At 42.4% G+C, this 64,073-nt stretch overlaps 1 protein-coding gene across 1 annotated transcript; it reads left to right on the plus strand.

Annotated features, from left to right (window-relative positions):
- Nucleotides 1–5,822: 5,822 nt before the first annotated feature.
- Nucleotides 5,823–58,817, plus strand: retreg1 (reticulophagy regulator 1). The gene is made up of 7 exons (XM_068001887.1): nucleotides 5,823–6,053; nucleotides 35,857–35,983; nucleotides 37,715–37,799; nucleotides 47,443–47,580; nucleotides 49,591–49,664; nucleotides 51,998–52,124; nucleotides 53,895–58,817. The coding sequence occupies exons 1-7, from the start codon at nucleotides 6,019–6,021 to the stop codon at nucleotides 54,401–54,403; spliced, it is 1,095 nt and encodes a 364-aa protein (XP_067857988.1). The 5' UTR covers nucleotides 5,823–6,018; the 3' UTR covers nucleotides 54,404–58,817.
- Nucleotides 58,818–64,073: the final 5,256 nt, after the last annotated feature.

Here is a 64,073-nt window from a genome sequence, read left to right on the forward strand (position 1 = left end):
TAGCTTAAAGTCACCCAAGATTACTGTAGTACCCTTGTTACATGCATCTCTGATTTCCTGTTTGATGCTGTCCCCGACATTACCACTACTGTTTGGAGGCCTATAGACAACTCCCACCAGTGTTTTCTGCCCCTTGGTGCTTCTTAACTCCACCCAGACTGATTCTACATCTTGATTTTCTGAGCCAATTTCCTTTCTCACTATTGCTCTGATTTCATCTTATTTTAGTTTTAATTTACTGACTTATCCAAGGGACGCCAGCATTTGCTGCTCTGCCTTTGCTTCTTATAGGAATATGTCTAGTTTATACCCATACCCTAATTATCTCCTGTTTCACCACTGACTGACTTATCTGTCAATTCTTCTTTCCAATTTACCTGGGCTAGTTCCCAATTTATCTCATTGCAATTTTTTTTTCAGCAAGATACACAGATCTTTAATTATTCCCTCTCTTATTCAGTTTTTATATTGAAATTCGACTTGGGCAGGGACACAAAACGGGTGATATCACATCTGCCAACAGTAATATGCCCCGTCCGATATTTAGTCCCATTGAAGTCAATGGAATTGAATGTCGACGAGTCGTTTAACGGGTGGCCAACGTGATACCGCATATCTTGCATCCCATCTATGTCAAATTTCACCCCCTCTGTTTCCTGGATGTTCCCCTACATTCATCAACTTACTGCACTTCACTTTCATAGCTAGATCCAGCACTACCTCCTTGCTAGACTAAAAGCATGCTGATTTCGAAAGCACTCTTGGATACATTACAGAAATCCCTTCCCTTCTTTGCTACTTGTATTACTCTTACGCCAAATTATCTTTGGATAATTGAAGTCACCCATTATTATGGCCCAGCTGTTTCTGCAATTTTGTCTAATCTGTCCACATATCCCTCTATCTCATTTCCAATGATCAGTGGTCTATAATAAACTCTCAGTAGGGTAACCATTCCCTTAGTCCTTAAAGCAGAACCTATTTTGTTAAAGTTATCACCATCCTCTGTCATTCTTACGTTCTAGTGCTGTAATGGAATGGAATCTTTGATTAATACTGCCACTCCTCCTTCTCTTAACCTACTCTATTCTTTCTACAAATTTTATAACCAGTAATGTTCAGCTCTCAATCCTGCCCTAGCCTAAGCCGCATCTCTTTTAATGCTATGATATCATCCTGCCCATAGAAACTTGTGCCTCTAGCTCAGCAGTTTTATTTAGAATATACTTTCTGCATTTGTGCAGATACAACTAAAACTAGCCTTTCTCTGTTTGGCAATTTTACTTTTTAATTCTTCCTCCTTCTGACCTGATTGCTTTTTTATGTTTTTCCTACGCCACTTGCTACTTTTACTTTCCTTTCTGCTTCACTCCTTGTTTTGTTTTTATGCTTTCCCCTGACATATTACTTGAAACCCTTCTCCATACCAGGAGATATCGTCCCAGAAAGGACATTGGTCCCAGCCCTGTCCACGTGAAGCTCTCCTGTTCTTTACAGGCCACTCCTGTACCAAGAATTTGGATCTATCCCTCCTATGTAATTTCTTCAACTATGCATTTACCTCCCTTGTATTATTCCTACACTGATCTTCAAGTGGCATTAGGAGTCATCCTGAAATTACTACTATTGAGGCCCTGCTCTTTAATCTATCTCCTCATTTATGAAATTCTAATTTCAGTTCTATTGCTACCTATATATTTGGCCCCAACATGATCACAGCTATTGCTGTTGTCCTACTCTGTCTAAAATCTTTGTCACCCATTCTGTTATAACCTTTACTCTGGCACCAGGGAGTTAACACCCCATTCAGGACTCTAAGCTGCAGTTGCAGATAATGCAGCCCTGGCACTTCCAGCACTTCATAAGAGATGCTCCCACAGTGTAATTAACTAATGCAAATAGATGACCCCACGGCTTCTTTGCTCCACTACCAAACATCTCCTTAAACCCCTCTCTCTTATCCTCTCCACCCTCACCTCCAACAAATGCAAGGAGCTCATAGATTTCTTTGTCACTAAGATTGAGACCATTCATTTAGCTGCTTCTGCCCCCCTTGCCACTAAGTTTAACCTCCTCCTAGGCCCTCCCTCACCCTATCCCTGAACTCCTGTCTCTAGTTTCATTCCCTTCTCCCCTCTTGACTTCATCTCATCCATGAGTCCCATTTCCTGCTCCCTTGACCCCATATCTTCTAAACTGCTGACCATCCAACTCCCCTTTATGGCCTCCATGCTAGCTGACAATGAAAATGGTTCCCTCCTTTGGTACTGCTTTCCTCCTTTTCAAAACTGCCATCATTTCCCTCTCAAAAAAAACCACCGCCCCATCTTCAACCTCGCTTTCCTCTCAAGTCCTTGAACATGTCTTCTCCCAAATCGCTCCTTGTCCTCTTCAACCTCCCTGCAGCCTTTGACACGGTCGACCACACCATCCTCCTCCAATGCCTCACCTCCGTTATCCAGCTGTGTGGGACTGCCTTCGCTTGGTTCCAGTCTTACCTATCTAATTGTAGCCAGACATCTCCAGCAATAGCTTTTCTTCTCACCCCTGCAGCTTTACCTGCAGAGTCCCCCAAGGACCTACCCTTGGCTTCCTTCTCTTCCTCAAATACGTGTGATCCACTGGCGATATCATCTGCAGACATGGAGCCAGCTACCACATGTACACAGATGACATCCAGCTCTACCTCTCCACCACCTCTCGACCCTTCCACTGCCTCTGTGTTGTCAGCCTGCTTGTCTGACATACACTCCTGGATAAGCTGCAATTTCTTCCAGCTAAACATTGGGAAGACCAAATCCATCATCTCTGGCCCCTGCCACAAACTCTGTATCCTTACCACTGATTTCACCCCCTCTTTGGCCACTGTCAGGCTACATCAGAGTGTTCGCAATCTCGGCATCCAATTTGATTCGGAACAGAGCGACTGACACCATATCCTCTCCCATCAAAAAATCTGCTTACGTCAACCTCCATAACATTGCCTGTCTCCACCCCTGCCTCAACCTCATCCATGCATTTGTCACCTTCAGTCTCGACAGTTCTGATGCTCCTATGGCCTACTTCCTATCCTCCATCCTCCATAAACTTGAGCTCATCTAAAACTCTGCTGCCCGTATCTTAACCTGCACGAAGTTTTGCTCACCCTGTGCTCGCTGACCTACATTGGCTCCCGGGGTCCTCCACTGCCTCCAATTTAAAATTCTTATCCTCGTATTTAATTCCGTTCCTGGCCTCGGCTCTCCCTATCTTTATAACCTCTTCCAGCCCAACAGCCCTCCAAGAGCTCTGTGTTTTCCTAACTCTGGCCTCTTACACATCCCCCCAATCCCTTTGCCCCATCCTTGGTGGCCATACCCTCATCCGTCTACATCCTAGGCTCTGCAATTCGCTCCCCACACCTCTGGTTCTCTCTCTTAAGACAGTCTCTTAAATCCTACCTCTGACCAAGCTTTTAGTCACCCCTCATAATATCTCCTTCGTTGACTTGGTGTCAATTTTTGTCTGTTTATGCCTCTATGATGTGCCTTGGGACCTTCTCCTACATTAAAGGCGCTATATAAATGGAAGTAGTTGTTGTTTTCTATTTCTTTTTGAGGGAGTATCTCACCTCTGCCTGGCACTTCCTTCTGATGGTTTAGAGTTTGCTGGATGCAGATTGGTCGTGATGTTGATGTTAATACTTCTAAGAGCCTGTTTCAGTTTGGACAAAGTATGTTCTATTTGTTTTCCTGGTAACAATCTTTGGTTCTACAGCAATATTGCTAGGTGATTCTGTTGGAAGAAATGTCAGTAGTTGCGGTAGCAGCTGTTAAAGTTGGTGCCAGTGAATTGTTATTCTTACCCAGTGATCATGTTCTGACTATAAATAAAATTCAATGATTACAGGCATGCAATGCAATTCAATGCTCGCTTTTGAAATAGTGGCTGAGTAGTGGCCGTTGATTTGTAAACAAAACTTAACACTCCAAAGACACTTGTTCCATCTTTGTTCGCCTACTTTACCGACATTTTGTCAATCATACTATAAAATTCTGACTGTGGGATAATTTAATTCAATGCTGGAGTTGAAAATTTTTGAACTTTGAGCTGTTTTCTCACCCCCATGTATGGTCATGTAAATATTTCCATATATGATGTGATTCATCACATGAGTGTCTCCATCATTTATTTGAAATGGTTTGGTTTATAGAGGAGAAACATATTTTTGATCTTTTCTCTATTTCTGTGTTTTTAAATTTATTTTTTCAAAAATTATTTTGTTCAAATAGTGATGACTTCAAATGGTTGTGGTACTGGTGTGGTGATATTAAATGGATAGAGTTACTGAGCCCGACTCAGTGATTTAAGTAAATTAATGGACACAGTTAAAATTACAATGGCAGAATCTTCTGGGATTTACCACCCATTTTATCTGCTCATGTTCAGCTTCCTTGCCGTTGTTGGATTCAGTAGGGTTGATTTTATGATTGTGTGCTGTGGGGGTGGAATCATGCTCACCTGAAGTGTGCAACAGAAAAATGCAGGCACGTTCCCCACAATTTATACATCCATTAATTTTAACCTTTTTTTAAATAAATGGGCTGACATCCCAGTTAATAAGCGGAGAAAGGAATTTGATATGAATATTTTAAGTGATAGAGCACATTTGGAATTACTAGGGAAGCAATTACTGTCGGTGACGTTGTCTGGTGTTCTCAGCTCTTGTTAAAACAGAAATAAATATTAAGGTGAAGTGGTGCCACAGAATGGAAAGACGTTGAGTTATATCTTTGGTTGCCAAACTGCCAGACCTTTTTTTTAAATTGAGGAGGGAGGGGAAAATCTCCTGGTGAGTTGTCACCAAGCCATTCACTCAAACCTCTTAGTCGGTTATTAACTAGCAGCATTGGAGTGCTGAAAACAGGTTAGCTGCACTGGTATGTGTTCTGAAAATCAGGATAAGGGAAGGGAAACAAATAATTGGAAATAATTCAAAATTCGCACATTTTCAAATCGGGGATAAAATAACTAATTGTTGCTGGTGTGGAACAATGAATGTTAGGTTTCTATCGCTAACAGTTTATCAAATATGTATTTTTGGACCAAAAAATTAAATTTGGAGCAGCGTTTTTTGTTACCTCCTTTTTAGCATCAGTCGTCTGATGATGGTGCATGCTAGCCCCCTTTCCCCCCCTCTGAATTCTTTATTTCAGCCATTCTGCTGTGGTGTGGTGAAAAGCCGATGCTAAGCATCGTCTTCGTGGAGAAGAGAGAATCCAAAAAGTGAATCCCTTGCTCCTCCTGGAGCCAATCATTTACAGAAGTCTGGAATCGGGAAGATTTGGAGAAAAAGGAATGAGAGTAAACAGGATTTTTTTCCCCCTCTCTTTTTCTCTGCCACCACGCCCCCCCCCCCCACCCCCCAACCCCCACAAAAAAAGATTGAGGCATACGGCACAAGTGTACAATCACCGCATGGCACACAAAATGAACAGATGCCAGTTTCGTGATCCCATCTATCCACATGCTGATCTCATTTCCTATGGAGCACCTAATACAACAGATCCAGTGGGGCCACCCCCCATCTCATTTCTCTTGATCCAGAGACTGGGGATTTAATTTGGGCGTTATTAGAGAAGTGGGACTGGAAAAAAAAAAAAGTTTTTTTAAAAATAAAGTTGGCTCTTCTGTCAGAAATTTAATGGAGTTGCTCTATTACATATTCTCAAAAGAATGTTTCTGTGCTTTAATGTGTTAGGCCTTCCAGTTCTTGGAATGTGATATGACCTTTTCAGTATTTTTAGAAGCAGCCAACATAAGATAACCAGGCATTGACTCATTCATATCCATATCACATTCGTTAGAGTCGGAGAAACTTAGAGAATACTTGGCCATTTTTCTACGAAGACCTTATCAGACGGCCTCTTGAATAATAACTTGTGCCTTAGAAGAAACTACTGCACTATACTTAAATATAATACACCAGCACTGTTTGCTGTGATAGAAGATCCGAAGAACTTAAATTTACTGCCTAAAATGGCTGAAAGGAACGTCTTTGGATCAGCATTAAGGTATTTAATGTCCTTTTTATATCAGTTTAGTGTTTTACTAAAGTAGTGACTCTTATTGATAGTCAACTATGTTTTGTTGCAAAATGGAATCCAATTCTTCACTGAGTATACACAGAAGTGATTTTAATAGAGGGGCAGGTGACAGAAGTGTTAGTGAGGGATCACTTTGGGACCTTTGATCATAATTCCATTAGTTTTAAGATAGCTATGGAGAAGGATAGGTCTGGCCCAAAAGTTAAAATTCTAAATTGGGGAAAGGCCAATTTTGATGGTATTAGACAGGAACTTTCAGAAGTTGATTGGGAGAGTCTGTTGGCAGGCAAAGGGACGTCTGGTAAGTGGGAGGCTTTCAAAAGTGTGTTAACCAGGGTTCAGTGTAAGCACATTCCTTATAAAGTGAAGGGCAAGGCTGGTAGAAGTTGGGAACCTTGGATGACTCGGGAGATTGAGGCACTAGTCAAAAAGAAGAAGGAGGCATATGACATGCATAGGCAGCTGGGATCAAGTGGATCCCTTGAAGAGTATAGAGATTGCCGGAGTAGAGTTAAGAGAGAAATCAGGAGGGCAAAAAGGGGATATGAGATTGCTTTGGCAGATCAGGCAAAGGTGAATCCAAAGAGCTTCTACAAATACATAAAGGGCAAAAGGGTAACTAGGGAGAGAGTAGGGCCTCTTAAGGATCAACAAGGTCATCTATGTGCGGAACCACAAGAGATGGGTGAGATCCTGAATGAATATTTCACATCGGTATTTACGGTTGAGAAAGGCATGGATGTTAGGGAACTTGGGGAAATAAATAGTGATGTCTTGAGGAGTGTACATATTACAGAGAGGGAGGTGCTGGAAGTCTTAACGCGCATCAAGGTAGATAAATCTCCGGGACCTGATGAAATGTATCCCAGGACGTTATGGGAGGTTAGGGAGGAAATTGCGGGTCCCCTAGCAGAGATATTTGAATCATCCACCGCTACAGGTGAGGTGCCTGAAGATTGGAGGGTAGCAAATGTTGTGCCTTTGTTTAAGAAGGGCGGCAGGGAAAAGCCTGGGAACTACAGACCAGTGAGCCTGACATCTGTAGTGGGTAAGTTGTTAGAGGGTATTCTGAGGGACAGAATCTACAGGCATTTGGAGAGGCAGGGACTAATTAGGAACAGTCAGCATGGTTTTGTGAGAGGAAAATCATGTCTCACGAATTTGATTGAGTTTTTTGAAGGGGTAACCAAGAAGATAGATGAGGGCTGTGCAGTAGACGTGGTCTACATGGACTTCAGCAAAGCATTTGACAAGGTACCGCATGGTAGGTTGTTACATAAGGTTAAATCTCATGGGATCCAAGGTGAGGTAGCCAATTGGATACAAAATTGGCTTGACGACAGAAGACAGAGGGTGGTTGTCGAGGGTTGTTTTTCAAACTGGATGCCTGTGTCCAGCGGTGTGCCTCAGGGATCGGTGCTGGGTCCGCTGTTATTTGTTATTTATATTAATGATTTGGATGAGAATTTAGGAGGCATGGTTAGTAAGTTTGCAGATGACACCAAGATTGGTGGCATTGTGGACAGTGAAGAAGGTTATCTGGGATTGCAACGGGATCTTGATAAATTGGGCCAGTGGGCCGATGAATGGCAGATGGAGTTTAATTTAGATAAATGTGAGGTGATGCATTTTGGTAGATCGAATCGGGCCAGGACCTACTCCGTTAATGGTAGGGCGTTGGGGAGAGTTATAGAACAAAGAGATCTAGGAGTACAGATTCATAGCTCCTTGAAAGTGGAGTCACAGGTGGATAGGGTGGTGAAGAAGGCATTCAGCATGCTTGGTTTCATTGGTCAGAACATTGAATGCAGGAGTTGGGATGTCTTGTTGAAGTTGTACAGGGCATTGGTGAGGCCACACTTGGAGTACTGTGTACAGTTCTGGTCACCCTATTATAGAAAGGATATTATTAAACTAGAAAGAGTGCAGAAAAGATTTACTAGGATGCTACCGGGACTTGATGGTTTGACTTACAGGGAGAGGTTAGACAGACTGGGACTTTATTCCCTGGAGAGTAGGAGGTTAAGGGGTGATCTTATAGAAGTCTATAAAATAATGAGGGGCATAGATAAGGTCGATAGTCAAAATCTTTTCCCAAAGGTAGGGGAGTCTATAACGAGGGGGCACAGATTTAAGGTGAGAGGGGAGAGATACAAAAGGATCCAGAGGGGCAATTTTTTCACTCAAAGGGTGGTGAGTGTCTGGAACGAGCTGCCAGAGGCAGTAGTAGAGGCGGGTACAATTTTGTCTTTTAAAAAGCATTTGGACAGTTACATGGGGAAGATGGGTATCGAGGGATATGGGCCAAGTGCAGGCAATTGGGACTAGCTTAGTGGTATAAACTGGGCGACATGGACATGTTGGGCCGAAGGGCCTGTTTCCATGTTGTAACTTCTATGATTCTATGATTCTATGATTTATTTTATTCATTGTGTGGTACTATTGGAGTTGAATTAACACAACAGCGACGTCTTCTCACATTAACAGACTTGTCTAAAATCATAAAAATGGTGGGAATGTGCAGCAAGTAGCTCAGCATTTGAAAGCGAAAGTTAATATTTCAAGTGTAATCCTTGATCGGCATTTTGTTGTGTTTACAAGTGAACCTGTACATTTTTCATTGCACTTTCTTTCTTAATGTAAATGAAGTTAAAGTTACACATATATACTGCACCTTTTCTTCTTCATTCCATTTCCACATAACACTGAGTCTGCAAAAATTTGCTATTTGGAAAGAGTCTTTACAATATACAGATTCTTAAAAAATGCCTGTGCAATGCTTCTACACAATGAAGGAAAACAGTTTTAATCAGCAAAACTTCGTTAAGCAAACCTTTTACTCATAAAGAGCTAATTGTGCCTTACTACTTATCTCAGAAATATCCCAGAGCACTTTGTATAAAATTAAACACTTTGAAAGCAGTCACTCTAGTTATGTACATAAAGTTGGAGGAGGTGCTGGATAAATTTTATAAATTTGAGCTCCTGGCAAGGATTTTTGCCACGAAGGAATGCATATTGGGAATTTGAGTGCAGTGGTCAGCGGTCCCTCATTTTTGGCCATTAACACGATTGACTAAAAAATCTTGAGCGTAGACTGACTTCCATGCCTGAATTTCCAATATGCATTCCTGCTGGGTGTAGTCCCACACCCCAAGCACAAATTTATAACCGTATCCCTGCTGCATTTTCCATATTTGTAGGCTAAACTTTGTAAACAGTCTTTGAATGTTAATTTTCCAAACAATTCTGTTTTTAATTGAAGTGTATTGATTGTAGGGTGCTCCATCCTACAGATTTTGAATAAGATAATAAGATGAGTGAGTGCATGCCTCCTTTTACTTCTGAGGGATATTCTGTATTGCGATCATTTTGACTTAAAGTTAAACAGACCTTATTCTGTTATGAATGTTGGATGACTGCAAAACAGTTTGTTGTTGAATGGACTGTACAATTTCACATGATTGCTTGTTCCTGCAAATTACATGTAGGGTATGTCAGGCAAATTAATTTGTAAAGGAGAGTAATGCTGGATAAGGTTGGGAAGGAATTTTACCCTTTAAGGGTTTATTTTCCTACCTGCTTTAATCACAACATTTTCGTAGCCATCAGTAGCTGACTGAAGATCCTCTATATCTGGTGTCACAGCTGGAAGACGGCTGCTGTGCTGATGTACGAGTTGGGTGCTGACTTTTTAAAATCACATTGATATATTGGAACTGTGTGGTGGGCATGCAGGACTAGGGTGGGCACACAGTCCACGAATGGGTGCCTCTCTGCACACCCGCAATGAGAGCCGTTGACTGGCAAACCTGTTGGATACATCAGTGGAGTGGTTCCACTAGGAACATAAACACATTTTACTTCTCAAACTATACATGGAGGAAGAGTACTTTTATATTGAAGATTCCTCATACTGTTCCCTTCACCCCTGCCTCCACACACCCTTTCCATAATTTCTTAATAGGTCCAAATTCTCAAATTCAGTCAGTAGTGAAGATGGTGTGGTGAACACTATCTTATCACCAAGGCTGATTTCTGGGACATTTAAATTCTTCAATTTTCATCCACAAATATCAATTAACAGCTCATAAATTTTCAAGTTAGTATAAAGTGTGAACTGAATTGTTAACAAAAAGTGTCAAATCTTTGGGGAAAAAGATCAATTATACATCTTCTTGTAACTCGTTTTAAAATTATATTATTGGTGTGTATTTGAAACACTGGGAATTGTGTACAAACTACAGTTCCATTATACCCCTGAACATCTCTTTAGTGCTTGCAGGCTTTAGTCCAAACTGCTTATGAAAAGGAACAGTGAGAATATTCAGCAGGTGTGCCAGAAAGAAAACAATCCTTTGTTCCATAGCTGATCAATGAAACCTTGACGTTTATTGGCCTATTTTGTTTTCCATTGCTTCAAAACATGTCGACCTCTACAGCCAAAGTTGATGTCACATGTATGAGAAGGTTGGAATGTTCCATTTGCTTCACATGCTAATTGTATGCATAAGATAGCTCACTAGTGACTGTAGTTCCTCCATGTGTTATGGGATCTTCAGCACAAGTTAAACAAATACCATGCAGTCCCTATTATTGGTGAGATATTTTGCTTAGTCATTGGCTCCTGCTATCGCATCAGTACTTTAACGCTGAAACACTGCCCACTGCCATTGACCAATCAGCCTTTAGTGCTACTTCACATGTTTTGATTTTTTTTTTGTCACGTGCAACACCTACACCAATTCTGTGGACATTGAAATTCCATTCCTATTTGTGAAAATATAATTTTCACAATTCATCATGGGAACTTTACTGACTACAACGACAACAACTACATTTCAGAAGTAATTCATTGGCTGTGAAGTGCGTTGGAGGCATCCTGAAAATGTGAAAGGTGCCATATAAATGCAAATCCTTTCTTTCTTTGGTTCTGAAAAGACTATATTTAATGGAGAATTTACCCCATTCTGTATTGGCAGTTTACTCCATGCAATTCATTGTTCTGTATTAGTACATCATTGACAGTTACAATCTTTTTGTCACTATTATTCTTTACACTTTCTTCCCTTTCTCGTCCTAAGTTCCAAACCTGCCATCTGGCACAATCTACTTACCCCACCTCTCCCTCTGCATTCTCATTGTGCTCAAATCAACAGTCATTTAATCATCTTCTACTCTTAACTCATTCTTTTCCAGGACTTCAAAACTATTGAGCTTCATGCCTCCTTCATTCTTCCTTTCCACTTGTCTTTTAAAACTCAAGCTTGTCATCATCTAATTACAACTTGACTTCGCTCTTCCTCTATCCTATTTTCAGCCTTCTAGATGTCCTACATCCCTGCTGGGGACGGTCCCTGGCAATCAAGAAGATCGGCGGGGGTGGGGGGCTAGGCGTGCGGCAGCGAGGATGGTGGGATAGATTATTGGGGGGGGGGGGGGGAGACTTCGCTAGGGAGAGACATTGTGGGGGGGTGGGGGTCGGCCTGTTGTGGGGTGGAATCAGCCGATCGCGGGGGTGGGGGATGGGCGGGGGGAAGAGATCGCGGCAGGTTTGCTTAAGGGACCGGGGGGGGATGCACTCCTGCCCCTCCTGGCCCACAAACCGTGCTGGAAAAGCACTTACCTGCTAGATCCGGCAGTTCTCACTTTCCTTCTGCTGCCAGGCTTCCCAAGCCCCAGGAAACCCGGCCGGCCAGTATTAAATTTAAATGGCTGTCAAAATCTGAGGAACGCAGCCTCATTAACATATTACAATCATTGATCTGCCTCTCCAGAGCGGGTGACTCGCCACCCCCCAACACACCACGGTAAAATCAGAAGCAGGCGCGTTCGTGGTGGATTGGGGTCGGGTTTCATATCTTTAGCAATTTAACCCCTCTCCCGCCCGTCATGGGGGGGTGGGCTGGTAAAGTTCCCCCCAAGTAGTGTCAGTAGAAGGAATGCAGCATCCATTGTGTTTGGTCTGTGGTTTATTTTTGGTTATTTCCAGGAAGCTAGCAAGATCTCTACCTTCTGGCCCAATACATTTTTTTTAGGAGGGCGTAACCTGGGCTAAACCAATATCTGCTGCTTACATTTTATTGCAGGATGTATGTTTTGTCATGTGCTGCATTCAACTCTCATTTGCTCATGCTGTTTTACATTCCTGAGCTCCGCGTGCAGCCTGTTTTGGTGTTTGTAACGTGGAACGGAATGGTATTTCTAAGAAAAAATACAAGTAGGCTGGCCACGTGGCCCTGGGGAGTGAGGCCAGTGACTGAGTTTATCTTTTTGTAGGTTTACTAATTTCATACAGAGCACGAGGTATTTAGTCATGTCCAACTGAAAATAGCTCTGTCACTGGGCCTGTACACAGAGACATATTTGTGTCTATAATATGATGAACACCTGTTACTAGCAACTGTTGTGTAGATGATTTGTTGACTAGTGTGGCCAGGATTGCCTATTAATTTGTGTACTGAGAGAGTGGCCAAAAAGATGTTGGAAAAGGCTGGATGAATCACATGCCTTAATACAGGACCTCACATGGGCTTTCACATGACCATCATTCATAACAAGAAATAGGAGACCTGATGACTTTTGAAACATTTTAAGAAATTTTCCATCATTTTCTGCACAAGTAGCCTTGCTCCTGACTCGACTGTCAGATAGTGTTTAAAGGATCTTATTTTCTGGCCCATAGTCTAAAACAGACGATGTGTATGGGTGTGTGTTTTGGGAGGTGGAAGAGATGTGATGGCTGCAATGTGTGAAAATACTAGGGGGTAGATTTTGGTCTGCGCCTGTTTTCGGACCCAGACTCAGCGCTGTGTGGCCAGCATGCACCTGAACCAAGAGGCCCAGGATTGATGGAAATTGGTCCTTGGGCCTCTTCCACAGACAGCTCACCCGAGTGAAGTCATCAATGTCTGGTCACCTGCCTCGCTCGCAGCAGCCCTCAGGTAAGTCCCAGGAGTGAGGGCTTGTAGCAGGCTATGTGGATGGGGGGCAGCATCGCGATTCCTCTGGAGTTGGATTTGCACTCCTTCTCATATTGGTTCCACAGGATTTTTTTTAAACTTACCTGGAGTTGGCGGCTGTTGAAGGGAAATGTCAGTGTAATTCCATCTTAAGGAAACAGGACGTTGGGCCAGGCCCGGTTGGGTGCGCCCATTTTTCTGGCATAAAACAGGCACAAAGCATACAACAACATAAAAGCAAAACACTGTGGATGCTAGAAATCTGAAATAAAACAGAAAATGCTAGAAACATTCAGCAGAACAGGCAGAATCTGTGGAGAGGGAAACAGAGTTAATGGGCTCAATTCTGAAATGGTGGCGGGGCGGGGGGGTGGTGGTGAAGGTGCGCGTGGCAAACCCGCATAAACAAAACATTCTGTTTCCGACATGATCACATCGTGATTGATGATTAACGTGCTCTCTGGGTTTTGCGCCCAGCAGCCAGCCTGATTGACAGGCTGGCTGCCCTCAGGAGCTGCAACGCAAGGGGGGGCGGGGGAGAAAAAGAGGGAGAGCGAAACGTCATTCGGCGCTGGAACGTAAGATCGGGGGGGGGTGAAGACCGGGGTGGAGATCGAAAGGGGGGAGGGGGGAGAGATCAGGTGTGAATCAGAGGCGGTGGGAAAGTCGCTCACGTAAGTTTAAAAATCATTTTAAGCAAGTAATCTGTCACAAGTGAAGTGCCTTAAGTACCTCAATGAGGTACATTTGGTTCTTTAACTATCATCCCACCGGCTTTAACTGCCGGTGGGACTTCCAGTTTCGGGACGCCCCGAAACAGGTGCATCAGTGGGGAACTCGGAAGTCAGCGGGTTGGAGCCGGTTTCTGAACTCGAACAGGATTTTCCCGTAAAATTGAGCCCAATGTTTCAGGTCGATGGATCATCATGAAAGGTCAATCATCAACCTGAAACGTTAACTCTGTTTCTCTCTCCACAGAGGCTTACCTGCTGAGTGTCTCCAGCATCTTCTGTTTTTAATCACAGTTTTAGATTGTTACATGGAGAATTGCTCAACAGCTCACATAAGCAAGGATGTTATCAGACCTGATATTAAATAACAATCAGGAGATGGCAGAGCAGGTCAGAGTCAGAGAATACCTTGGCAATAGTGACCCCAATATGGTGGAGTTTATAGTTAGGGATTTGATGGAAAAGAGAATGAGTGAAATAAAATATTTATATTAGAAAGGCAGATTTTGATGCATGAAGGCTGAAGTCAGAGGAATGGAGTTTGGGACAGGGATTGTAGCGCTGGAGAAAGTTAGAGATGTGAAAGGGCAAAGAAACAGAGGGATTTAAACATAAGGATGAGAATTTTATATTGGAGATGTTGGGGGACCAGTGTAGGTCACCAAGGATGGAAGTGATGGACAAGCAGGACCACTTGGGGCATAGTATATGGTCAGCAAAGTTTTGGATGAACTGAAGTTTATGGAAGGTGGAGGTTGGGAGGCCGGCCAGGAGACCATTGGAGTACTCGAGTTTGGAGGTGACAAAGGCATGAACGAGAGTTTCAGTGGCAGATGGGCTGAGATAGGGGCAGAGGTGGGCATTATTAGAGGTAGAAGTAGGAGGTCATTGTGAAGGAGAAGATATGGGGTCATTAACTCAACTCGGGTCAAATAGGACGGCGAGATTGCAATCTGGTTTAGCCTGAGAGAGGGACAGGGTGGGAGATTGCAGCCGGTGGCGAAGGTATGGAGTTTGTGGCTGGAGCCAAAGACAATGGCTACAATTTTCTCATTGTTTAACTGGAGGAAATTGTGACCCATTCAATATTGTTTGTTGAACAAGTAATCGGACAGGACAGAGGCAGTGGAGAGATAGAGTTGGGTATCATTGTGTACATGAAGAAGCTAACCCCTTGTCTGTGGCGAATGTTGTCAAGGGACAGCATGTAGATGAGGAGGAGGAGTGGGCCAAGGGTAGATACTTGGGGAAGTGATAGTGTGGGGATGAGAAGCCATTGCTGGAGGTACTCAGCTGGCTAAGATTGGCTAGGTAAGAGGGCAGCCATGCAAGGGGACTCCCACCAGCTGGACAATGGAGGACAGTGTTGGAAGAGGATAGTGTGGTCAACCATGTTAAAGGCTGCAGAGAGATCAAGGAGGAGGAGAAGGGATAATGCACAATGTTCACAGTTGCAGAGAATGTTGTTTGTAATTTTAGTTAGGGCTGTTTCTGGGGTTTTGGGATGGCTGGAATCCTGATAGGAGAGATTCAAATGGGGAGTTGCAGAAGAGATGGGCATAGATCTGAGAGGGGACAACACATTAAGGGAATTTGGAGAGGAAAGGGAGATTGAAGATAGGGCGGCAGTTTGAAAGGATAGCGAGATCGAGAATTGTTTTTTTTTGAGGGGTGATGAAGGTGGTTTTGATAGAGAAGGGCACAGTATCTGAGGAGAAGGAACCATTTATAATTTCAGCCAGTATGGGGGCCAGGGAGAGAAGTTACATTGTTGGCAGTTTAATGGGAATGGGATCAAGAGAGCAAGAGATTGGTCTCGAGGACAAAATTAGCTTGGAGAGGGCATGTGGGGAGATTGGAAAGGAACTAAAGAGAGAGACGACAGGTCAGGGCTAAGGTGGGATAAGGTTTTTCTTACTAGGGAAGGGGGTATGTAGCAGAGGCAGCTTAACAGATGGACTCTGTCTTGGTGGCAAAGAAGTCTGAGTTCCTCGCGCTTGTTGTTAAAGGTGAGAGGGCTTTCAGGAAGAGGGTGGTCGTGGAGAAAAGAAGCCGGGAATTATCTTTGTTTTTTACGATGATCCTAGAGTGTGGGTGGTTTTGGCAGAAGAGTGTGAGGTCCGGTCGAGCTTGACCAACCTTTAATTGTCAGCCGCGGAGCCTCTGAAGAATCTGCAGCAGGGCATGCCTAATCACTTGCCCCGCTCGTTGCTGACTAATTCTTCAATGGTGTCCTTCAGCAGGCGTTAGGCTCCTTAAAAATGTACATTAGGGACCTAACGCCTGTTTTACGTGTCTACCTGGGGTGTTTTTTTTTAAAAAGAGCCCCATGAATTTAGCAGTGGGACCAACGCCTATGCAGGTTGGGTACAGGCCGTCCAACTGCTAAATTGGTATGTTTTTCGCCAGTTTCACCCCCGAAAAAATAGGCGCAATGCATACCAATTTCAATCCTATGTTTCCTAACATTTGAAGTGTAAAATTCATCTGGAATTGATGTGCTCCCAAAGCTTGTAAACATCAGACTCTTGAAATTTTCTTGCAGTCTGAAAGGGGAACAAAAAAAATTATTCTTCTTTCAACCTTGATCTGCCAATTATATGTGCAATTCCTGATTGCCATTGCATTATTTACTGTAGAAGCTGCGAATGTAAGGTCACCTTAGCACCGAATCTATATTGTAACTACTTTAGAACAGTTGGTGAATTGGGGCTTGTTCAAAGTAAAATGTTTATCCAGACTGCACAGGAAGGCACGTCAATAAAGTGTTGCAGTTGACATAATGGGGTTGACAATGTGGCCTGTAAGCTGAGCCTCTTTTGTTTATTCATTCATGGGATGTGGGAGTCGATGGCGAGGCCAGCATTTATTGCCCATCCTTAATTGCCCTTGAGAAGGTGGTGGTGAGCCGCCTTCTTGAACCGCTGCTGTCCGTGTGGTGAAGGTTCTCCCACAGTGCTGTTAGTTAGGGAGTTCCAGGATTTTGACCCAGTGACGATGAAGGAACGGCGATATATTTCCAAGTCATGATGGTGTGTGACTTGGAGGGGAACGTGCAGGTGGTGTTGTTCCCATGCGCCTGCTGCCCTTATCCTAGGTGGTAGAGGTCACGGGTTTGGGAGATGCTGTCGCAGAAGCCTTGGTGAGTTGCTGCAGTGCATCTTGTAGATGGTACACACTGCAGCCACGGTGCACTGGTGGTGGAGGGAGTGAATGTTTAAGCTGGTGGATGAGGTGCCATTCAAGTGGGCTGCTTCATCCTGGATGGTGTCGAGCTTCTTGAGTGTTGTTGGAGCTGCACTCATCCAGGCAAGTAGGGAGTATTCCATCACATTCCTGACTTGTGCCTTGTAGATAGTGGATAGCCTTTGGGGAGTCAGGAGGTGAGTCACTCACCACAGAATACCCAGCCTCTGACCTGCTCTTGTAGCCACGGTATTTATGTGGCCGGTCCAGTTTAGTTTCTGGTCAATGGTGACCCCAAGGATGTTGATGGTGGGGAATTCGGCGATGGTAATGTTGTTGAATGTCAAGGGGAGATGGTCATTGCCTGGCATGAATGTTACTTGCCCAGCCCAAGCCTGGATGTTGTCCATGTATTGCTGCATGCAGGCATAGACTGCTTCATTATCTGAGGGGTTGCAAATGGAAATGAACACTGTGCAATCATCAGCGAACATCCCCATTTCTGACCTTATGATGGAGGGAAGGTCATTAATGAAGCAGCTGAAGATGGTTGGGCTTAGGACACTGCCCTAAGGAACTCCTGCAGCAATGTCCTGGGGCTGAGATGATTGGCCTCCAACAACCACTACCATCTTCCTTTTGTGCTAGGTATGACTCCATCCACTGGAGAGTTTTCTCCCTGATTCCCATTGACTTCAATTTTACTAGAGTTCCTTGATGCCACACTCGGTCAAATGCTGCCTTGATGTCAAGGGCATGTTTAGACCACGGCCGTAATGAGGTCTAGAGCTGAGTGGTCTGAGTGGAACCCAAACTGAGCATCTGGTGCCGGTAGTGCTGCATGCAGTTGAGCTGTATAAGGTGAGGTGAGTTCGTTTGCATATTTTTCTGACATTCCATGTGTGTTTTTCATGACGTGCTGGAATCACCAATGCTGCTTTGTCAGGCACTAGCAACCGATGGCATACAGAGCACTCTCCTGGCATGGGGGAGGAAAGGGGGGGATTGAGGGGCACGCGGGGACACTGGTTGTTGGTAGCAGGCAGACAGTGGTGGGTGGGAGTAAACAATGTGTCCTCCCCTTCAGCACCTGTTCTAATTGGATGATGTATGGTTCCCACATTGTGGAGTGGTCTCCTTGTCTGCATTAAAGTCGGAGGACTAATGAGCCTAGTTGAATAAACTGAGATGGGAGGCCTTTCTGATTGCATGGGAACAGTTGGGGAATTGTAATATCCCGAATATTATCCTAAACAAATGCAAATTATTTCACTTCCTGTATTCTCAACTTGTTTGCTGTCTGCCAGCAGCATTTATTATTTGTGTTCCCACAGATTAATTAAACGCATTGAGAGAGTGAGGCAAGTAAGTCAACAAAGGCATTTTCAATTAAATTTAAAAATGATTAATGTGTTTCCAGAGAGCTCACTAATCAGCTCTCAAAGATCGTTAACCATCCTGGCATTAGTAATGGATTAACAAGTCAATCAAGAAGCTGAACTGTTGAGCGTTCCATTGATTTGTATTGTATACTCTTTTATTGTAGACTGTATTTGGCAAGCGTAAGCATATAATATTTGAAACTGGAGTCATTTTGGGGGAAAAAACAAGCGCACGTCTATCCAGAGTCACCAGTGTATGCTGAGAGTAGTCTGTCCAGTGTCGTAGTACAAAAGCAGGGAATCCAGTAAACCACCAGTGTTTTGTCTAAATGCTGTATTTCTTTGAGGTTTCGTGTCCCAGTCCCTATAGTAGTAAACGCTCTGACCTGCTTAGCGTTTAAATCGCGAGAACTGTCATTTGCCCAGGCTTGAGCCTATGCCATCTTGCCATACATGATCTCCATTCAGTTACTCATCTCCAACTATCAACAGAGCAAACTTTGGATTCATATTCAGGGAAATGTTATATTTTTCTATATATCAAAATAAAATAAAAAGATCTTGTTAAAATAAAAATTTCTTGTTTATCACATCATTTTTCCTGTGTCAAGGTTTCAGCTCCCACTTGGAAATCACATTTTTTGATTTGCACAAATTTCATAGTCAACAAATTGCAACCAAATAGCAAAGAATTACAACTAAAATTATTGATAAAGCAAGGCAGAACATGGAACAATCAAATCACTCAAAATACTTTCCTGAAATATTTTTTGCATACCTTTTTCTCAAGAGCAGGTAAGGAGACTGATTTTTCGCCAGCCTTGTCTCCCTATCCAGTGCTGACAGACACGAGACATGCTTTCCCAGTTCTGATATACCTGAGTGTCCTTCCTTCAAGTGATCTAAAACTTACTTCCTTCCCGGTGTTTCCAAATACTGGGCCCCACTCCCCAATACTACCAGACGCCTTGTAAATGCACAGCCAAGGATTCCCCAGGGCTCAAAGGCACATGATCCCTTTTCCCCCATCCATCCCATCCCAGCACAGTGCTGCTATATGCTAGAATCCCCTTACTGTTGCCAGACCCTGGGACAGAACAGCGGTGCCACCTAATGTTTGGAGGCCTGAAAGGTGAATATAATAGTAAGTAGAGAAACCTATACAAATCTCTCAGTTTAATTTTTTTTTAAATTTACGCACTACACCCAGTTGTGTCTGCCAAGCATGGCAAAATCATAGTGCAGGAAGTAAGCGTGACAAACTTGATGGGAGACAACATATTGGTTTCCTATAGTACAGTATACTGATGTCTTTTTTCTGTTTTGTGCAAAGCAATATCCTGGATAAATTAAGAACTGTTAGATTTTTAGTACAAAATAAACAGATGAAAAATAGTTTAATATAAAAATAAAACAAATCCGTGTGTCATTGCTTATGGTGGGTGGGAAAATGCATTATATTATAACATGGGATTGCAAAGCCCCCAATAACAACTATCCCTCCTGCTCCCAACAGAACCAGATATCTCACCCCACCCATTTTGGCATTTCTGACTCGTCATGTTTAGAGACTTGCTGGCTATGTTGTACTGTTTGTTTGGTGGGGCGGGGGAGCCAAGTTTAACAGAAAGTTTAAGATTATCTTTCTTTTTTACTTTAGGTCATAAAATTTTTTTAGTGGTATAGTTAGGTGCCTGAGGAACTGTCATGACAGCTGTTTCTTAGAAATGCTTTGCTGGGAATATGATTATATAGTATTTTTTCATGGAATGTGTATGAGGAGAAAGGTTTTGCACAATATGATTCGAGTGAATAACGAAAGTAGAAAGTACCAGTTAGAAATAAGATACCAAGACTTAACCAGCGGGGGAAAAAAGAAAAGAGACGATCATTGAGAAAGAAAACTGATGCATGGAAAAGACTGCTGTTCTGTGGACAACATACCATTCCTGACTGTGATGATGTATGTCTTAGTCCCAAGATTTCATGACCTCCATACTACAACTAATGACTAGGAAGTATTAAGAATGGCTTGGGATGTCTCCCTCTGATTTTTTTTTTCTTCTTTCCTTATGAGGTAGTATAGGTTCTGTCGACAACTCGCTGTCTGAGAAGTTGTTGCCACAGACACTCTATGCGCAATCCAGCTCCCGGTACCATAATCATATAATTCTAAAGTGTTGTGATGCTTGAAAAGGGTTCACATCCTAAATCTATACAGTTCTGCCAAAATTCTGCCATACATTTCCTGTCCTGCACTAAGTCCTGCTCTCCCAAAAACCCCATCCTCCCTGACCAACCCTGCCTCCTCTTCCCTCCAACGCATGACATTTAAAATCCTTGCCCTCATCTACAATTTCCCCCGTGGCCTTGCTCTGCCCTATCTCTGCAGTCTCCACCAGCCTTATAATCCCCTCCTGAATGCTCCAGTCCTCTGACTCTGGCATTCTGTGCATCCTCTACTCTCTTCGCCTCACTATTGGTGGCAGCCTGTTCAGCTACCTTCATATTATTCTTTGAAACTCACTATTTACATCTCTCTGCCTCGCCGCCTCTCTCTCTCCCATCTTTAAAACCCACCTCAAGCACCATCTCTTTGACCAAGATTTCAGTCATCCATCCTACTCTCTCCTTTCTGGCTTGGCATATATTTTCCTTATCCCTATTTGTGAGGCACCTTGGGATGTTTCTTGCGTTAAAACTGCTGTATAAATGCCATTTTATTTGTCTTAATAGCCTGCAAAGATCCTCTCTTGTTGCTGCAGCCTAATAGGAGACAATGTCGCTAATCCTGACAAGTTCTGCCTTTAATTTCTTGTCCATATATGTTATACATTATAAGGGGTTTACATAGCATTGTACTTAATGTCCTTTAGTGAGGATCCACAGTAACTTATTGATTTCCTCTTTATAAACAACATACGTGGATGTGTTTTCTTCATCATTTAAATTTAAAAATACAGAATATGGGAGGCAGGATGCAATTTGATTAACCATTGTAGCAGGGAACTCAGAAGTGAGATGTGTGCATATGGTATGACCTTGATTATCTGCAAAGATTTTGCCATGAATCAGGATTGAGTCGGAAGCACAGGTGTCGGGATTAGATCGGAAAACTAGCGGGAGTTGATTTAGTGATATTGCTTCCTTTTGGTTGCTGTTTTGATAAACCTTAGTTTTCATCCATAATTAACAGCAAATATGTTCAATACCAAATCTTATTGTGAAAACAGTTCTAGTAAGAAAGAGAATATACCTACTTGTAATGTCTTTATAGACATGGTAATTCACTAGGAGGTTCCACTCCATTATGGTGGATAATCCTACAAGCAGACGCCCTGCCGCAGCTGTCCAGTTCTGGGAGGGTGAGAAACCAGCCGGCTCTCATGCTGAGCTGGCCAACAGTCAGAGCCTGGGGGAAGGGGGGGTGGGTGGGGTGATTATGGGGGTAGTGGGAGGGGGCTTTACTTTGAAATTGGAATCGGGGACCTATGTAGGTCATTATAAGTGGCCTCCCACCTGAAACAGATGTGCACTCCGTCCAGTCATCTCAGGACCAGGTCCAAAATGACACCAGCTGGTTCGCCAGGGTAAACGGGGTGTTAAGTGACCTCCCCCGTTTACATCGGGTGGAGGGAGTTAAAATCAGCTCTGGTATCAGCAAATCTCCCCTAGCTTTGTTTAAAGTAAATCGGGAAAGTGTAATGCTTACAGAAAGTGAGCTATACACTTTTTAAATACATTGAAATGTACGAATATCTGTTACTTATTAAAAACAGGTGGTGGGTTTGAAAATTTGATGCAATGCCAGTTACACAGTAGGTGAAGGTGTGAAAAGATCTGGCCATCAGTTGGTTTGGCGTCATGGCCTTGCACGAGAACTAAATTTCGAATGAGGCAAGTCTTTATTAGAATCTCTTGTGTTTTCTTTTCCAGGTAGATTATATGAAATATTCTGCCCTAATCTATTGTTTTACTGACACCCTGGCTCATGGCCCTCAAGCACCAATTTCATCTTTCACCCCATTCAAAGTGCGTTGCATATTGTGGACTAGCCCAGCTGCACATGATTTTCACTGCATTGATCTGGTCAGGGTTAAGGGACATCACTGGCATCTGACCTCCACCCTCCTTTCCCCAACCCCACCGACTGAGAGATGAAAATCCAACCCTGGCAGAGTGAAAGATAGCTTACCCTCCCATCCCCCGAGAGAGTTTGCCATTCTGCCTCCCACTGATGCAGTTCCCTAGCTCCTTCTCCCTTTCCTCCACCCCCTGTTCTTCCCCATCTTTACCTCTTTATGTTCCTCTCCCCTCTCTCTCCCTCTGTCCTCCCTTCCTCTCCGCTCTCTCCACCCTTCCATCCTCTCCTCGCGCTCTCTCCACTCTTCTCTTCTCTCCTCTACACCTCCCACTTCTCATCTGCTCCCTCCCCCACCTTGGTCCATTATTCCCGTGCCCTGTAACTCTGCTTGACCTGTATACTGCACTTGGTCTTGACTCACTCGATGCAATGGCAAGGAAGACTGATGTATCTGTGTTATAAAATATATTACATTATTTTGTCTGCACTCACTTGGTGTTGCAACTTTTTCTATTATAAATTTCTACATCCACATTTATAATGGAAACTTCCTATGTGAATTTATCACACTGTAATTTCACCCTCCCACAATTGGTGGTGATGCAGTACCTCCATTTTGTGTCTCCCAACTTATCAACCTGTACTGTAGAGACATCTTGGGGTAAAGTTTCACCGCACGAACGGGTGGGTTGCGGGTTGGTAGGAAGGTAAAAATCGTAAAAAAAGTAAAACCCGACCCTAACCCACCTGCTTCCAGTTTTAACGGAGGCGGGTCGAGGGCGGGCAACCAACACGTTCTTAGGAGGCGGGTCTGTCAGTGAAAGCTTTTAAGGAGGCAGCAGGCCTCCACTTTGACAGGTTTTTTATTTTTAACTCCTAGGGGCTGGGATTCACGCCACATAAAGGGTCTAGACAGAGTGGATAGAGAGAAACTGTTCCCATTGGCGGAAGGGTCAAGAACCAGAGGGCATAGATTTAAGGTGATATGAGGAAAAACTTTTTTACACAGCGAATGGTTAGGATCTGGAATGCACTGCCCGAGGGGGTGGTGGAGGCAGATTTAATCATGGCCTTCAAAAGGGAACTGGATAAGTACTTGAAACGAAAAAATGTGCAGGGCTACGGGGATAGAGCGGTGCAGTGGGACTAACTGGATTGCTCATGCATAGAGCCGGCGCAGACTCAATGGGCCGAATGGCCTCCTTCCGTGCTGTAACCTTCTATAATTCTATGATAAAAGGAGGTGAGGAGGCCTGGCTCAGCAGGTAAGCGCCTTTATTACGCTGCTTGTGGGCCAGGAAGAGCAGGAGTGTTTCCTCCAGTCCCAACAAACCTACCTGCCGTGATCCCACACACACGATCGTCCAACCTCCACCCCCCCCCCCCGCCCGATGTCTGACCCCTGAACCCCCCCCCAAAATCTAAGACTTACTTGCTGGCATCCGCTTCCTGGCTGCTCTCCCGTCCGACTGACAGCCAGCCTGTTGATCAGGCTGGCTGTCGGGTGGGAAACCTACAGGGGAAAAAAAAGGAAAGATGTCCTTACGTACTTCCTGGTTTCCTGTCGGGAATTCTCTCCCCCCCCCCCCCCCCCCCCCCCCCGCCTCGTCTCTGCTCCCTGTTGATATTTACTCCCTTTACTTTTCTGTTTCCCAAATTGCCATAACTGTTTAACAAAAATAATAGTATAAACTGAAAGTGTTAAATGGACTTTAAAATGGGACTGAATTACATCTGTACACCCTGGTCCAATTACCTCTCGCCCTCTAACCCCGCTTCACCTGAAGACTACACTTGATCTTGACTTCCATCATATGCAACACCCAGGGAAATCGACTGGTATTAATGAAAAGCCAGGAACCAACTTTCTTACAGGGAAAGTCCTTTGGTAGCTGAGAGCCCTGTAATTAGGTTAGGATATATTAAATTTATATTAACTTCATACACTTTGACTGTGTAGCTCAAATATATCTTGATCTTTTAAACCAAGGAATGAGGGCAGCACTCTTATCCAATCCCCTTACTGTGTTCAAAACAGGCAATTTATTTTGAGTACTGTTAGGTATGATCAGATTATCTCTGGGATCTATTAATGGTCATGCATCTCTGAAAATGAAATTGTCAACTTCCCAGTTCTTAAGTACATTTCCAACTTGATGCCATGTATTTTTTTTGGCTATAATTTAACTTTTGCAATAAAAGCTTCATAGTCTTAGTTTGCTGCAGTTTTGTTGAATGTGTTTCAATAGCAAAATAATGATTTTAAACTGGGGAAGAGCAGCTTTTCAGGACATAATCAGCAGATAGAGACCACTGAATCAAAAAGTATTTTCACATAAATTGCTGCAGGGAATAAAGGTTGTATTTACTCTGTGGTGTATTAGCTTAGACTTTCAAAATGAAAAAGGCACATGGATCCTTAGTTATAGAGAACTGCTCCTTTGGTATTTTGATTTTGAACTTGTCTGAGCAGACTGTTGATTAGTATCTTCTGTCCCCGGCACAAAAACAAGTGAGGATGATTACAACCCATATGAGAAAGTTAATTTTCCTGAATCCTATTTATTCACTAAAGATCAGATCACTTATTGTTTTGAGGGGAAGAGGAGGAGATGCCTTATAAGATTGTCAGTTTTGGCACTGTGTGTTCCACAGACAGCTTAATGATTCTTGAAAAGACACTTACTTTTGGGACAGAAATTCTGATATCGTAAAATTGAATTACATGTCCTCTATTAATCGGATTTATACATCACATGTTGGCATGTGCTGCTGCTAGAATCAAAGAATGGTTACAGCACAGAAGGAGCTGTGCTGGCTCTTTGTTAGAGCAATCCAGTTAGTCCCATTCCCCCACTCTTTCCCCGTAGCCCTGCAAATTTTTTCCCTTCAAGTATTTATCTAGTTCCTTTCTGAAAGCCGCGACTGAATCTGCTTCCACTGCACTTTCAAGCAGCGCATTCCAGATCATAACTACTCGCTGCATAAATAAGTTTTTCCTCATGACGCCTTTGGTTCTTTTGACAGTCACCTTAAATCTGTGTCCTCTGGTTCTTGACCCGTCCGCCAATGGGAACAGTTGCTCTTTATTTACTTTATCTAAACCCTTCATGATTTTGAACACTTCTATCAAATCTCCTCTCAACCTTCTCTGCTCTAAGGAGAACAACCCCACCTTCTCCAGTCTATCCATGAAACTCAAGTCCCTCATCCCTGGAACCGTTCTAGTAAATCTTTTCTGCACCATCTCTAAGGCCTTCACGTCCTTCCTAAAGTGTGGTGCCCAGAATTGGACACAGTACTCCAGCTGTGGTCGAGCCAGTGTTTTATAAAGGTTCAACATAACTTCCTTGCTTTTGTAATCTATGCCTCTGTTTATAAAGCCCAGGATACTGTATGCTTTTTTAACTGCTTTCTCAACCTCTCCTGCCACCTTCAAAGATTTGTGCACATATACCCCCAGGTATCTATTCCTGCATCCCGTTTAGAATTGTACCATTTAGTTTATATTGCCTCACCTCGTTCTTCCTGCCAAAATGTATCACTTCACACTTCTCTGCGTTAAATTTCACCTGCTATGGGTCCGCCCATTCCACCAGCCTGTCTATGTCCTCTTGAAGTCTATTACTATCCTCCTCACTGTTCACTAGACTTCCAAGTTTTGTGTCATCTGCACATTTTGAAATTGTGCCCTGTACACCCAAGTCCAAGTCAAAAAGTGCAGTGGTCCTCATACCAACCCCTGGGGAACACCACTGTATACCTTCCTCGGTCTGAAAAACAGCCGTTCACCACTACTCTCTGTTTCCTGTCACTTAGCCAATTTCGTATCCATGCTGCCACTGCCCCTTTTATTCCATGGGCTTCAATTTTGCTGACTGCTGAAAGTCTATAGACAAAATATCAACTCCATTGCCCTCATCAACCCTCTCTGTTACCTCATCAAAAAACTCAATCAAGTTAGTTAAATACGATTTGCCTTTAACAGATCCATGATGGCTTCCTTTATTAATCCACACTCATCCAATTTTGTCCCAGATTATCGTATCTAAAAGCTTCCCCACCACCGAGGTTAAACTGACTGGTCTGTAGTTGCCAGGTTTATCCTTGCACCCTTTTGTGAACAAAGGTGTGACATTTGCAATTCTCCAGTCCTCTGGCACCACCCCCGTATCGAAGGAGGATTGGAAAATTATGGCCAGTACGTCCACAATTTCTACCTTTTACTTCTCTCAGCAACCTAGGATGCATCCCATCCGGACCGGGTGATTTATCTACTTTAAGTACAGCCAGCCTTTCTAGCACCTCCTCTTTATCAATTTTTAGCCCATCCAGTGTCTCAACTACCTCCTCTCTTACTGTGACTTTGGCAGCATCTTCTTCCTTGGTAAAGACAGATACAAAGTACTCATTTAATACCTCAGCCATGTGCTTTGCCATCATGCATAGATCTCCTTTTTGGTCCCTAATCTGCCTCACTCCTCTTACTACCGGTTTACTATTTATATGACTTTTGGATTCCCATTTGATAGTTGTCGCTACTGTATAGTTTTTGCACCTCTGTAATTTCCCTGCAAATTTGCTCCTCTATATCCTTTCCACTAATTGGTGGCCTAAAGAATACACCCAGTGGTGTAATGGCACATCTATTGTTTCTTAACTCTAATCAAATAGATTCAGTCCTTGACCCCTCAAGGACATCCTCTCTCTCCAGCACCGCAATATTCGCCTTAATCAATACTGCCACACCCGCCCCATCCTCTTTCTCCTTCCCTATCTTTCCCACACACCATGTATGTAGGAATGCCATGGCTCAGTGGGTAGCACACTCGCCTCTGAGTCAGAAGGGTTCAAGTCCCACTCCAGAGACTTGAGCACGAAAATCTAGGCTCACACTCCAGTGAAGTGCTGCACTGTCCCCGTCCTACAGCAGAGCCTGGTCTCCAATCGTCTCGGATTTCCCTGCCATTGGGCCAAGACTTCGCTCCACTGGGACCATGTGGTGGTTGGTGTGCAACGACCACCCCATGTTAAAAAAAAATCCACGCACAGGCATCTTCCACCAAGTCATCCTCGACCCTGAGGGACTGCCAGAGAGAGAGAGTACCTAGGAATATTTAGTACCCAATCCTGCCCTTTTATGAGCCAGGTCTCCGTTATTACCACTATATCATATTCCCATGTGGCTATTTGCGCCTGCAGCTCATCAACCTTATTTACCACGCTTCGTGCGTTTACACACATGCACTCTATACCTATCTTAGACCGTCTCGTATTCTCTCTTGTCTGATCCCACCTAATACTGTACTGTTTCTTACTCTAGTGCTATCTGTGTCTCCCATTCCTCTGTGCACCTTGTTTCTCCTTTCTAATTCTACATGCTGGTGCCCATCCCCCTGCCAAATTAGTTTAAACCCTCCCCCACAGCACTAGTAAACCTCCCTGCGAGGACATTGGTCCTAGCTCTGTTGAGGTGCAGCCCGTCCGCCTTGAACAGGTTCCTCCTGCCCCAGAACTGATCCCAATGCCCCAAGAATCTGAAGTCCTCCCTCCTGCACTGTGTCTTTAGCCATGCATTAACCTGCCTTATCTTCCTATTTCTGTAGCCACTAGCGCGTGGCACTGGGAGCAATCCAGAGATTACTACCTTTGAGGTCCTGCTTTTTAACTTCCTCCCTAGCTCCTGAAACTCTAGCTGCAAGACCTAGCAGATTATTTTTCTCATTTTTTCAACTTTGTTCTTTCCTCTTTAAGATTATGGCTCTGGTTTTTAGTCTTTGGCATACTTCGACAGGCGGTGGGTGGAGCAACACCCGCTCAATATTGTCGGCGAGATGCCTGAACCATTTTGATGGTCAGGCTTCATTTAAACGTAGTTGGCGAGTTGCCCGCACAACTTATGTGCAGACAGGCAGCTCACTGTTTTGGGAAATCTCCCGGGCAGTCACTGACCGTGGGCTGCAGTAGCGCTGGACAGATATGGGGGTTGGGGCGACGGAGGCATAATTTTAAGGGGTTGAGGACGTTGCTGAAGGAGCATAGAGGGTAATTCAGATAATTCATGTAATCCTGAAGGCTTAAAACTGCCAAATCAATCAATTAATAATATTTCCAGACCAACTTCCAGTGATCCCTTTAACTTAGACTGGGCCTGGCCGCACTATACTGTCCATGAAAACTGGGGGGGGGGGGGGGGGTTTAACCACTGAGTGGGTGAAGACAAAAATGGCATTAGGGTCCTAAAGATGTGTAAGGACTCTAATTTGCACCGAATCATGAGGATCCTGCCTGTTTCTGGTGGGAGCACTTGTGATCTAAGTCAAAGCCCGCTTGAAAATCACATTGGGTGGGCCTCGAGTGGGAACTTGGCAGTAGGTTTATTTCTGCTAATTTTGATTAGAGACTGCCCAGTTAATGCTGGAAAACAGGTGTGTAGAGAGATGAATATCGCCCCCTATAAATTTTATCGCTCCACTTTTCCTTCTGCTTTAGTTTGAATTTTCTTCAGAAACTAAGAGCTAAAGTTAGTTATTCCATATGCATCAAATAGCCAGCAAATTACTACGATACTGAATAAGTGCTTGTACCGGGGTCGGTCATGTAGGTGATTGATTGAACTACTCCTTTGTGCCAGCATTGCCTATAAACCAGTTGGTCATAAAAAGAGTATATTAAATCAATGGCAATATTTTGTTGGTTTATTCCATAAGTGGGAAAGACTCAAAATTCACTATCAATTGAGTGAGATCAGCTCATCTGCATTTCTATTTTTAACATACACCACTGCACATGTTGATCTCCTATGGTATTGCTCATGGTGAGTTGGGATACACTGTTTTATAACAAATGAGATGTTATCAAACAAATGTAACAGGTAAAATGTTGCAGGAAGTGCATGTTATACATAAAACTTTTAATGTATTATTAGTCAATCTCTTGTGGTATTGCATATAGTAAGTCAGAGAATATGGTCTCTTGCTCGCTCGCTCGCTCGCTCTCTCTCTCTCTCTCTCTCTCTCTCCTGTCTGTGTTGCTATTTCTCTCTGTCTCTTCTGTTTCTTACTCCCTCTTCTGCTTTTCTCTCCTTAACTTTTTTTGTTTCTTACTCAGTCCTCATCTGTTTCTCTGTCATTCTTTCCTTTTCAGTGGAAGGTGATGGGTGACGTGGTGTGGTGGAGAAGAGAGCTGCTGTTGGCTGCAGGCTGTATTTTTCAATGGGGGTCGTGGGTAAAATGTGGCCTTCAGTGGCTCCTTTCCCATCCCATCAACCACCCTTCTCCCCATTCTCTTGTATCCTGTACTCTTGTATCTTTCTACTACTCCCTCCCCTTCCTACCATTCCCATTGCTACCCCTACTTCCGCCTTGAATTACCTGCTCAATTCCTGCATGTTTAGACTGTATAAATATGGGCAGAAATATCAAGTCCAGCCAATGCTTCTAGGAGAGACCGAAGCCTTCAAGCAAAAATTACTTAAGACAATAAAACAAACCAAAGGCAATTCAGTGAATAAATGTTATTATGAAATATTTAATTTTTTGAATTTCTTTTGTTTAAATCTGTATTTTGGACAGTAGAAATTTCAGCTACTGAGGAAAAGATGGTGGATTAAATTTTTTTCAGAAAGCATTTTGAAAGAAAGAACGCACCTTTCACATCCTCAGGACATCCCAAAGTTCTTCACAGCCAATTAATTACTTTTGAAGTGTAGTCACTGTTGTAATGTAGGCAAATAAGACAGTCAATTTGCGCACAGCAAAGTCCCACAAACAGCAATGAGCTAAAAACCCATATAATCTGTTTAATGACCTTCGTTGAGGGATAAATGTTGGCCAACACACTAGGAAATCTTCCATGTTCTTCTTTGAATTGTGCCAGGAAATCATTTACGTCCACCTTGAGTAGGCAGACAGAGCCTCAATTTAACATCCCGCCTGATAGATGACACTTCTAACAGTGCAGAAGTCCCTCAGTACAGTACTGCACTGAAATGTCAGCCTTATATGTTCAAGTCTCTGGAATAGGGTTTGAACCCACAATCCTTTGACTCGGAGGTGTAAGTGCTGCCACTGTGCCAAGGCTGACCAATTGAATGAGCTGTGGGGAAAAGATAATACAATGCAACCTGATAGCCAGAGCCTATAATTACTTAATGACAGGACCCAGTTGACGTAGAAAAATTGGATGGGAATTATGGACATAGGAATTTAGAGTGGGAAAAGTTGACACAAAGTTGACCACAGGAAGTAAAGTTTGTAAACAAATTGAGCGCATAGGCAAGATTTTTAACATAATATACACACACATTTACACGGTCCACTCTTTTTAATTTGAAGTTGTTAATTGGAATTTTTTCAAACAAAAAGCAACTGAGTTAATAAGTATAGTTGGATCTAATTATTTTTACCAAATGGCTGTTGGTCCCTTTCGAATCATCATCCCCACATCCCACATATTTCCATGTAAGGTACCTCCACCACCACTTTGATCATCATAGGCCGGTTCCTATCTTTATGTTCTTACCTTCAAACATTTAAGTGTAATTGTTCTGCTAGTTAAAATCAATGGACAGAAAACCATGGGCTAAGAGTGTGCAACTTCCTCATGAACTCACAAAACATACCAGGAGTGCACTATTAATGAGTTTGCCAACTTATAAGTCTTTAATAAACATAAATTTAAGCAGTTTTCAAGTTTTTATATTATAAAAATTGCTCTCTTCACTGTTACAGGGTAAAAATATCCAATTAAAGCCCAGGCCTTTGAGACAGGCTGAGGCCTTCAAGTAAAAACTTTAATACGGCATTAAAAGACACAAAAGACAATTCATTGGATAAGTTGAATAATTTTATTGTGAAATATTTATTTTATGAATTTTTATTTTGTTTAAATCCTTACTTGGAAATTAAAAATTACAGTTAGAGGGGGAAAAGAAAAGGCCAGATAAAAAAAACATTCAGATTAAGGTTGATAAATTGGCTGCACAATGCCATCCAGTGGCCAGAGCATAGGAGTACAGAATGACAGACTCACATTAATGGGAAAATCATAATAAAAATGTGATGGGACAGGCATCACTAGATGTGGAAAAACCCATAGACACCATTGACCTAGTACTTTTCAGTGGAAAAATGGCAGGATATGCCATTTCTAATAATAATATATAAATGGTTAATCCATAACCAATAAAATAGTGTAGAACGACTATGTTATTGATTAGACAGTATTTTTGCTGCTACACAATCTCATATTTCTGTGTTATGCATGAGGCATCAATCTTTAGTAAGGAGGTCATTCTAGTCATGAATGTCATGGATCCTATGACATTTACCTTCTTCAGTTTTTCATTCTGCAGACAGACAGCTTTATCGATCAGTCAAGCTGATTTCCAGAGCTTTTGTTTTATGTTAACTGAATAAGACAAATTCAATTTTTATTCTCTGGGACCTTTTTGAGAATTTTACTGGTGATTAGGGGATCACATTCTGTGACTGAGTCCATGAAGATCCATAGCTTGCTGACGTCTATTAAGATGACTGTAAATCATAGAAAATTTACGGCACAGAAGGAGGCCATTCAGCCCATCGTGTCTGCGCCGGCTGAGAAACGAGCCACCCAGCCTAATCCCACTGTCCTGCATTTGGTCCGTAGCCCTGCAGGTCACGGTTCTTCAGGTGCATATCCAGGTATTTTTTAAATGAGTTGAGGGTTTCTGCTTCCTACCATACTCTCAGACAGTGAGTTCCAGACCCCCACCACCCTCTGGGTGAAAAATTTTTCCTAATTTCTGCTCTAATCCTTCTACCAATCACTTCAAATCTATGTCCCCTGGTTATTGACCCCTCCACTAAGGGAAATAGGTCCTTCCAATCCACTCTGTCTAGGCCCCTCATAATTTTGTACACCTCAATCAAATCACCCCTCAGCACGTGAAATGCTGCAAATGCACAGTAACTGTTGTTTTATTGAGAAAGTGTTGATTTAAATTTTAATGGTGCAGGGAGGAGGAAGGGTGGGTAGGAAGACATATTTGGATCTTAGAAAGAACAAGAGAGGAAAGTTCAGAGCAGCAGGTTGATAGTCATATTAATAAAATAGTAATCAGAGAGGGTTGAGACTAGGGATGAGAGAAAAAAAGCACCCTGTGAGATGACCAGCTGTTTTACAAATCCTGTACAGGAATGGTTGGTGTTTAAAGAGCCTTCTGAGATATGGGAGCAGTAGTTAAGTCATGGACAGACTTGGGCTCTATGATGAGTTAAGAGCTGTTGAGGGAAAATATGAAATGAAAGAGGAAACAAATGAGGAAACCAAGCTTCTTGAAGACAGCTTCAGCGAGGGAGGAGGAGTGGGAGTTTTAAGATCAGAAGAGGTACGGAAGATAAGAATGTCAATAGATAAAAAGGACACTTGGAATGTACTTACTGAATAATTAGGTGTGGACAAGCCATTATCTTGGATTAAGAAGTAAAATGAAAGGAAGAACAACAAAAGAAAATTAAATAGGACTGTCATGTTCCAGCTACAGTGCATGAAATTGAATAAAAATTGAATTCCTTATCAACAGTGAAAATACGCGACTGGCTCAGTTTTAAAATTTAGACGTCGTATATAGTGGAGTCTGGCACCTATGAAGCCTAGTACCTACCCACAAATTTAAAAAGGGAATAGCAGCGCACTGAGATCACTTTTTTCCAAATGGGTCAAAAAAAGTACATAAATGTAAAAACATCTGGATAGTACCTGTGAGAAATGTAATGTTGGTTGGGGGGAGGGGAGAATATTGTGTAGAATCCCTCAGGGATCCATTGCTTGGATCCCCATTGTTTCTTATCTGTGTAAATGACCTTGGATACCAAATACTAGCGGCAAGCTGGTCACAATTTGCTGATGATGCAAAAGTAGAAATTGACTAGCACAAGATTTGCAAAAGGATCCAGAACAGTAATTTGATTGGGCATTTTAAATAATGTATAAGTGGTAAATGAAATTGAAATATAAGGGATAATTCTGCAATTAGGACACCAACTGAAAAACAGAGCTTGCAGGGAGTGCAGATCAGGAAATGGAAGACCCACAGCCTGAGATTTTCCATCCATCAACTTCAATGGCTGCAAGCCCATCATTTCCCAACCTGCACGCCCTGCAAGCTTTGCTCCTCATTGGGAGCACCCAATTACGGAAACAGCCATGTTGCGCATAGGTTTTTAAAAAAAAATTGGGTCATAGATATAGAATGAATGACATTAAATTAATGTAGGCAGAGTTAGGAAAGGATCTTAGAGGAGTGTTGGAACATAATTTTCAATGCACAGCCTAAACAGTAAAATATAAGTGTACACAAATTATGTTGACACTTTACAATTTATTGACTAGATCTCAATTAGAATACCGTCTTCAGTTTTGGTCATCACCCACACAAAATATATACTTGCATTAGAAAGTATACAAAAAAGAACAATAGGACTGATCCCAAGAATAAAAGAGGGGCGAAGTACAAGGAATGATTAGAGAAGACCAAGCTTTGCTGTTTAGAAGAAGATGATTGAAAATGGACCTCATCAAAGTAGATAAAATGCTAAAAAGCATAGGTAATGTAAACCCAGATTTTTATTTCAAAATGTACCAAGAAAATAAGACAGAGGACACAAATGGAAATTAGTAAAAAGTAAGTTTATAACAAATATTAAAAACTCTGTACTCCGTGAATAAGTGGAATAATTCACCAAGCAAGGAATTAGAGGGAAAAGTACTAGGAGTAACTTAAAATACAAATCGACACCATGATGGGAGAGTTAATTTATTAAGAATGAGCTTCCATGGGCTGTTTTTCTCTTTCTGGATTTTTATTATAGTCTTCTGAGTTATATGTTAATGAATGAGCTATAACCAGTTTATATTAAATTTTACTCTTGTTGTAGATCAGAAAGTAGCCTAAGAGATGCTACTGAATTCTAAAAAAATATAGTATTTATAAAATGTGAGAGATACATCTATATTATTGTCGGAATTCAAAAACTCATATAGCATTTTCAAATATCAGAAAATGATACTGATTCTTGATATACTATTCAGTAGTGGGTGGTCATTCTAGCAGTGTACTTTGAGTTGATTTGCTCATATATTTTACTGTCATGTGAGTTCAGACCATGAGATTATTCCTATGAAAGGCCATCTGTTTTTGCTATCACCAACTGTTAGTGAAATACTGTATTTTGCCGATGTGAATGGTTAACTATATTGCACAGAAAGTAAACAGTATCGCACAGCAGCAACCGTTTCTGGTGATGATTTCTATTTACACCTTACAGAATACTTTCAAAATGATCCTCACTTCAACCAGTATTCCTGGTGTACTGATTTTAGAAATCAGAAGGAATACTTTTTTCAAATAGATATATGTGAATTTTAACCACATTTGTTTTTAAAGCGTGCTGCAGGATGAAATTGTCTGTTGCGTCTTTTGGGACTGAATTTTGCTCTGATCCATGAGCATGATACAAGAACAGTTGTTAGCTTATAGATATTAATATAGATACATAAAGGAAATGTACAGGAACTTTAAACAACACAGTCTGTTATTGGAAATTGTGTATTGAAACAGTGGCTTCAGTCTTTAACACAAATCTTTCATTTGCAGTAATTATTTTTTACTTAGATCATCGCCCGTGATCTTACTTAATTCTTTAACTTTGGTGCAATACTGTGCAATGAAATATTAACGTACCTGAGAACTTGGTACGTTGGGTGCAGTTTCCCATTCAGCTTTATCAGGATTTGAATTAGGTGTAATTGTGGGTCTGTGAAATTTTTTGTGTTTTGTTCACTTGAACTGTGGAAAAACACCAAGCTGTACAGATGTAGGTTTTATCCTTGCAAGGATGTGATGATTCTGGAGACCATTTTGAGCTCTCTAAAGGTACCTAGAAGATTATGCTGATACGAGAAGGTTATGCTGATAGGGTTAGATAAAGAGCATTGGGAGGAGGCTCGTGTGGAGCATGAACACTGGCATGGACCATTTGGGCGGAATAGCCTGTTTCTGTGCTGTACATTCTATGTACTTATGCATTTAATGCTTCTGTAGTTCAGCTGGTGGGAGAGCAGCATCTGCACTCTAGCTGCCTGCATTTATATTGTTTAATCCAGGTCTCTTATTCCAGCAACAAAATCATACGGCCACATTATTGTGCATCTTTGACTCTGCCACTGGGGTAAGGATGCCAGATTTAGCATTGCAAATTCCAGGAGCTGGCACATGCACGTTGTTCCTGTGATCCAAGCTATGGAAATGCCAAGACCACCAAGTACACATTAACACTGACGTACTAGTACACTAAATAAGGCTGGTGCCAAGATGGATTAAAGTGTCGCTGGTTGATGCCACTCTTTTTTAAAAGAACATTTAACTTCTCTTTTATCTAGCTGGAAAGTCACTGATACTAAACAGGAGAGCACACCAAGGCTCAGCCAGTGCATCACAGAGTCATGGATAAGTTGTACTGTGTTTTTTGAGGAGATGTCTCATTTCAAAAAGCAAAACCCTGGGAAGGTAAGAAAATTCTACTTCCCTACAATGTTATAGAGTTCACAGTTAAAGTGGCGACTTCCACATTTCCCCCCAAAAATTATAATACAGTATTCAAAAAAGAAATGGAGAAAAGTAGTTCTGATTTGCCGATTACAAGTTATGTAGCTAGACAACGAGTATGAGAGAGATTGAAAGAATTCAAAAGCATTTGGACTAAATGATCTGGCAAGGAATGGTAGATGGATCCGATTCCTTGTTTCCTTCTGTTTAACATTATCTATCATTACTTTTATGCACTTAAGCAAGGCAGATCAGAGTACAGAAGAAAATTAACTAAAAAAAGATTTTTTTTGTGTTTAAGCATTGACTGTAATGTATAAGTTTTATCTGAGTTCATTGTTTTCCATTTGTGTCAAAATCCATAGGAATTTGATTTTTGATCATTGCTGCTTTTGGGTACAAACCTCTCTCCCTCTCTCACTTCCGAGAAGTGACACACGGGACATGAGGAGGGGGATTTTATCCAACCCCACCCAGCGGGATCTGGGCGGCATGCAGTTAAAAGAGCCACGCAAAGACCCGTTCCTGCTCAATTCCTGCCCACCGCCATCGTAACTGGGCCATCTTTCTTTAGGCAGCCGAGGCATCCACCTGACTCAAGCGGGAGCCTCATTAACGCATGCACATTGGGGTTCTATGATGTCGTTAGAATCCCACGGGTATCTGCCACACACTCAGTAAAACCTGGCGGGGAATGAAGGGGAGATCATCTAAGATAAGTCAAAAACGTTCCTTAGTGGGGTCAAGAGGAACAGAAGTGCTCCTCCGGGCCACAAGGAAAGTCTGAGCCTCTGCTGCCAAGGGTTTCTCCCCCCCTGCAAAATAGCCTTGATTATTTCCCCGCCGCCCCCCCCCCCCCCCCCCCCCAACGACTTATCTTGGTGCCGGTGGGTGAGCACTAGGCCCGCGCTTTTGACCTGCCTGAAGCCAGCTGCCTCTTTATGCTCGTTTTGGGCGGGCAGCTGGCCAGCGGGATGAAAATGAGGCCCTAGAGTTAAAAAAGCACGGGGCCTCAAATTGGTGACATCGGGCAAGTTTGGTGCTTGTCCCATTCCCCTCTCGAAACCCACTCCTAGTGAAAATCCTTCAGCAAATAACCAGTGGGAGAATGAAGGCTGATGCAAGGGTCTGGTCTAACTAAGATTGGCTTTCCTTTTCCAGTTGTATGTGTGCTTTAGCATCATTCATTACTTTCATGTAAATTGTTTTTATATGCACGATTATCGAAAAATACCGAACTGGGGAAGAAGCATGTTTCCACTTTGCATCCAGTATTCCTGGCTGGTATGCACAGTGCAGTATTCTCCTTTGACTAATATTCTGTTCATTGACACCACCTCAGAAGCTGGTATATGCATCTATGCCTGTGAGCACACCCACATGATTCCAGACATGCATACGGGATCAGTAAATTTCCCTTACTCTACATCTTTATGGTATTTTACAATGAGATTGGCAAATAATTACTGAATTTGAAAATTATTTTACTCAGTGGACTGCTGTCCACCTGAAAGCTATACTCAAAATTATCCCCATTTTCTTGGTTTGATTCAAATTCAAGATCCACAAGTGAATGGTTAATGTTCCAACAATTGTTCATGGTCATGCGAATTTCTTTTTCTCTTGCAGTTTGTGTCATACAGCGGTCTGATAATCTTTCTTTCCATTCCCCCACCCATCCTCCACCCCCAGTTTTGCCTCCTTGTTTGTAGTCTCTGTACATTTTGTGCTGTTATTGGACGCTACATTCCAGGGGCTCTGGTTTCATACTTCTTGCGTAAGTACCCCTCCTGCAGTTTAAGATCAATTTCAATAAGTCTAACTGTTTTTGTTATACATGTTCTCACTAGATTAAATTGCAGACAGCTGCACCATATCTTTTGGACATTCTAATGGTGTTTTTTTAACAATGGACTGGGATTGATCCCATTTTGTCTAGCATCACATTTGTGCCACATTACAGAAATCCATTTAATCTGTGGAATGTTTTTATTCACTCATATTTCATTATTATAAACTAGTTTTAATGGAATTGGGAACGGTGTGTTCTAATTAACTACTCTGCTTTTAACTATATAGCAGTTGTGTATAATAGACTTCTTTCTGCCTTTTTTTAATCAAGAAAAACACATGTGTTCTTGTCAAGGTCAGTACCATGGCCTAAAATATTCTCCTAGTGTTTCTAATTGGTGTCAGCATAAAGCGTTCTCAGGTCAGGTCAGGTAAAGCACAAAATAGAAGTGGAGTAAAGTTCTCGACTACATTGCCCCAACAATGTGCCTTAGCTACAACTTCCCACTGTACTGGTGTGACCTACATTTTCTACACCATTTCAAGCATCCTTGTAAGTAAACAGTACCAAGTCTGGGCAGTTTTGTGCTTTAACTATTGAAAAATGACTGCCTAAACCTATTTCAATAAGGTTCCTTACAGCTGTCTATGAAAACAGACATCCATCTCGTCACTGGGAATCGGGGAAAACTCTCCAGTGGCTGGAGTCATACCTAGCACAAAGAAAGATGGTAGTGGTTGTTGGAGGCCAATCATCTCAGCCCCAGGACATTGCTGCAGGAGTTCCTCAGGGCAGTGTCCTAGGCCCAACCATCTTCAGCTGCTTCATCAATGACCTTCCCTCCATCATAAGGTCAGAAATGGGGATGTTCACTGATGATTGCACAGTGTTCAGTTCCATTCGCAACCCCTCAGATAATGAAGCAGTCCGTGCCCACATGCAACAAGACCTGGACAAAATCCAGGCTTGGTCTGACAAGTGGCAAGTAACATTCGTGCCAGACAAGTGCCAGGCAATGACCATCTCCAACAAGAGAGAGTCTAACCACCTCCCCTTGACATTCAACAGCATTACCATCACCGAATCCCCCACAATCGACATCCTGGGGGTCACCATTGACCAGAAACTTAACTGGACCAGCCACATAAATACTGTGGCTACAAGAGCAGGACAGAGGCTGGATATTCTGTGGCGAGTGACTCACCTCCTGACTCCCCAAAGCCTTTCCACCATCTACAAGGCACAAGTCAGGAGTGTGATAGAATACTCTCCACTTGCCTGGATGAGTGCAGCTCCAACAACACGCAAGAAGCTCGACACCATCCAGGACAAAGCAGCCCGCTTGATTGGCACCCCATCCACCACCCAAAACATTCACTCCCTTCACCACTGGCGCACTGTGGCTGCAGTGTGTACCATCCACAGGATGCACTGCAGCAACTCACCAAGGCTTCTTCGACAGCACCTCCCAAACCCACGACCTCTACCACCTTGAAGGACAAGGGCAGCAGGCACATGGGAACAACACCACCTGCATGTTCCTCTCCAAGTCACACACCATCCCGACTTGGAAATATATCGCCGTTCCTTCATCGTTGCTGGGTCAAAATCCTGGAACTCCCTTCCTAACAGCACTGTGGGAGATCCTTCGCCACACGGACTGCAGCGGTTTAAGAAGGCGGCTCACCACCACCTTCTCAAGGGCAATTAGGGATGGTCAATAAATGCTGTCCTCGCCAGTGACGCCCACATCCCATGAACGAATAATAAAACAAAGTCTGTGCTGGATTCAAACCCAAGTAGTTGAGGTAAATAAAGAATATTCTGACCTTTTGTATCACTGCATTTCTATTTGTACAACAGCACGTTAACAGAAAGAAATCTGTAAGCTCCTTACTGTTTTTGATACAGCAGTTTTATCCAATGGTCGTTCTCATAAAGGGCCATATTCTCCTCTTTGCTGCAATGGCAGACCTACCTTCCAGAAGAAAAGTAGGTCTAGGGGAGGAGGGTGGGGTGGCCGCATGGGCGGGGGGGGAGCCCAGGGTGGCAGTGGACCACATTATTCTTGTGGAGTCAGGAGAGCACTCCTTTTCCAAGCTCCACAAAAAAATTTTTAGACATACCTTTTTAGGGCCTCTTCCTCTTGACCGCCAGATTTTACTGAGCACTGCGTCCACGGTGCATGCCCCACCCTCTAAATTGCATCGGGGTCCCATGTACGTCATAAGACCCTGATTGGCATAGGTTAATGAGGCTTCCGCCTAATCTGTCCAGCGGAAGGCCCAAGTTAAAGAGCGGACACGGGCCAATAAGTTGCCACCATGATTTTAACTCCGCTACCGCCCGTTTCTGCTGGGCGGAAGAAGTTAAAATTGCCTCTGATGTGGTCTGGACGGGCAGGGGTAGAAACTGGAGCAGGATCTAGTTCTACTGGGTCTCCATTCCATTTCCGCCCATGCAAAATTGCATTTGAAGTGCGGCAGGCATCCATATTCTGCCATACAAATGAGAAAAATGCATCACTAGGCTTATTTCCTGGTATTTGCACCTTAGCAACAGAAGGCACGAGAGGCACCCCTGTGTTCCTGGCATTCTGCATTGATCAGAGCTAAAGGGGTTTTTAAATGCTGCGTTCCCTACAGCCAAATCTACACTGTGTCGGAGTGTTGCAGCAAGTTTCTTCCCCAGGGTGCGCACCCCAGCTGCACATTGAAGGAGACAGGTGGCCACCCAAAATGTTTAAATACCCTGGAAAACAGGAATTACAACTAGTACCGCCCCGTCATACTTATTGTGGCAGAGCGGGACCAGAGCAAATTCAGGGTCCATATTTTTTAAAGTAATTAAGAAACTTCCTGTTGACTGCAGAAACCCAGCAGAAGTCAGCTTCAGGTAGGTTCTAAACTATATCTCGGTCTCTGTCTCAGGTCACTGGCACCCCAGTTAATAATCACTTCTATTTCTGCATAAGAAAAATGTGTCTAGTCTTTAACCAGTGAATTTACATATTTATTAAGTTTTCTTTTTACATAAATCTTTGCTGCCCAATTCAGCATCGTGCTGAGGAATGGAACTCTTCCCATTTCAGCCTTCTAGTATTAGCGTATGCTTCTGTTACCAACAATATGCCTCAGCCCCAACCAGAGAAAAACACCCCCTCCTTCACTACTGTGAAATGTTTTCCATTCATACACCAGCAATCCTGCAGCCTCTCTGATTGCAATTGTCAATTCCTGCCAAATTTGGAGATGCTGTAGGCCCATTAGTAATCGTCTCAATATGAGACTATCAAAACTAAATTCACTAAAGACCCTCACAGGCAGCAGACAGAGTGAGATTTTCATCGCATCAGTCTGGGCTGGATTTGAACCTTGGTCCCAGGGGTAAAAGGCTAGTTTCCAACCCACTGTGCCACCCAGTTTCCCATAGCATAGTCTTTACTTGTCTTTCACCAATTGCAACATCATAGGCACACTTCTAATTGGAGTGCATTTCATTGCTTTTGTTTTCTAAGTCATTTGATAGAGGTGTTGTGTATTTCAGATGAATCTCTGTCCTGATTGACTTGACCTTAATTCTTGTTGATAGTGGCACTAGTTTAAAGATCTTTGAGACTTGAAATGGATCCTTTCTCGTGCCTGACACCAAAGCCTTTGCATTGTCTACTACTGTTTTATATGTTCCAGAATTAGGAAGTCTGTTGTAAGATCCTGTTTATAGCAGATTCTATCACTGGAAGGACACTCTCCAGACCCAAATGCTTCTCTGGTCTTCAGGCCAAATTGACTTTGAATTCCAGTTCTTCAGAGAAAGACATCACCAGGTCCTTGTCAGAAAAATAATTACTGTCAGGTCAGGACTGCTTGCCAAAAAATTTAGTACCAGTCAAGCTTCATCAATTCAGAACTCCTGAGAAAAGGTGTTAGGGTCCTCACGGGCCCACACAATTTATTGTAGTTCAGTCCTACCCAACCTCTTAAGTATTACAGTTGCTCCAGTATTTGACATTGGAGCAGAGACTGAAGTGTCAGTCTTCGAACACAAATCTCAAAAAATGTGCATCAGTCAGTGCCACACTCCCCACTAACAAGGCTACATGCTGGGAGCGCAACCTCACAAAAGGCAACTACAAGGCTTAATTTACATACCGTGCCTAACAATTACAGCTTTAATCTGACGGTGTAAATTGGCAAGTGCTTTGACATTGTTTTGCTCCAAGATAAACTTAAAATTAGATTTTGGAATATCCTACCCCCTTCACCAGTACTTTGTAGTACTTTGATGTAATTAATTTGCATGTTAGGGTTGAATGAATAAGTGTGTTAGAATACCTGCTGTAGATAAGATCTCCCTCATTCTATAAATGGAACTCAATCTCCCCTTCCAGTTGCTCACCTTATTTCCTGTTCCTGATCTGGTGCATTTTCAACCTTTTTTTTGGGTGTCAGTTTGTTTGGCCTCCATTATTTCAGTTAGATGCATCTGCTGCCCTCTTTGTCAAGAATCAAAGTATGGTTCAGAATGAGGCCCTTTTTATATAGTACAGAGTGAAGAACACCATCTGACTGAAAGTTCTTTGTAATAGCAAACTCTTAAAGGGAGAATGCCTCAAATCATTTTTTGTTTGCTGTCAAGTATTTATTTGTATGTCAAACTGCACTCAATGATTGAGGAGGAAGACCATGCCTTTGATTGGTAACCTGACAATTTGTTGATTTAGCTGCAAATAAACCAAACAAACTGAAAAAAAATGCAACATTTGTTTGCGAATGGTAAGTTAGATATTTGAGTATTTTCTACTGTTAAATTGAGGAACTGTTTAAATAACACATTAAGTTTCACATTCCCTTAACTTGTGGGCATGGTACTTTAGAGCAGGACATTGTAAAATCAAGTAATTTGTCAGATACCCATGATGATTAACACACAAAGGAAAGCAGAAACTTACTAGTGGCTAACGGAAGGTGCATCACCAGTGTCAATATATTAAGGGAGGAGAGACACAGAGACTACAATCTTACATTCTCTGAACCACTGTTATTTCTGTTCCAATGGCAATTATTTAAATAATCAGAATAATATCCTCCTGTGTTGGTCTAAATAATACCAAAACAAGTTTGCAGTTTTCTAATTCATTTTTAGATAATATTTAAGTAAAAGTGATTGCAGCAAAATATTTAAGAAAGGTGCTGCCTCTTTTTAAGGGACATGGTTAGAAAGTAGGAATCAGGGGTAACTAAGTCATGTGAGAAGAATGACACAATCAAGTGTGGTACAATAAATTTGCCTATGTTTGAATAAATTTGGGCTGATTATGATAAATTTGACTGATTACAAGTGACGAAGAAGTGTCACAAAGTGTGGACTATACATAATACTTTTACTATATTGTTAGCAGATCTTGTTCACCATTACTCATGATGAGTCAGGATGCACTGTATTCTATAATGTACAAGAAACAATTAGATTTATAGTGATTCAGTCAAATTGAATTTTCATTGCAGAGAGTGTTATTTTCAGGCTCTCATGGCACAATTGTATGCACATTTGTATGGCACAATTGTATGCACACAAAAGAGGCAGCACCTTTCTTAAATCTTTTGCTGCAATCACTTTTACTTAAATATTATCTAAAAATGATTTAGAAAACTGCAAACTTGTTTTGGTATTATTTAGACCAACACAGGAGGATATTATTCTGATTATTTAAATAGTTACCATTGGAACAGAAATAACAGTGGTTCAGAGAATGTAAGATTGTAGTCTCTGTGTCTCTCCTCCCTTAATATATTGACACTGGTGATGCACCTTCCGTTAGCCACTAGTAAACTTCTGCTTTCCTTTGTGTGTTAATCATCATGGGTATCTGACAAATTACTTGATTTTACATTTGCTTCCAAACTGTAAATCTGCCTAAGTAATTTAAAAATAATTAGCTTAACTTTGCAGTTAATTGACCTCTTAACTTCTTTAAAGCTCAGAATACAGAGGAAAATGGTTGGGGAGATGTTGCAGGAAGCAGATTGTTGGAACTCTGTTTAGCAGAATTGGGAGGGCTATATAGGTTTGTCATTTGGGGAAGGTAATACTTGGGTTTGGGATGTGAGAGTCTTGGAGGAGCACTAGGGTCAAGAAGACCTGAGGCAGGGTTTGCAGGATTTTGCAGCACTGGCAAAGGCAAGGACTGGTGGGAGTGGGACGTGGATGTTGGAGTGTGGCAGCACTAGGGGCATTCTGGTGTGTGGGATGAGTTGGGAAAACTTGTGGGAGCATGGAGAGAAGAATACTTGGTGTGGCCATGGTGGAAGGCTGGATTGTGGCAATATTGCGATGATGTTAGGGAGCAAGGGCATTGGGGAGGGAGGTTGCTGGGTTTGGGATTATTGAGAGAGGGTTGATGGGCATGTTGGGGGCTTTTTCTAGAATAGATTAGCATTAGGGAATAAAGCATGGGTGCTGAGCATGTGGGAAGTGAGAGGTGTGAGATAGGGATAGATGCAGCTGCTCAGAGTGGAGCATTGGGTCTGGCCCTTGTGGACAGTGGTCTTGGGGGGCATTTCTTCAAACAGTTTCCCCAGCAATGATTTGGGAAACCCATATTATTTAAAATACAGCTGACTATACTTTAAATGATAATACAGACTTCCCCACTGGTGTATTGGTTTTAAAAGTACAGAAACACTGGAAGACCTTAAATCCCTGATCCAGCCATGGCAGGGAGGAAAGGTTTGTTTGAGGCGGGGCTAAGTGACGGCAGCTGTGACCAGCAGTAGCAGGGAAAGGACTGTCCGCATTGGACCACAGATTTGGCTTTAGCTGTTCCAAGGCAGGCAATGCTATCTTGAAACAGTTAAATTCAAGCCTGTGTTCCAAAGCACCCCCTATCATGGAGACACAGCTGGGAAGTATCATAAATCAATGACGCCACCTACCTTAGAGACCAAACTTGAAGGAATCAATCAAAGGTAGGTTAAAAGGAATAGGTAAGTTTAACCTTGACAGATAGGTATGATTGGAAATAGGCTTGACAGGAAAGTGTTATAGATAGTCTTTGCATGTATACGATACATGTATGTGTGGTATTTACGATAAGTTTTTTAAAGACAGGACTGTAATAACCATGAAATGCTGCTAAGGTGGATTTTTAAAAATTTGTTCAAGGGGGCAGAAGTTATGCTGCAGCTATACAAAACCCTGGTTAGGCCGCACCTGGAGTACTGTGAGCAGTTCTGGGCACCGCACCTTCGGAAGGACATATTGGCCAAGGAGGGAGTGCAGCGTAGGTTTACTAGAATGATACCCGGACTTCAAGGGTTAAGTTACGAGGAGAGATTACACAAATTGGGGTTGTATTCTCTAGAGTTTCGAAGGTTAAGGGGTGATCTGATCGAAGTTTATAAGATATTAAGGGGAACAGATAGGGTGGTTAGAGAGAAACTATTTCCGCTGGTTGGGGATTTTAGGAGTAGGGGGCACAGTCTAAAAATTAGAGCCAGACCTTTCAGGAGAGTTCCAAACTTCTACAACCCTTTGTGTGTAGAAATGTTTTCTACACACAAAGGGTTGTAGAAGTTTGGAACTCTCTTCCGCAAATGGCAATTGATACTAGCTCAATTGCTAAATTTAAATCTGAAATAGATAGCTTTTTGGCAACCAAAGGTATTAAGGGATATGGGCCAAAGGCAGATATATGGAGTTAGATCACAGATCAGCCATGATCTTATCAAATGGCGGAGCAGGCACGAGGGGCTGAATGGCCTACTCCTGTTCCTATGTTCCTATGGATGTGGGCGTTGCAGGCAAGGCCAGCATATATTGCCCATCCCTAATTGCCCTTTGTCCTTTTAAGGCCACAAAGTATAATTGTTAAGTAAACACAGGCTGAGATCGGTCAGGACTTTATTGTTGTTTGGTCAGGGAACTTTGCAGATTGGAATGTGCTTGGCAGTTTCATACTGCAACATTTTAACATGATCTGCAATCTGTAACAGAGTGACATCTGGAGTTGCAGTTCATGCACAATAGATTTACAATTTTTAAGCTGTTAAATATATATATATATATATATTTATTTAACCATATATCAAATATTGTATATGGCACATACTTGTAACATTTTTTTATAATTAACATTTATAATGCAAACTTACTATATATACATTTGTAATGGGGTTCTGTACATAAACATGCAAATCATCTGTAAGGGAGCATTTTGCAGTTAGTAAAAAAAAAGCTCATTATTAATTTTACATAGGGAGCAGGGAAAAAGATATTAGTTTTATATTTGAAATTGCAGTTAGTTATTTATTTGACAGTGGGGGTTATTTTTGCAGAGGGGAGAAAAGATGGATGGAAGCGGGAGGGCATTTATTTATTTGTCAGATGGAAGGAGATGACAGTATTTAATTTTTTATATCGGGGCAAGCAGGCAGGAAATATGTCTTATGTATGTGAGTTTGGAACCATTGATTGTTGTATTTATTTGTTTGAGTTTATTTTGGGAGCTTGGATAAAAGCAAGCAGACATTTATTTCTAAGAGAGATAGTGAGCTAATTATTTTGAAACTCAGGTGAATGATTAAAGTTGCTTAAGTGAAAAGTAAAGTGAGTTTGATAACATCTGACTGAGTAGCAAAATGCCTCAAAGTTTCAAGGTCATGGCCTTTATTTCTTTCCAAAATTCTGGGAGAAATAGGTTAATTATTTTGGGGGGAGGGAATAGGGAACAAAAATGAAGGGAGTTTAATGAAATCTGAAGAGTGCAGAAAAATACCTAAAAACTTGCAGCTTTGAGGGGGAACAATTATTTATTTATTTCTTATAGCTGGCCTGGGAGAAGTGGGGAACTAATTATTTATTTTGGTGGTGTGACCAGGAGCTGTTACAGGTTAGTGATTAGATCAATTGGAATTCCCATTAGAACATGTGACCAGGAATCATTATAGGCAAGTGTGGCAGGTCAGTGTGAGCATTTTAACATTGGAATTGCCATTGGAAATGTTTACATAGCAGTTTATAGTGATGTGTGACACATGCATGATAAACGTGTGTGTGTGTATATACACATACATACACACAGATAGATCAGATGTATAATAGAATACATCCATGCGCACTGTTATTTATTTAAATTATATCGTTTGTTACTGGTTCATATGCATGCTTTAGAAAGAAAGATGTCAGATCCTTGATCCTGATCTGAATGATCTTGATTATCACATAAATTAGTTGACTGTATGTCTTGCATTACAATTTGCAGAGGTTGCTTCCAAATTTTAAGGTAGTCTTGGTAGTAATAAAGAGTTTCAGAAGCTGAGTTCCGGCTGGTCCTTAGGCATAATTAATGCTCTGAAATATTTTCCTAATCATATCTAGATTATATACTGTAGAAGCAGTATTGATTGGCAGTGATTGTATAATAAGTAGGTTTCACAGTATCCGAATATAATAATAATAACAAGAATGTTGTTTGAGATAAAGTTTCTTTTTGCTGAATAGTTTAATATATTGTTTTAGTTCCCCCTCCACCCCCCCGATATTCTGCCTTTTTCCCCTGAAGGCACTAAATGAAGGTGAAGTATGATTCCACACACAATTTTTTTTTGTTTCTTGGTTGGTTTCACAGTATTGTGCATCCTGTTGTGGCCTTTAGTAACCTCATATGACTTGGGGCACGGTATTTACAACAAGATTGAACCAGTTCTGCAGCGACTGGACTTTGGCCTAAAGGACTATGTGCAACGTTGGCAAAGAAAACGGGAAAGTAAGAACAACTCTGCATTCATCATTTAAACTATACATCAAGAAAAGTATAATGTATGCTGCAAATTATCTAATATTTATAATAATGCATTGATAATGTTATGGAGCACCATTAAACAAGTGACTTATTTATTTCTTGTCTTTCTAACACAGGTTCTGCTTTAGTAATCTTCCCAATCATAGTAAGAAAGAATTTGCATTTAAATAGCTCTTTCACGACCTCAGAACATCCCAAAGTACGTCACAGCTAATGAAGTACTTTTGAGGTGTAGTCACTATTGTAATGTAGGGAAACGTGGCAACTAATTTGCGTACATCGAGCTCCTGTAAACAGTAATTTGATAAATGACCAGATAATCTGTTTTAGTGGTGTTGGTTGAGGGATAAATGTTGGCCAAAACACCAGGAGAACTCCCCTGATCTTCTTTGAATGATGACATGGGATATTTTACGTCCACCTTAGAAGGCGGGACCTCCGACCGTGCAGCTCTCCCTCAGTACACTGAAGTGTCATCATGGAGTGGGGCTTGAACACATGACCTTCGAACTCAGAGGCGTGAGTGTTACCACTGAGCCAAGGCTGACACCAAGCACCCTCACCCTGAATGGGTTTTCCTAGTATAGTCAGATAATGGTTGGATAGGATTATATGAAGAGTGATTGGGCAGCTATTTTCTGGTTATGAGTGTACTCTTGTAGTAGATTTCTCTGTGAAAATAAGCCACTATTTTCTAGAAAGTAAGTTTTTAAAAAATGAGATAGACTATAAAAAGGAAGTATTGTCATCGTTAAGATGCTTTTCTATTGCACTGGTGTTTCCAGGTTCACCTAGCAGAGATCTTACACAGCCAGCTATAAGACAAATGTAAAACTGCAGTGCACACAATGACCAGCTGCTGAGAAGACCCATTTTTAGCAGGTCTTGTGCAGTATCCCTTTAACATCCAAATAGATGCTTTATTTCAGATTTCCAGCATCTGCAGTATTTTGCTTCTGATATGCTTTATTTGATTCTGTATCCACTAAATAAGTACCCATATTTGAATAGGTTATTTACAAAAGTAAACTGAGAAGGACGAAAGTAGATTTAAACACTGCAAGTGCTGACATTTCTCAATGTTTCAGTGGTATAAACAGCATAGAGAGTAACAAATTATTTGCTTGCTGTTATACTGTGAGGTGACAGCTCATAAAAACATGGTAACCCATGTGTCTATGATCTTCTGTTTCTACCACATAAACTATTTTGGAATCCCCTTAAATTAAGTCACCATATTAATGATTTTTTTTAATGGGCCTGAACTGACTCACAATTCATATTTATTTCATTTTTTTTAAAGTTATGCTTAGCTTTAACATCATTTTTTGTCTCATCTTTTTTGGGTGAATAATTTTTTAGAACAATGAGAGTTGATGGTCTCTCAGAGATGATGAGCTGGTTTGGAGCATTTAATGAGACCGAATTGAACAAATCTGCATGCATGGGATAAATTGTTGAAGCACCCTGTGTTTACTCATGTTTGTTTAGCTGCCTGATTCTACTGGGCTTAGTAACTCCATCAGGTCAGCCCCTGTTATGATGCTACCAATTGCCCTTTAAAGAAAAATATATTGTCAAATTTCAACAGCAATAGAATGAAAAAACAAAAATATGTCATTTAATCTTAACTAACTTCTTTGCATATATTTCTATTAAAAAGTGAATAATTAATTCCAAACATTGGCTTTGCTTGGCTGAGTTACTAAACCTAGCAATGTGACTGAGCTGGTCAATATGCGTAAAGTTAATTGATCAGTTGGGGGCAGGATAAATCACAGTTGCAGCTACAGTTTTGTCCAAATGTTGATCCTTGATATATTCCTGAAAAGTGATTTCTTTTGTATTTTCCAGTGTCGGATTTTTCTGGAATTTTAACTTATTACTTTCTTCTGTTGATCTTAGTTATTGAAAACAAAGATCGTTATATTTATAACCCTGCCTATTTTGTCTGTTGCACGTCTTGTGTTGCAGTGAAGCAGAAAGAATTGGCTGAAAGGAAGTCAGAAGATGAGAGTGAAGCGGACACATCTGCTCTTTGTCCCAAGGTTAGACAATATACCCCTGTAGGTTCAGGTCAAGACAGCAAAATGCATGTTTTGTGAGTAGCATTAATTGAATTATAAGGGCTACATTTTATTACTACATAGTTGCTAAATAACGATGGTGCCATTGTCAGACATTGTGATGCCTTTTGTTGCAAGATCTTATTGGCATGCTGCTATGAAGGGGTTAGAGCATGTTGGTAAGACAACCAACATATCATTAAAGTTGTAAAGATGTTCCTGACGTTGTCTCAGTCCCTTACTGCCACTGCCACTTTGAAAACTATGTGCCAATAGTGCTGCATCGATGATTTATTTTTTTCACCTCAAATTTTCCCTCCCATTTTCTTCCCTTTCCCAACACCCGCCCCCCCCCACTTCCCAACCTTTCCTGAAGGTACTGACATATGCTGCTATATAGTTCCATAAACAATGCCAGCTTTCTGCTACCTCAACCAAATGGCCATTCTTCATTTGTGAACCTGGACATTGAGGATCAGCAAGCTGTTCAACCATGGAGTCCGTAGGAGCCATGGCTGATTCTGTCCTCACCCTATGTTTACACACATGCACTCCCAGCGCACGTCACCAGATAGTGTTTAGGAGCAGGAACGTTGGTCACTTTATTTTCCTCCTTCTTTAAAAAAGATATTTGTTATTTTGTTAAAATGAGATGAGTGACCAGATAATCTATTTTAGTGATGTTGGCTGAGGGAGGAATGTTGGCCAAAACACACAGAAAACCCTCTGCTTTTCTTTAAATAGTGCCAAGGGATCGTTAACATCATTTGAACACGCACATAAGGGGGGTGATTTTAAACCCCTAGAACGGGTGGGTTGGAGGCGGGTGGGAGTTGAATATAGCTTTTTTTTGGATCACAACCGCAAAATGTTTGGACTTTGCGTTCCCAATGCAAAGCCTGTACTTTTCCGCGCCGACATTAAGCCCGGAAATAAAGCTGGGTTGCGGTCGCAACCCAAAAGACAACTATTTTCAACTCCCACCTCCAACCCACCCGACCTTGGAGTTTAAAATCACCCCCGAGGTCTCCACTTAACGTCTCTTCCGAAAGCTGTCACTTCTAACAATGCAGCATTCTCTCACTACTGCATTGAACTGTCAGCCTGGATTATGTGCTCAGTTCTCTGAACTGGGGCTCCAACCCATGACCTTCTAACTCGGAGGCAAGAGTGCTACCACTGAACCAAGGCTAAAACAGGAAATTATGGGCATGCTACCCATGATTTTCCACCAATTTAACATGAATGAATGGAAAATCATGGGAACACACACGTAATTTCCCAATACACTCTCCTGGCAGGTGAGGCTCCACACTGGGAGCAGACATTCAGAAAAGTGGCCCTTTGGAGTAGACTGCCACCTAGAGCAATGAAGGCATTCATAACTCAGTGTGCATCAGCTATGACAAGGAAAAAAATTCAGCTGGGAATCCTGCTCTTGACTATTTTCTGACCCTGTTGGAAAGTACAAGTATGTGGTTAAGCTCAGTAATAGATCTGATAAAACTTACCTCTAGTAAACGTTATACTGTTATTAATGCAAAAGTTATGATGGTGTAAATGTTTTTAAAAAGACTTCTTATCAAAGTTACAATTTTGGGGGGGAAATATTTAACTTTTCTGCATATCATGTAATGATCTAAAGCCATCATAGGTCATACCAGCATAGTTCACTGGAAATGATTTCAGAACCCTATCGTGTTCAGAGCAAGTCATGACTTTTCTTGCACCCAATACAGAATTAGTCCAATAAAATATTAAAAGTATTTTTGCATTTTATACAAAGTTCTGGATTTAAATCATCGCAGGAATTGCAAGAACCTTTTCCTGTTACAAATGACTCCATTTTTCATTTGATTCGCTGTGCGTTATGCAGAAAACCGCCAACAGCGTACATTTCTACAGTACTCTTCATGTACAGAAAGTTGTCTCGGGGCAAAGGAAAAGAATGAACACCAAGCAAGAGGGGGAAAAAGGAAACAAAGTGGAAGATTGAAAGCACAATGAAGAGAAGTGTTTTTAGGAGGCTTTTTAAAGAAGAAAGGGAATTAGGGAGGGAGTTCCAGGGAACAACTGAAAGAGTGGTCAACATTGTGGCGTGCGCAATGACTAGTAAACCAGCGTTGGAGGACCAGACGGTGCATGTGGGGTGGGGGGTGGGGGTGGAAAGGGAGGCCAGGGAAGGGTTTGAAAGTGAGAACGAGGAACTTAAGATTAGTTCGCTGGGAAAGGATGCGTATACTGGAGAGGATGTGGACCGAGGAATTCCGAATAAGTTTCAGTAATGTATTAGTATTTCTACCTTTGTTCTGTAGGTAAGCAGCTCAGGAGTTGGCAAAGAACTATCCATTTCTGATACCGAACCGTCGGAAACATCCTGGACAGAAAACGGAACCTTTAACTTGTCAGGAGGCCATACCCCACAGACGGACGCATCAGATGGTACGATTAATTTCTGCTACCTTTGAAGAGTATACAGATAAAAGGAGCATGTTGTTATACGTAATGCGATGTTTAGCGAATGAAATCTCCAGTATTATATTCTGACTGGATGAATTCTAGAAAGGAGGAGCTGCCACAAATTTGAGGGAATATTTTGTCTTTGGAGATATTTTCTAGGGGGAATTTGCTGGAAATTTTTTAAAAGGTGGAGCAAAAATAGGTTTTGTTTAAATTTTGGTGGGATTTAATTGATTTCATATACAACGGTTGGTAGGCATTCACTGTTTAGAGTAACTGCAAAACAGCGGGTTTTTTTATTCGTTCGTGGATATGGGCGTTGCTGGCAAGGCCAGCATTTATTGCCCTTGAGAAGGTGGTGGTGAGCCGCCTTCTTGAACCGTTGCAGTCCGTGTGGCGAAGGGTCTCCCACAGTGCTGTTAGATAGGGAATTCCAGGATTTTGATCCAGCGACGATGAAGGAACGGTGATATATTTCCAAGTCGGGATGGTGTGCAACTTGGAGGGGAACGTGCAGGTGGTGTTGTTCCCATGTGCCTGCTGCCCTTGTCCTTCTAGGTGGTAGAGGTCACGGGTTTAGGAGGTGCTGTCGAAGAAGCCTTGGTGAGTTGCTGCAGTGCATCCTGTGGATGGTACACACTGCAGCCACAGTGTGCAGGTGGTGAAGGGAGTGAATGTTTAGGGTGGTAAATGGGGTGCCAATCAAGCGGGCTGCATTGTCCTAGATAGTGTTGAGCTTCTTGAGTGTTGTTGGAGCTGCACTCATCCAGGCAAGTGGAGAGTATTCCATCACACTCCTGACTTGTGCTTTGTAGATGGTGGAAAGGCTTTGGGAAGTCAGGAGGTGAGTCACTCACAGCAGAATACCCAGCCTCAGACCTGTTCTTGTAGCCACAGTATTTATGTGGCTGGTCCAGTTAAGTTTCCGGTCAATGTTGACCCCCAGCATGTTGATGGTGGGGGATTCAGCGATGGTAATGCCGTTGAATGTCGAGGGGAGGTGGTTAGATTCTCTCTTGTTGGAGACGGTCATTGCCTGGCACTTGTCTGGCGCAAATGTTACTTGCCACTGATCAGCCCAAGCCTGGAAGTTGTCCATGTCTTGCTGCATTGGCAGGACTGCTTCATTATCTGAGGGGTTGCGATTGCTATTGTCAAATAGAACGCATTTTGGAGCACTGGTGAAGCGGCTTGGGGATGCTAAGTTCATAATTGTGCAAATTTCTGGTCAACTAGACAGTAGTTTGGATAACTGGCTGGACCAAATCAACCTGTTTCTGGAGAATTAATTAGACTAGCTCCATCATGGAATTGTATATTGGCAGGCAGGCAGACTATTTTGCCTCTTAGCACTGTTAAATCCCAGGTATTTGTAAGTGTTTTAAATCATGGTATTTTAGCAGCAATACATCTGTCCATCATTCACTAAGGGAAAATCCCTCTAAGAAAAATCCCTTTAAGTTCCCTTCTTAGAATTAGATGTTCTCCTCCTCCCCACTATAGAGAGCCTCCCTCTAGGCATTCCCCATTAGCTTTTTTTTCTGTTCTTCTGCCATTATTTAGTTTTAAATGGTTATTCATTGTTTTCATAGTGATATTTTTGTTGATTCAGTTTTTAACTTGGTTTACAATACTTCAAGTTTGGTTTTCTCCTCTTCAAGCAAGTTTTAAAAACAATGCGATAAAATACTAATACTTTAATGATGTTTACATCTTTTTTATTATTCTCCCATGTTTTAATCTTTGATTCAGATCTAGATCGTCCGAGTGATCACGAGGAAGCATTTGCCAGAGATCTTCCAGAATTCCCCTCAATTGATAATAAGGGAACAATAGATGATGATGATGACTCGAGCATTGGCATCCCTACTCCTCCGATTCCCACTCTAGAATCTAATGAAGCAGGTTCATATCAGGAAGGCATACACACAGGAGCTGCTGTTGCTGGACTTTCCTTAAACTTGTCCAATGAGCAGAGCTTCAACCTGATCAGCACCATGGCAAGTGACGTCATTGCTGCAGCAGTGTCATCTGCTGTGAAAGGCCAGTTGCAGGCCATTGAAGCCAACCTCACTACGCCACCACAGCTTAACTCGAGCGAAGAGACAGACACCGAAGAGGCCGATGACTTTGAGTTGCTTGACGAGTCAGAGTTGGAACAAATTGAGAGCGAATTAGGACTGGATCAGGGCCAGGCGGCAAGTCAACAAGCCAAAGATGGCAAGTCAGGCTTTCTCTCAAACCTACTGGGAGGTCATTAAGCCTTCTTTCATGGCTGGAGAATAAACATATAGACCACATGTGAACAACAAAACAAACACAAGCTACAAGCTTATTTACTATAGTTGTTCCCAAAAAAGAGCCAAACCTCATAAATATGATCTTGTGAATATGGAACTAAGTGCAGCAAGGAAAGAATGAAAAAAATGTGAAATAGTACTGCACATTTATCAGCGTTTAATAATCTAGTTATTGAAGGAACTGAATTGATTTGTGTTATTTGGTATAATGGGCCACCTATTTTGTGTGTGTTGTCTGACTATAATCTTTATGCCTTGAAATAACAGCATGGAAATTAATCCTGTCTTGTCAATCTGAGTTGTTAACGACTAGCTTTAAAAGATGTTTTAACTGACATGTATTGCCAAATCTGAAAGTCAGATATACACCGAACACTTTTTTTGACTTGTGCGCAGAAACTGACAATCAGTCATCAGCCTCTCCCTGGGCCTTGTAATAAGTTGGACTGCTAAGGAAACAAAGTACCCCCTTGCAAATATTTGCAGTATTTTAGATATTTTATAAAACCCAGTCGTCTTTCACGTCTCTTTTACTCGTGTATGTTATGGTAGCCATGCCCTTGGCATTGTGTTCAAGTAGAATGTTCAAAGAAAGCATAGTAGAGGCATATTTCACACTTGAGATTATTAATCCATTTCGATGCTTGTACTTATTTAAAATATATAAAACCTGTACTGCACTTTCATTGACCTTTCTGCCTTATTGAACTGCAAATTCAAAGATGAAAAATATCACATTAAAATTTAGTTTGTCACGTGTTACAAATTAAATTTGATTTTATATTTTTTTGTTTTGATTTATAATATTTTAGAAATTATCCTTTTTACACACATCACATAGTTCCCTTAGTTAATGGGCCTGACTCTGGAAATAATTAACTTTTTTTGTAGTTGGCACAAGTTTGCAAATAGCTCTATTTGTAGACTAGTGAGTCCCACAGCAACCAATCTAGTTGCTGTGTTAAATTAATTTCATGCAGGCTAGAATGTTGAAATTATGCAATACATGTCCTGAAATTTGTAGCTAATTCATACATCTTTAAAACATTATTGATTGTGTCTGTACCCAATGATGTCCCTTGTGCCAAGGACATGTATGGCCCATGGCTGAGAGAGTAATCTATATGTCTTACTTCAACCCTGGTTCGTCTCACCTGAAGAAGCAGAGCCTTAGAGAATACTTAAAATTTAAATACGACTTTTTTAAAAAATATATCAAGAATGGTAGATGCCCACGCACAATTTAAATGTTATATCCCTCACTGAAATGAAATAGCAAGTAAATCTATCAAGTTAGGGCTCTGTATGTGAAAGTGCTAAGGGCCTAAATTTTAACCCCACAAACGGGTGGGTTGGAAGGTAAAAATTGTAAAAAAAAATTTAAAACCCGACCCCAACTCAACTCCAAGCCACCCACATTTGGTTTTATTGGGGGTGGGCGATCAACCCGCTGTTAGGAGCTGGTTCAGTCAGCGAAAACTTTCAAGGAGGCTGTGGGCCTCCATTTTTACAGCTTTTTTATTTTTAACTCCTGGGGGCTGGGATTCCTGGGCCTTCTGCTTCACGCCTTGTAAAAGGAGGCAAGAAAGCCCGAAACAGCAGGTAAGTGCCTTTATCAGACTGTGGACCCAGAGGAGCAGAAGTGCTTCCCCCTGCAGCGACCCCACCCCTTCCCCCCCCCCCCCCCCCAGCTGTATTACTTACCTGCTCACATTTGCTTCCTGGCTCTTCTCCCGTCCGACTGAAGGCCAGCCTGTCAATCAGGCTGGCCTGTTGGGCTGGAAACCATCAAAATCGTATGGACGCCTGGCAAACCCGGACTTCCCATCAGGAATTTTCCACACCCCCCCACCCCCCGGCCCTCTTCCTGGCTTCGGGTTAAAATTTAGGCCAGGATGTCCAATTAATTGACTAATCCAGAGTGGCCTAGTGGATAGAAGTGAAATTTGCATTTGCCTAACCCCTCTAAAGATATTTGAATAGATATTAATTTGTTGACTAATCTTGGTTAATCTTATTGGTAAATTTTCTATTTAAGCATGGGGCAAGTAGAAATTTCGTTAAACAAGTCGTCATTGCATAAACTTAGCTTTTTCTTGAATACTATGAAAAGAGAAACAAAAAAATCTAATTCTGTAGCTTGGTGGTTTTATTGTTGTATTGACTTGTGTTGACTAAAGTTATATACTCAGTGATATTTTTAAAAGTTTGGATTTTACATAAAACTATTTCAACTAGTGAACTTTTACATTCATCACTCCTTTTGGTTCCATTTTAAGAAACAGGTCATGTTGATTCTGGTCAATTTATCCTACACCAAGTAGATACCTAAAGTCTGCAGAGAAGAACTTCATTTTTAGAAGGTAAAAATTCCAATTGGGTTTTTCATTGAGTATTTGATTGCATAATTTAGATTCGCACCTAGAGTTCTGGGAACAAGTCAATTGCTGCCCTCTTTGCTGACAATTGCTTCTCAGTGTAGAGGTTGTAAATTAAAAAAGAAACTGGAGTATTAAAAAATGTCAATATCAAGTTTTACATGTTTGTAATAGTCGTTGGCGCTTCAATTTCCAGCCTTATTCAAGTGGGAAGAATTGGAGATAATGGTTTCAAAAAAGCGTATAAAGCCTAGAAATTACTGTTTCCAATATTAAACAGGTTAACACCATCTTAACAAAAGTGAACAGATAATGGTCATGTGGACACATTAAATGTCATATGCCACTTCAGGGACTTGAGCACAACATTTAGGCTGACATTTCACTGCAGTACTGAGGGCGTGTTCATGAATAGAGATGCCATCTTTCGGTTGATATGTTAAACTGAGGCCCCGTCTGCCTGTCCAAGTGGATGTAAAAGATCGCATGGCAATATCTGAAGAAAAGCAGGAGAAATCTTCTGGTATCCTAGCCAACACCACCGAAACAGAATAACTGGTCCTTTATCTCATTGCTGTTTGTGGGACTTGTGTGCATTTGCCTACCAAACAACAGTGACTACACTTTAAAATTATTTAGCTGTGAAGCACCTTGGAACATGTAAGTGCTTTATAAATGAAAGTTTGTTCATTTAATATCAACCTAATTTCCAGGCATAAATCTTTTCAGAGCTGGGACCCAGACTCAAATGATTATTGGCAATGCTTTTTTAAAAGTATATCTTGATCCTTTCACTACCCCAGCTTATATATAGTGAGTGGTGTGCAGTAACTGTGACTGTGCAGTATTCAAGTAATGCAGTTACTGTTAACAAAAGATTTCTGTATTTGGTACTTTTTGTGTATGCATATTATACAAATACAGGCATTTCCAAGCTTGATTTAATGACTTAAGCATTTGTTACTAATGCATTTAAATATAACTCACCTTAACAAATGCAAACTTCAGTTAAGAGAAGGTGGCACACAAATTGAGTTATCAGATGTAGATATCAGTTAAGAAGTCTTGAAACTTGTGATTTAGCCTGCATCATTGAAACTTTCTACAGACTTAGTGACAAGTCTTACAAACTTAAAATTTCACTGCACAGTACATATATGATTTGTTATCTCGTAAACATTTAGACTCTCCCTACATGAACCCTTTCATACTGCTCTGATCAACATAAATTGCAGCTTGCGTTATGCACTTAACCTTCGTCCGACTCTAATTTAGTGCCATTCAATGTGCTCTTGTTTAAAAAATGTTTTGGGTTGTTTGAAGTTGGGTTAGGCCAATCCTTTGGGCTATTTTGATGAAATCTGTTTCTGGTTACAAATTAAAATTGGTTAGATCTTTTTTAGTTGCATATTAAACTAGCAATCCAGTTTTAAAAGACGTTATTTATTTTTTTCTTTGTTGTGAACATATTTATTCATACATGAACTGAACAGTGGAGCAATCCACTAGTTTACTCGAGTGTAGAAATCATTAGAGTCATAGGTTTTGTTAATTTGTTAAATGTAATTTTGTGTAAAATTTGTCAGAAAAAAGGTAAGATCATTAGCCTATTAAATGTGGGTGCTGGGACTAATGGGAGTAGATTTCGACTATTAAAAATAAAGTATATTTTTGCACTTTATATGTGTTATTTACTAAAATGCACTTTCTGTCAATCAAACTACATGTAAACCAATAACAATTGTTCTTTCTTTGCCCGGGAAAAAGAATGATAACCAGAAACACAGCTCATCACAAAATGTCCCATCTGCAGCACTTTATTAAATAACCTTTTAGGATAGGATCTAAAAGAATTTTGGTGGCAAATACATGCCCATTTTGGTAATTGGATTTATTAATTAAAGCTTGTCTAATACTGTGTTGATTTGTTGCTCTTTTTTGTGATTGATGACTCTGCTTTTTTCAACAACAAAAAAATAAAGGCACTTTATGTACAATGCCATCTCCTTTCAACTAGTGTAGTGCTATAATTAAATGTCAATTGTACAATAAGAACTACATAATTACTTTTCTTGAACCGTTTGCACTCTTTATTGATATAAATTCTTGGTTAAGGAAAGAAAATAGAAAATAAAATGGTAGAAGTGTATTGTCTTGTGTGTGCAACTGTAAACAACTACTTTTGATTCTCACGCTGGCATTCTTATCAGTCCTGCTTTATTTCCTTCTTTTACTTAATGAACATAGTATAGTGAACTAGCTTTTTTTCGTAAACAGTGGCCCCGATATTTGCTTGGGGGGGTGTCGTAGTGCCCTGGAAATGCGGGTAACCAGGAGGTCCTGCTGAATTTAACGGCACAACTTCATTTCAATTTTTTTTCTATTTCCTGGCCAGCAGCCAGCCAGATTGAGGGTCTGGCTGGTGGGCAGGAAGGCCTGCGGCACCATGCCACAGCTGGGGAGCGGAGGGAGGGAGAGATCGGAAAGACATTGGGGGCCGGGGTGGGGGATACAATCTGGTAGGGGGGTCCGATCGTGGGGGAAGCAGGTTAGCTTGGGGGGCTGGGGGGGAGGCGCTCCTGCTCCTCCTGGCCCACAAGCAGTGCTGGAAAAGCACTTATATGCTTGATCCAGCCATGCTCTCCTCCCTCCAGCTGCCAGGTATCCCGGCCCGCAGGCATTAAACCTAAAAGCCTGCTAAAATTTGAGGCATGCAGCCTCATTTAAAATAATTAAATTACGGACCTATCTCTGGAGAGCAGGTTAGTCGCCTGCTCCCCAACCTGCCTCCGTCAAAACCTCTCCCGGGGGGGTTAAAATTCCCCCCAGTAATCGACTTATTTTAGCTGACTGAAAAACAGTGAATCTCCTTATACTTTTGCCTGCTACATGCCTTTATGACATCCATCATAAACCTATCCTAAATTTATGTCCAGGTTATACTATAATAAAATAGTGAGGACTATCCTGCTGAACCTGGGCATGTGGATTGGTGAACAATTCTGGCCAGTAAACCAGCAAATCAAAAGCAAAGGACTGAACACTTTTTAAAGAACATATACCTTTGTTAGATGATATCCTTCCTATACATTGTATATAAATTCAGCCTGAGCTCCAATACGATTTTTTTCCCTCTCGAGTACATCAGGAAGTTTCTGCAGCTGAAGCTATGCAGTATCACGGCATGATTTTCGCCATTTATAAAATGATGCAATGTGAATGGCCGTCATGAAAAGTTAGAGTTTCATTAGGACAGGGATATCATTTAAAAGAAGAACCTGCCTCTTAAGTCATCTTTTTGTCCTCTTAATTTGTCAACTTCAAATGTCTTGGCTAATGCAATGCAAACTCAACTGATGTTCAAGCTCCTACACTTCTACCCATTGGGTAGAAATGAAAATTGATTTAGCACAGATCAATGTATTGGCGTCCCTCTAGTTCCTATTCTGCTGTTCGATGGATTCTCTATGAAAAAATAAACAATATACAAAGAGTTCAGAGCACTGATGCACACAGTGGCTTCAACAAACAAACCTGAGATGTAGGAGACCTCCACTACTTCATTGATATTAGTCAAAACCATCATACACTTTGGTTTTTACTGCAGTAGATCTTTGTCGCATTTCTAACCAATTTATCATTTCAATGGTATCTACCATGTGCTTTACTAGAAAACTATGGGGGAAAAATTGGATAAGGATCAGTTCTGGGCGATGGTACCGATGCGCTACCACCCCACATCCAATGGACCCTACGCAGGCAGCACGTGAACTTCGAGCTGCCTGCTACTAACCCTGAAATCTCCGTGCAGCAAGCGCAGCCCTTGCTGCTGAGAGGCTGCACGGAGAATGAGGAAGTTGGAAATGGGGCGTGGACAGCGCACGTCATCAGCTGCCTGCACTACTTAAAGGTGCAGGCACATCTCCAATGGCAGATACACAGCCAAGGAGGAAAAGGGAGACTGGCATCACGAGTAGCTGCCCCAGCAAGAGAGCGGGCACCAAGATTCTCCGACAATGCTCTGGAGGCCCTGGTGGAAGGTGTGGACCAGAGGAGGGCAGCCATGTACCAGCAGGGTGGCCGGAGACCACCCAGACTACAGCTGCGTAGGCATTGGCAGGCCGTGGCACAGGAGGTGAATGCGAGGAGCATTGCACCACACACGTGGGTGCAGTGCCGCAAGAAATTTAATGATTTGACACGAGTGGTCAAGGTGAGTGAATGCAAGTGTCAAGTGGCACATCCTACCAACTGCACCAATACTACATGCGCGACACCTCCCGTCACCCACCCACCCACCAACAAACACTGCCATCCATGCTCAATGCTGCATCTCACCTGCACATAATACCACACTTGCAGGCCACACAGCCACAACTCAAGTCACACAAACTGGCCGCTATTTGACCATGACAGGCACATCACCCACACACCTTGCAGGACACTCACTGACACACTGTCCTCTATCTTGCAGGAGAAGGTGGCATATAACACATGCCAGCAGGAGGGACCTGAGGCTGGACAGGCACGTCTACACGTCCTCACCCCTCTAGAGGAGACGGTGCTGTGGATTATTGGGTGGGCCGTTGCTGCAGCCATTACAAGGGGGTCTCTGCATATCTAATGATCCTTCTCCTTTTTCACATCTCCCTCCTCCCATAATCTTTTCTGACTCATGCTGCACACACTGCCAGCGCGCACCTCTTACTTGCTCCTCTCCCCACTCCACAACTCAACCTGTTTCCCTTTGTCATTACAGATACCCAAGAACACGTGGCAGTACCCGAGGAGGAGGAGGACACTGAAGCTGCACCGTCACTCGATCTGACACTTGCTTCCACCAGCTCAGAGACTGACATGGCGCGTCCTTTCGAGGTTAGGTTAGAGGAGGGATCTGCATGTGGTGAGACACCGAGCACAAGTGCGCAGGAGCCGGGGCGGAGTCAGATGAGGACTTCGATGGGCCAGGCTACAGAAGACGGCTCATGGGCGTAAACCAACAAATGCTTGAGGCACTGGAAAGCCTGCCAGAAAGTCTGCGCATAATGAGAAGGGGCATGGAGGAGTCCAGCTTCAACTTGGTGCAGGGCTTTGCACAGAGCTTGGAGCCCATCCTTTCCAACATGGAATGGATGGTCACCTCCATCAGCGCATCTGTGGAACCCCCCCATGACGCAGCGTCTGATGACTGATGTCACAGCATCCATTGAACACAAACATCTGCCATCCAAGGTCTGACTGCTGCATTGGAAGCTCAGACTGCTGCTATCGTGGCTCTGGGGACTACTGTGGAACGGGCTTCCAGGGCATCACGGCACTCCAGCAATCCGTTCTCCAGCCGATCACCAGGATTGCTGAGGCGCCGCCCTGGGAGAGTGCCAGTGGCGCCATGGCAGTCGGACCTGCTGTCCTTTCTCAGGACGACAGCATTCCTGCTCCCACCCCTGCCACTCCACCAGTGCCCCTGTTGTTGTCTACCGGCCAGCCAGGCCAGACTGCTGCAGCCCATGCTGAGATGGTGCAGTCTGAAGCCGGGACCTCCAGGCCCAGAGCTGCTCGAGGTCATCCTCCAAGGCCATCTGGACGTTCCTCCATTGAAAGCCAGCACACTTCCACCACCCATGCTCTAGCCACTGAGGAAGCACCTCGTAGGAGCACTAGGATAGGTAAAGGCATACGGACAACAGGCACTAAGGGAATGCACAAGGGTGAATAGTTCTGTTATGTTTATTCCCAAGCAGGGAGTGAGACAGAAAACAAGTAACTATAGACCAGTTAGCCTAACATCTGTCATTGGGAAAATGCTAGAATCCATTATTAAGGAAGTAGTAGCAGGACATTTGGAGACTCATAATATAATCAAGGAGAGTCAACATGGTTTTATGAAGGGGAAATCATGTCTGACAAATTTATTAGAGTTCTTTGAGGAAGTAACGGGCAGGGTGGATAAAGGGGAACCAATGGATGCAGTATATTTGGATTTCCAAAAGGCATTCGATAACGTGCCACATAAAAGATTACTGCATAAGAGAAGAGCTCATGGTGTTGGGGGTAATATACTGGCATGGAGAGAGGATTAGCTAACTAACAGAAAACAAAGAGTCGGGATAAAAGGGTCATTTTCAAAATGGCAATCTGTAACTAGTGGGGTGCCGCAGGGATCAGTGCTGGGGCCTCAACTATTTACAATATATATCAGTGACTTGGATGAAGGAACAGAGTGTATTGTGGCCAAATTTGCTGATGATACAAAGATAGGTGGAAAAGCTAGTTGCGATGAGGACACAAAGGGCTCGATTTTAGCACCCGCGATCGGGTGCGTTCCTGGCGCGGGGGCTACGAAAATCGGGGATTCCCAGTGCGGGTCGGGAGCCCGCTCCAACCCGCCCCATTTCCGGGTTCCCCACTGACGCGCTGACATGCACGCGCAGCCCCCACATGTGGGACTCCCGCCGGCAATTAAAGCCGGCGGGGTGCCACTTAAGGTATTTATTTAGGTATTTCAGGTCGTTTAGAGACCTGATTAACATGATATTTTAGGAGGGGTGGGATTTTGCAAACAACTGAGACTGTTATCCGTACTGGGGGAAACACTCCCAGTTCAAATGGATGTGTTGCAGCCATCAGCCTGTGGCAGCTGCAAAGGTCCATTTGACAGATGGTGGGGTGGGGGGAGACCCTCACTCATTGCAGGAGGCCACTCTGTCACTTTGGACAAAGTTTGGCCTCCACCACCCTCCTCCTAACAATAAAATTCACCAACTTGCACACTTACCCCAGGGTCCAGAGACATGTACCTACCTTGCGGACCCCCTCAGATGTACATCTTCCGGATGGAGGCCTCTGGAGCTGCAGTCATGACCTCCTCGGAGGGTGAACAGCATCACCAGCCTCGCCGGACACGCCATCCACCTCTGACGTGGAGCTCCACAATACAGTGCTGTGACACATCCACCTGCACAGCAGGAGGAGAGAGGGCAACCGCAGAGAGAGATGCCTCGCAGAGGGCACTACCCTCGCCACAGGTTCCACAGACCGAGGCTCAGAGCTTCCTGGACCTCTCTGAGCAGCAGTGCACATGGAGGCTCAGAGTCACTCGACATGTAGTCGTGGACATCTGCAGCCTCCTTCATGCCGAGCTGCTCCCGGCTGGCCCGAGCACCATCTCCTTACCTGTCGCTGTCAAAGTCACCACTGCCCTCAACAACTTCTCTGCATCCTTCCAGGGTGCCACCGGGGACATCGCTGACTTC

The sequence above is a fragment of the Heptranchias perlo genome, chromosome 2 (genome assembly GCF_035084215.1).
Source record: "Heptranchias perlo isolate sHepPer1 chromosome 2, sHepPer1.hap1, whole genome shotgun sequence".
Lineage (NCBI taxonomy): Eukaryota > Metazoa > Chordata > Chondrichthyes > Hexanchiformes > Hexanchidae > Heptranchias > Heptranchias perlo.

Bases quoted from the DNA above. Each gene is read 5' to 3' on its own strand.
- retreg1 (XM_068001887.1), top strand. From the start codon at position 6,019: ATGGCTGAAAGGAACGTCTTTGGATCAGCATTAAG. The intron at 6,054-35,856 runs GTATTTAATGTC...TCTTTTATCTAG, and splicing joins GTCTTTGGATCAGCATTAAG to CTGGAAAGTCACTGATACTA. The intron at 49,665-51,997 runs GTTAGACAATAT...TTTGTTCTGTAG, and splicing joins CATCTGCTCTTTGTCCCAAG to GTAAGCAGCTCAGGAGTTGG.